Source organism: Triticum aestivum, chromosome 1B (genome assembly GCF_018294505.1).
Source record: "Triticum aestivum cultivar Chinese Spring chromosome 1B, IWGSC CS RefSeq v2.1, whole genome shotgun sequence".
Classification (NCBI taxonomy): Eukaryota; Viridiplantae; Streptophyta; class Magnoliopsida; order Poales; family Poaceae; genus Triticum; species Triticum aestivum.
This window is the reverse complement of record NC_057795.1, coordinates 686,726,130-686,796,743: the sequence shown is the minus strand read 5'-3', so window position 1 is coordinate 686,796,743 and position 70,614 is coordinate 686,726,130. Positions and strand designations below refer to the sequence as shown.

Sequence of the window (70,614 nt, the reverse complement as noted above, 5' to 3'; positions counted from 1 at the left end):
GACATCACAGGACAAACGCATTTAATGCGCCGCTTATGTGTCCTCTTGCTTTATCGGGGACGGCAAGGAAGCTCGTCCCAGCTGTCGCCGCCTCGCCTGGCCTTGACGCGCGTCCGAGCTGACGAGGCGTTGTAGCGCCACGTTGGCTGGTTGCTGGGCTGGCGCGGGTGGTGGAGTCTTCAGGAAGACTTCCATGCCACCACGCAGGAGCTTGCTAGATCGGTGTAGAGACCGCACGTCGCCACACGGGCGCCTGCTCAGCTGGTCGAGCTGGCAACTGCATGGGGACGGCAGTGGAGTCTTGATAGGTGTGGGCCTGGCTGCGGCCCCATCGATGTCCTCGGCAAGGGCTTGTCGCGGTCTTGCGTACCTTCCCGGCAAGGGTCTTGCCGGGGCCTTGCGACCGTCTTCGGCAAGGGGCCTTGCCGGGGCCTCGTGGGCATCCTCGGCAAGGAGCCTTGTAGTCGTCTTGTCTTCTGGTTCTCAGGCTTGGCTGCTTCTTTTTGCCTTGTATCTGTCCTCCCTGGCAGGGCATGATGCTCCTTGCCGGGAAGGTGGCTTGAGTCTTGCTTGCCGATGTAGTGCTTGTCGGCGAAGATGGATCCTCTTTAGTGTAATTGCATACAGTCGTGGCCCATGCCCGACGGTTAGTGTAGCCCTGGTTTTCACTACACCGACAGTAGCCCCCGGGCCCGGCTGCAGCGAAGAACTTCATGAATTCGATGCTGGAGACGGGACCAAGCTTGGCATGTGTCACGGTTGTTGTTGCACTCAAAGGAGCTGCCAGCCCCCGAGCCTACTTCCATGGAAATTTTCTGGCAGAGAACTCTATAGATCTCGATGCGAGAGTGTGGTTTTGTTTCCTTTCTTGCTCCCGGCAAGGCTGTTGCCGGGAAGTCTTATGTTTCTGGCGGAGACTTTTGACATTCTCGACGCCGGCTTCCGGCAAGCTTGTCACCAGGAAGGCTTTTATCTTCAACAGAGAACTTTGACATTCTCGATGCCGGCTTCCGGCAAGCTTGTTGCCGGGAAGGCTTTTATCTTTAGCAGAGAACTTTGACGTTCTCGATGCCGGCTTCCGGCAAGCTCGTCGCCAGCAAGGCTTTTATCTTCAGCAGAGAACTTTGACGTTGTCGATGCCGGCTTCCGGCAAGCTTGTTGCCGAGAAGGCTTTTATCTTCAGCAGAGAAATTTGACGTTCTCGATGCCCGATTTCAGTGGAGAACTCCGGAGTTCTTGACACCGCTGGGAAGGCTTATGGCGAAGAACTTCGTCGTCCTTGACACGGCCCCCGGCAAGATCATCGTCGGGAAGGCTTATGGCGAAGAACTTTGTTGTTCTTGACACCGGCTCCTGGCAAGATCGTTGCCGGAAAGGCTTATGGCGAAGAACTTCATCGTTCTTGACACCAAGAAGATTGGTCCTAAGGGCGTTGCCAACCCCCGGGCCATAACTGTGTTTAAACATGACAAGTGATTAGCATCTGAAGTGCACTTAAATCACTTGTAAATTTTGACTTCTGCTACATATTCCCTATGCCTGCTGGAATGCTTTCCGGTGCGTACGATCTAGCCAGCAGCGCTTGAGGGAACGGGCCCTTAGCGACTATTCGGGAACATCGCCTCCCGGAAAGGTTTACCTTCTTGGCTCTAGCGCAACCGCACAAGTTGTCGAGCGGACTCGGGGCAACATGGAGCGCAACTAACCCCGAGAAGGTTCCTTGGCATACAGGTCTATGCAGAAATCTCAAATAAATAGTGCAGCTATCTTCCTGTTCAACCTCTCTTTGTACGTCCACCCTACGTTTATCGGGTAGGCTTGCCAGCGCATAAACCCAGGGCGGTGTCTTGGGGACGGATCCCCAATGGCCTGCCGGGTGTGCTTGCTGCCGGCGAACCACCTTACCGCCCTTAACGCGGCCGCTCGAGCTGTCGAGCTTGACTCGAGTTAGAATCGAGAGCGTTGGCAATTGCGGAAGGCTACCCTGCCACTCTCGACGCAGCCGCTTGAGCTATTGAGCGGACTCGAAATAGAACAAGGGCGTTGCCAATTGCGGGAGAGCCCCTTTGCGTGCAGGTTTTTCATACAAAGAACGAGATCTCCAAGGGGAATAACCTTATATAAAAAGGAAATATCTAAAGTTTCGCATGACTTAGCTTTTCTGTTGCCGCACTGGCGTCGTTCTTTTGGGCGCCTACTTCTTAGGAGCCATGGCGATGAAGAACAACTGGGTCAACTGCTAGATCGGATTCTCACAATTGCGCCCCCTACCTGGCGCGCCAAAGATGTCGGTGGGAACGACACCTATGGGATCACAAGAATCCCTACTACGGTCGCGGGGCGCGGGGTCATGAGAAGAGCGGATCAAACAGATAGCACACGGTTTTCTTATCTAGGTTCGGGCTGCGAGGATGTGTAAAACCCTACTCCTGCTTTGGTGGTTTGTTTATCTGTGTTCTTGAACTAGCAATTGGGCGTGAGGAGCTCCAAAAAGCCGAATCCTTTTGAGGGTCCAGAGTCCCATCCCCCCTTCCACAATACGCCTCGGGCCTCCTTTTATATGTCAAAGGGGTCGCAATAGTGGCACATAGGAGGTGGAAGGTATCTACAGTGTACAAGCTTATCGCCTGACATCACAGGACAAACGCATTCAATGCACCGCTTATGTGTCCTCTTGCTTTATCGGGGATGGCAAGGAAGCTCGTCCCAGCTGTCGCCGCCTCGCCTGGCCTTGACGCGCGTCCGAGCTGACGAGGCGTTGTAGCGCCATGTTGGCTAGTTGCTGGGCTGGTGCGGGTGGTGGAGTCTTCAGGAAGACTTCCATGCCACCACGCAGGAGCTTGCTGGATCGGTGTAGAGACCGCACGTCGCCACGCGGGCGCCTGCTCAGCTGGTCGAGCTGGCAGCTGCATGGGGACGGTAGTGGAGTCTTGGTAGGTGTGGGCCTGGCTGCGGCCCCACCGATGTCCTCGGCAAGGGCTTGTCGCGGTCTTGCGTATCTTCCCGGCAAGGGTCTTGCCGGGGCCTTGCGGCCGTCTTCGGCAAGGGGCCTTGCCGGGGCCTCGTGGGCATCCTCGGCAAGGAGCCTTGCGGTCATCTTGTCTTCTGGTTCTCAGGCTTGGCTGCTTCTTTTTGCCTTGTATCTGTCCTTCCTGGCAGGGCAGGATGCTCCTTGCCGTGAAGGTGGCTTGAGTCTTGCTTGCCGATGTAGCACTTGTCGGCGAAGATGGATCCTCTTTAGTGTAATTGCATACAGTCGTGGCCCATGCCCGGCGGTTAGTGTAGCCCTGGTTTTCACTACACCGACAATCCTCGGGCCTGCATCCTTCATACAATGGAGTAACCGCGTCTATCTCCAGTTGATCCGGCTTGGCTTTCTCTCAGGCGGCAGCTCTTGCGTTATCCGTCTGCTTGAGAAGCAGCTCTTGAACATGAGGGTCCTGCACCCAGCCCATCGATGGTCCATCATCGTCTGCTCCGCCGGCATCTTCATCTTCATGATCATGCCCTTCGTCTGCTCCGGCATCTTCCTCATGTCCTGCATCTTATACATGATGACTGTGTACAGCATCAGCATCGTGATCATGTCCTGGAGATTCTTCGTCTTCTCGCCCGCCCGAGTCTTGCTCATTTCTTGCCGCCCGGCCCCCATGGACGACTTCATAGTCATCTTCATCACCTTGCCACCGATAGCCATCCATGAAACCACGCAAGAGCAGGTGGTCCCGCACCTGCCCGGAATCCGGGTCCGCAATAAGGCTCTTCAGCTTGCATCTTTGACACGGACATCTTATCTCCGTCTCGTTCTTTTGAAGCATCTCGGCCTTCGCAGAGCTCAAAAACCTATTCACGATGCCTTCGGTCATCGTGCGGACCATGGTCGCCTGCGGGGTAGAGCAAAACGGTATTTTAGAACCAAGAAATTTTTTGGCATGACTTTCCCTAAAAATAGGACCAAAAAGAATGCATAGTGCCAAAATTCTCGCCGAAACGGAAATGAATCAACATTCCGGCAAAATATTGGCAACTATCGCATTTCAAATACCGGTACCTACAAACACAAACATATATGCAACACCACAAACATATGCAACACCACGAACATACATAGATCTAGCTAGGCCACAAGAAGTGCATGTGCATGTTGTTGGAGAGGGAGAACAACATAAAGATAGCTTCCCCCTTGCTTACCTATCAAAAAAAGGTAATTTAACCACTTAATTTGGATGAATCTATGGTGCAAATGAGGTGAGGAGGAGGAGGCAGCCGAGACAAGCTTGGAGGAGGAGGTGGAGAGAATGAAGTGGGGAAAGTGAGTGGGTAGATGGGCTGTCCAAAATATCTTGTTGGTCCCAGGTTACTAATGGTGCACCACCTGCAAATGCGCCATTAGTAACCCTGGTTACTAATGGCGCACCTGCTGCTGGTGCGCCATTAGAAGTTTTGCAAAAAAATAAAAAGAAAAGTATATATTCTAATGGCTCACTGTGGCATAGTGCGCCATTACTAGTTTAAACTAGTAATGGCGCACCTAGCCGTGATGCGCCATTAGAATCTTTGGAAAAATAAGAAAAAAAAATTTACTAGTGGCGCACCGTGTGCATGGTGCGCCATTAGTGTCTTCCACACTAATGGCGCACCTGCACATGGTGCGCCACTGCTATATAGTAGTGGCGCACCACATGACAGGTGCGCCATTAGTAGCCATTCCATCTATAGCCCTTTTTGTAGTAGTGCACCCCGGCAGAAGCCTCAGATATAAATCCGGGGCAGGTTGCGTTGCCCAAGGGCGGAGGGCTGGACCCCACCCCGCAGGCCGTACCGTCATCGGCGATGGAGCCGAACACATGCCTCACTTTTGAGGAAGCATGTGACCCCAGACCCCCGGACTCCCATCCGGTTGTTGGTTCCGGCCCGCAGACCCTTGAGCCAGCCGAGCCAGGCCGGGCCCCGGTAATGGAGTTCACCGCTGCGAACATCTTTCAGCACTCGCCCTTTGGCGACATGTTGAACTCGTTAAAGTCCCTCTCTTTGTCAGGAGACTCTCGGCCGAACTATGTCCGGCTCGAGTGGGAAGCAGGCGACGACGAAATTCGTTGCCCACCCACCACCCACTTCATTGCCACGATCGGTGACTTAACCGACGTGCTTGACTTCGACTCCGAAGGCATCGACGGTATGGACGACGATGCAGGAGAATCATAGGAGCCACCGCTCACAGGGCGGTGGATGGCCACCTCCTCATATGATATATATATGGTGGACACTCCAAAGGAAACCAATGGCGACGAGGCAACAGAGGATAACCCCTCAGGAAGAAAAGCAAAGCATGGGCGTCGTCGGCGCCGCTCCAAGCCCCGCCACAGCAATACCGGCCCCGGAGACGAAAGCAATCCGGATGGCGCCGAAGAGGAATACAACCCTGACCAGCCCGCCTTCGAGCAGGCCGAACAGGAAGATGAGCAGGTCAGCGCAGAAGAACAGGCGACAGACGGATACCCGGAGGAGGACAATTACATGCCCCCTCCGAAGACGAGATTAGCCTCGGCGACAACGAGTTCGGCGTGCCTGAGGATCCCGTGGAGCAGGAGCGCTTCAAGCGTAGGCTTATAGCCACTGCGAGGAGCCTGAAGAAGAAGCAGCAGCAACTCCAAGCTGATCAAGACCTGCTCACAGACAGATGGACTGAAGTCCTGACAGCCGAGGAATATGGACTCGAGCGCCGAACGGCTGACTGGCCACCCCGTGGCTGGGATAAAACGGGATATCAGCCCGAATACCAGCCCGCACCCCCACACCAATACACTACGGCCCAGGGCAATAGGCAGGACCTGCAAGATATTCTGGAAAACAAAACAGGACAGCCAAGATCGATCTACGGCTCGCGGGGGCACGCCCCAACGCGCGACGATGATCGTCGCGCCGGATACATCATCAACAAATCCGGCTGGGCCGAACACAGCAACCCAGACCAATTCGAGATGCGTAGCCACATAGCCCGGCACAGAGGCGCCACACACCCCCTCTGCTTCACCGATGAAGTGATGGATCACGAATTCCCAGAAGGATTCAAACCCGTAAACATCGAATCATACGATGGCACAACAGACCCCACAGTATGGATCAAAGATTTCCTTCTCCACATTCACATGGCCCGCGGAGATGATCTACACGCCATCAAGTATCTACCCCTTAATCTCAAAGTTCCAGCCCGGCATTGGCTAAACAGCCTGCCAGCAAATTCCATTGGAAGTTGGGAAAACCTGGAAGACGCATTTCTCGACAACTTCTAGGGCACATATGTGCGACCACCGGATGCTGATGACCCGAGCCATATTACTCAACAGCCCGGAGAGTCAGCCAGGAAATTCTGGACTCGGTTCTTAACTAAAAAGAAATAGATAGTCGACTGTCCGAACGCCGAAGCCCTGACGGCTTTTAAGCATAATATCCGTGACGAGTGGCTTGCTCGACACCTCGGCCAGGAAAAACCCAAGTCCATGGCAGCTCTCACAACACTAATGACCCGCTTTTGTGCGGGTGAGGATAGCTGGTTGGCTCGCAGCAGCACCACGCCACATTCTGGCACTTCTGACCTCCGCGATACTAATGGCAAGCCACGGCGCAACAGACATAAGAGACGGAGCAACGGTGACAGCACTGAAGACACGATAGTCAACGCCGGATTCAGCGGATCTAAGTCCGGTGAGCGGAAAAAGCCGTTCAAAAGAAATAATCAGGGACCGTCCAGTCTGGACCGCATACTGGAGCGCTCGTGCCAAATTCATGGCACCCCGGACAAACCAGCCAACCACACCAATAGAGACTGCTAGCTGGGTGTTCAAATAGGCCGGCAAAATAAACACCGAAAACAAGGACAAGGGGCTGCATAGTGACGATGACGAAGAGCCCCGGCGTCCGAACATGGGGGGTCAAAAGAAATGCCCCCCCCAGGTGAAAATGGTCAACATGATCTACGCCACTCACATCCCCAAGCGGGAACGGAAGCGAGCACTACGGGACGTCTACGTGATGGAGCCAGTCGCCCCCAAATTCAACCCATGGTCAGCTTGTCCGATCACCTTTGATCGTAGGGATCATCCTACTAGCATCTGTCACAGCGGCTCAGCCGCATTGGTCTTAGACCCAATCATCGACGGATTCCACCTAACGCGAGTCCTTATGGACGGCGGCAGTAGCCTGAACCTGCTTTATCAGGACACGGTGCGCAAAATGGGCATTGATCCTTCAAGGATCAAGCCCACCAAAACCACCTTTAAAGGTGTAATTCCTGGAGTAGAGGCCCGCTGTATGGGCTCCAATAACATTGGAAGTGGTCTTCGGATCCCCAGATAACTTCCGGAGCAAAGAGTTAATCTTCGATATCGTCCCTTTCCGCAGTGGTTACCACGCACTGCTCGGACGAACCGCATTCACTAGATTCAATGTGGTACCACATTATGCATACCTCAAGCTCAAGATGCCAGGACCTCGCGGGGTCATTACTGTCAATGGAAATATGGACCGCTCCCTTGGAACAGAAGAACATACGGCAGCCCTCGCGGCAGAAGTACAATGCAGCCTACTCCGACAAACCAATCCGGCAACAACTCCGAGCACTGTCAAGAGAGTCCAGAGCACCACACAACAGGATCATCAAGCACGCCAAGAGCGCGACTATAAGTCCGGCCTCCGCCCAAGACCCATCGAAGCAGCATTCGTGCCTCGCGTACACAATTACGCACTCAAGATACCATGGGCATAGGCGGAGGCGCATCAACGACTCAGTCAATAGTGCGGGTAACCGCCAAATATCTTCATAATCTTTCCCTCTTACCTTTCAGGACATCGCGTTAGCGCAGCATCCTCAGAAGAGCCGAATTGCCGGACTCACAGGGGAGAGACATTCAAGGAGGCAACAGACGTTGTCTGCAGAAGGAAATACCTAGGTGGAATCTATTTACAATCATTATACCTGCTTTATCTATCTGTACACAGCCTGCCCCTGGATAGGACATGTCAAATAGTCCTATTTATCTCCGCTTAATGCATCCATTGTAAACATACGCTTAAACGTATTATTTGTCAATGGGAGATCATATATAGCGTCAGCTTATTATTCTTATTTGAGCATTTTTCCTCTTATAAATGTTTATTGCATCCGTACACCTTGGTACGATCAGTTTGCCAGGGGCTTCTCATGGCGCCCCGCATTATGGCAAGTAAAGTCCGAACACTTTCAACAGTGCGGCACCCCGAACTTATAGCACTATATGCATCAGCTCCGAATCATGTCTTGGGTCTACAGTTGGGATAGCCCGGCTCCCTTGTTTTGGTGCCTTACGTTCCGTTATATCGGCTAAGGTAGCGTAGGGAGAACTACTGCGATTGTGTCCCGGTTCTTCCGGACGAGCACCTCAGTAGAGAAAGCCGAAAACTGACCGGCATGATGTGGCGAGAGCTGGTCGCTGTTCGAGAGGTCTTAAAATCCTTAAAGATTTTCCGCTTTAGGCGATAAATCGGCATCGTCCGATCTAGGCGTATATAGCGCCCCAATTCGGCCTTCCGGATTCTAGGGGCTTCGCCAAAATTTAAAATTGTAGACTTCTATGGCTAAGTGAAAGTTATACAGCCGCATAGTCCGATTGCCTTGTTCGCTGCGCCGGACACCTCCTTAAGGGACCAAACATTTGGATAAAGAGTGTCCAGGTTTTCCACGAACACCTCAGTACTAGTTACGTGGGGGCGGAAGCCGACGACTGGACTACTTTCAGAATTTATAAATAGCTGCACAAAAGGTAATATTTTAAATAACAAAAAGCACTGCATAGCGCAAGTAACTTCGTCCTTAAAATTACAAACATGACAGAAGTGAATTTATTCAAAAATGGTGTCCTTGGTACAATCATCAGCCACGAGACGAGCACCCTTCATAACGCCATCATAGTACATCTCGGGATGGCGATGCGCCTTGCCCTCCGGCGGCCCGTCCTTGACCAGCTTCTCCGCATCCAGCTTGCCCCAATGCACCTTGACGCGGGCAAAGGCCCGGCGGGCACCCTCGATGCAAACGGATCGCTTGATCACTTCAAGCCGCGGACAGGCATCCACCATCCGCTTGATCAGGCCAAAGTAGCTACTGGGCAGGAGCTCACCAGGCCACATCCGCACTATGAAACCTTTCATAGCCAGTTCGGCCGCCCTGTGGAGTTCGACCAACTGCTTCAGTTGGTCACTCAGAGGCATTGGATGTTCGGCCCCAGCATACTGGGACTAGAACAACTTCTCCGTTGAGCTCCCCTCCTGGGCACGGTAGAACTCCGCAGCGTCTGATACGCTGCGTGGCAGATCTGCGAATGCCCCTGGAGAGCTCTGAATTTGAGTAAGTAAAAGAAACGCCTCCTTCACATGTTTGCTTTGCATAAAAAACTTCTTACCTGCTGCTATCTTTTTGGCCTCCTGGATCTTCTGCTGTGCCTTCTCGACTTCGGCCTTGGCGTCTTTCAAACTCACAAGGGCCTTTGCAAGCTCGGCCTCTTTCGTCTTCAGATCATGCTCCATGGACTCGTACTTCTTGCCGAGGTCCTGGAGCTCTTGCTGTACCTCGCCCACTCTAGCACTCTGCTTTTCGCGCTCCTTGCATTCCAAGGCCGCTTTGTCTTCGGCCTCGGACAACGCTGTCTTTAGGGACGCCACTTCGGCGGTGGCCCCTGTTACACAGTCACGACGTCTCGGCGTTAGACTAGCTAATTTTACCTATCTTCACATACATGCGAACGGGGAATCGCTTACCTTTACTCTCCTCGAGCTGCCTCTTCGTGAGGCCGAGCTCTCCCTGCGACTGCTCCAGGTCCCGCTTTAGTTCGGCAACCTCGGCGGTGCGGGCAGCAGCAGCAAGCAGCACAGCCTGCTTATTCACACGAACGCTTATTATTAGACTCCCGCGGATTATAATTGACCCTCCGTTTGGCTTTTCTTTCCGAACACCAAACAAAGTATCAGGGGCTACTACCTATCGGGTGGTAATTTTACACATATTTATTACTTACCTCAAAGCCTGTCAGGAGGCTGGTGCAAGCTTCGGTTAGTCCGCTCTTGGCGGACGAAACCTTCTGAATCGCCGTACTCATAAGAGTATGGTGCTCTTCATCCATGAAGCGCCGTGAAGCGCTTCCAGCAGACTATCTGGCGCCTCGGGCGCAACGGAAGTCCTTGATGCAGACGGCTCGCCCTCCCTTACGAGGGGCTGTCCGCCTGAGTTCGGAATCATTGAAGGTTCCGGGGCAGTGTTCGCTGAGAGCCCGGCCTGCTGTGGCTCTCACCGACATGATCTGCGGGGATCTTGAACCCCGCGTGTCCGACATCTGGGGCCCCGCCTCGGGGCGCCTCCAGAGTCACCTCCCCCCGCTCTGGGAGCCTTCGGGACAACAACTCTGTGTCATCCGCGGGCTGAGGAGTAGTGACTGTCGGAAGCGAATTCATCTCCGAATCGCTCAGGGACTCGGAGGAAGATACCTCGGGGTGAGCCCTGGCCGGACTGCACATATGTTTGGCGTTAAACAAAAAATTATAGAGTAAAGTGATGATGGAGTGCAGACACTTACGATCGCACTGGGGGCTTCCCCCTGGGCAGCCACCCCTTCTCATTGTGAGCGGCCATGGCGGAGTAGTCCGGAAGGGACACCTTTCCCTTCTTGGATGCCCCAGCCTCCCCTCCGGGGCGGCTTTTCTCTTCTTCTCCCCCCAGGGTGGGGAGGCAGAACTTCTTCTTGATTCCCTCCGCCTCCGCGGGAGGAATCCGTCTCGTCATCGTTGGACGACAGGGGTATGACGGCCTTGCACCGAGGGCCTTTTCTGGCCCCCTGGTCCGCCTCCCCGGGCTCCTCATCCTTTCCGGATGGGGCATCTTCTTCTTATTCTTCCCCCTCCCCTTCGTGGGAGGAGTGCGCCTCGTCGTCTTCGGACGGGGCTTCTGGAGAAACCTTGCGCCGGAGACCCTTTCAGGTCCCCGGGGCCTCCTTCTCGGTCTTCTTCTCCGGCACCTTGTACGGTGCCGGGATCAACATCTCCGTCAGGAGAGCATCAGCTGGGTCTTCCAGCAACGGAGCCGGACAGTCAACCTACTCCGCCGTCTCCACATAATCCTGAACAAATGTGCATGACTACTTAAGGCACTCCCATGAAAATATTGGGAAGAACCGAATCCGGTGGTAGTCTGAGGACTCACCTGGCTAGGAGCCCGGGCGGCGTGAAGCCCGCCGTCCTCGGATGAGGAAGGAGGTACTTCGGAGGCCTTGAACAATACCTTCCATGCACCCTTGTGCGTCATGTCGTAGAGCTTCCGGAGCGTCTGGTGTTCGGCCGGGACGAACTCCCACAGATTGAATGCCCGCCTTTGACATGGCAGAATCCGGCGAACGAGCATGACCTGGATCACATTGACAAGCTTGATGTTCTTGTCCTTCATGCTCTTGATGCAGGTCTGGAGTCCGGTCAGCTCCGTGGGTTCGCCCCAGGATAGGCCCTTCTTTTCCCATGAGGTGAGCCGCATGGGGGCTCCATATTGGAACTCGGGGGCCGCCGCCCAGTTGGCACCGCGCGGCTCGGTGATGTAGAACCACCCCGATTGCCACCCTTTTACGGTCTCCGCAAAGGAGCCGTCCAGCCAGGTGACATTAGGCATCTTGCCCACCATGGCTCCTCCACACTCCGCTTGCTGTCCGCTAACTATCTTCGGCTTCACGCAGAAGGTTTGCAGCCACAGGCCAAAATGAGGCCGGATGCGGAGGAAGGCCTCGCATACAACGATGAACGCCGAGATGTTGAGGACAAAATTTGGGGCTAGATCATGGAAATCTAGCCCGTAGTAGAACATAAGCCCGCAGACGAAGGGATGAAGTGGAAATCCCAGTCCACAGACGAAGTGGGAAACGAACACGACCCTCTCGTGGGGTCCTGGGGTCGGAATGACCTGCCCGGCGTCCGGTATCCGGTGCGCTATGTCAGCGGCCAAGTATCCGGCCGCCCGAAGATTGGTGACATGCTTCTCCTTGATGGTGGATGCCACCCACTTGCCTCCTGCTCCAGACATGTTTAGCTGTGCGGAGAAGACTTGGGCTTGGGCGCTGGAGCTCGAGGGGGCAAGAGTGGGCAAGGGAGAAAGAAGGCGTGGGTAAAAATGAGGAAGTCTTATCTCTTTATAGAGGTGACGAAAGCGATCCGCCTCCCCACCTGCCCGTTAGAAAATCGCTTGCTTCCCAAGCGCCACGATTGATGGCATGGTGGGATTACCCATACCCGTATTGATGAGAATCCCGTGATAAGGGGACACGATCTTTGCCTTGACAAGACGTGTCAAAAAAACCGCCTCGAATATGCGTTGTGGCAGGTTGTGGGAAAACGGTTCGAATAATGATCTGACCATAATAACATGTCACGTCGCCTAAAAAGTTGTCAGCAGATTGCATTCGTGAAATATCATTCTCTCTACGGTGGCATGTGAAGATCATTTTGTGGATCCGGACACGATTCGAGTGTTCGATAATTACTTTGGAGTATTCGGAGGAGGAACCCGCCTTGCAATGCCGAAGACAATACTGCGTGCCGGACTCATCGTCATTGAAGCCTGGTTCAGGGGCTACCGAGAGAGTCCTGGATTAGGGGGTATCCGGACAGCCGGACTGTGTACAACGTCCGGACTATTGAAGCGTGAAGATACAAGACTCAAGACTTCGGCCCGTGTCCGGAGGGGACTCTCCTTTGCGTGGAAGGCAAGCTTGGCGATCCGGATATTGTGTTTCCTTTCTTGTAACCGACTCCATGTAAACCCTAGCCCTCTCCGGTGTCTATATAAACCGGAGAGGTTGGTCCTTAGAAGGCCGATCACAATTACAATCATACCATCATAGGCTAGCTCTTAGGGTTTAGCCTCTACGATCTCTGATCTACTCTTGTACTACCCATATCATCAATATTAATCAAGCAGGAAGTAGGGTTTTACCTCCGTCGAGAGGGCCCGAACCTGAGTAAACATCTTTGTCCCTTGCTTCCTGTTACCATCAGCCTTGATGCACAGATCGGGACCCCCTACCCAAGATCCGCCGGTTTTGACACCGACAGGCGGCGCGGCGACCTGAGCCAGAGCCCCACGTCGGCGCGCCCGGCGACCACCCCGGCCACCCAAGCTGCGGGCGTGGCGACCAAGGGCGAAGCCCCATGGTGCAATGGTGACCACGGGCAGAGCCCTTTGGAGGCGCGGCGGCGACAGCCCAAGGACCCGATTGCTTTTTTAAAATGATTCTAGGGACCAGATTGGTTTTTAAAAATATTTGTAGGGGCTAATCTGTAAAAAATCTGTTGATGAGGCGTTGACATGTGGCCCCCACAAGTCAGTTAAGGTCAAACAAACGGTCAACCAAACGGTGTGTTTAGTGGCGGGCCCGACCTGTCATAAACATGTTTAATTTTTTAACAAAGAGAATTTTGGGTTTTTTGAAACAGCCAGCCCCTGACTTTGTAGTTATCAGCGAAAAAAATGAATTCGGTAGTTTTTTAGAACCCTAGCATGTAAAGTAGTAGTTTTATGCTATTTACTCCGTATCGACGAGGACGTGCTCCTCCCCCCGGCCGGTCGATCTCAGTCTCATCATGGAAGGAGGCATAGTCGGCACCACGGCTCCTCTTCACTGCCGCTCCACCACTCGGAGTAGCGGCATCACCTCACTGGATCCGGCCTCTTGAGACGGACAGGCTGGCCTTGCTGGATGGCGGGGACTGGAGAGGTTACCAGCATCGAGTAAATTACACTCACGGTCCTGGAACTCGTCGGCCCGCTCCAAAACAGTCCTGGAAGTCGCGAGTCACTCCAAAACAGTCCCCATACACGCGGTTAGGGTACACGTACGGTCCTGTGTATGTTTCTCATACGCTGGACGCGCTAGGTCATCCTCGCGAGCTGGTCCAGCCGGACCGCTTAAATCAGGTCGGGCTTGGGATAGTCAAATTCCCCCTCAAATCCCTAACCCTTAATCCCAAATCCTCTTCTCTCCGGCGGCGATGGTGTGAGGGAGAGGTCCTTCTCCTGCGCTCGTCGACCCTCCCCTCGCTACCAGCAAGGTTGTGTGCCGCACTTACGTCTCGGCGGCTCGAGGTTGTGCAACGCACACACGGCGCCGGCGGCTCGGAGCAGCGGCTCGAGGTTGTCCGCTGCACGCGCACACTGCGCCGGCTGCTCGGAGCAACGAGTCGAGGTTGTGTGCAGCAAGCATCGCACGGCGCCGGAGGATCGGGGACCTGATGTGTGATCCTGGCGCACTCCCGGAATGGACGTGCTGGAGGGTCTCTACAGCAGGCATGTGCTTTGGGCGACGGCGGCTCTGATTTGCCTTCTGAAGATTAGTAGTTGATCATTTGCTGTGGCACTTTAGATTATTAGTTGATGTACACAGAAAATTCAGAAAATTTGTTGTGGCACTGAAGATTAGTACTAGTTGATCGTATGCCGGTGGCAATTGTCTGTATATTTTCTGTGTTCTGTTGATGACTGGGATGTCATGCTATGTGATGTTAGCTCGAGCCGGAATGCTATGCAGTGTAAGGCTATGAATATTCTGAATGGTATGCAATGTAATTCTATTTGGCACGTCCTGGATGAACTTCTTTAGATTATGAGTGATCCTTTTTGTAGCTTATGGATGCTGGTAGTTCAAATGTAAAGCAAAAGTGTGAATTGCACTTGAAGACTATAGTGAAATACTCATTTTAACTCACAATTGACTATTTGAACTATCAGAAGAACATAAGCATCAGCGTGACCAAGTTTACACAGACAAAACAATTGCTTTGAGCAAACCTTCAAATTTATTTTATTGACTGCCATAAGAAACTGTCATGCCTGACTAGAACAACACAGATCATTTCAGAACATGCTCTGTACCAATGTTGTACCAGTTCAGTTCATGCTCTGTACCGATTTAACATCATTTCAGTACAAAGCTCTGTAATTTTGACCACTAACCTAGTAGAAATGACACAAAATACACAGAGAAAAACAGAACACAACATGTTCTTGAACATATCATACATGTTGCATACCTGACTCAAAAGACAGCAGTTTACACTACTAAAGACACCCGTTTGTAAACTTAAGGTTCACCACATGACCATATCATACATGCATGGAAGCAAATAAAAGATAGTGCAACTAGTTAAGAAAAGACACCACACATCATTTTACATGCTCATCTCTCCTCCGTAAATATATCGAACATGCTTGTTCTCCTTGGTTTCTTAAAACCAGTTCTTGGCTGACTGAAATATGGTCTTTTTGGCTGATGTGTCTGCTTCAAATTGCTCTCCCTTCCCTGGCTTTCCCTTCCCTGGCATGATGATGTGTCATGCATGGCTTGGCAAATTTCCTCCTCAACTTGTCCATTGTTCCATTCTTCTGCTTGTTGATTTCTCTCTTCCCTGTTCTGTACCATGGATGTGCCTTGCATTTGAACTCGACCCTCCCAGGCCTGCTGCTTTGACTAATCCTCTCTCTCATGAAAACCTCTTATACTTTCTTGCTCGTCTGCCTGGAATATTAAAAACTCCATTTCTTCTTCTCTTAGAGCAGCTTTAGTCTGTTGTTTCTTCTCGTCAGCAATTCTCTTCTTTTCTGCAGCACTCTTAGTTTTTGCTTCCTCTGCTTCTTTCTTTCTAGCTTGTAGTGCATTCCTTTTGGCATCTGCAAGTGCTTTTTTCTCCTGCTGTACAGCTAATTTTGTTCTTTTCCTTTCTTCAATTTGTTTTCTTTTTTCTTCAGCTGCCAACTGTTTCTCTCTCAATACAGCTTTCTTCTTCTCCTCTAGCTCTAGCTTTTTTGCTGCAGCCTCTTCTCTCCTTTTCTCTGCAGCTTGCAAAATCTTTCGTTCTTCTTCTCTTATCTTGGCCATAGCTGCTTCAAACTTTGCTTTGTCTGCAATCTCTCTTTTTTCAGCTGCTGCTTTTAGTTTTGCCATAGCTAGAACCTCTCTTTTTCTATGAACATTGCCTTCTTTTGTTACAGTTGTTGGCTGCACAGGGGGGGTGGCTTGGGACATTTTCTTCAATAAACGAAGAAAATGGTAAAGGTTCTGCATCAGGTGGATCCATGGTCTGGCTTGCAACACTCTGATGGAAAAACAAATGCGATGTTTGTTACATGGAAGTGAAAAAAAATGAAATAGCAAGTGCATGACATGGCAGTAAGGAAAGAATGAAAAATTAAGTGCATGACAATGTGAAAGTAATTTCACCTCTTCTAGTAAGGTATTAATGACCTCAGCCTCATAAGTAGGTGCTTCTTGCTGAGAAAAACCCATAGTTTGCATGTTCTCCTCCTACTCATGCACATTTGCATAAATAAGTACATCTTGTGCTCATTTACAGAAATTCATATAAATAGATAAATGTTATGCTCATGTAAATTACCCGTGTCATGGACACATATTCTTCATCGGAGGAGGAAATTTCAGGCTCTGCTCTTACTTTCTTCTTTGTTGGTTTCCTCTTTGGTTTCAACCCCAATTTAAAATCTTTGCATCCACCTATGTTATGTCCTGCAAGTCCACAATAACTGCAATGCATAATAGCTCCACCTCTGCCAACTTTCCTCCCTGCCCTTCCCTCTTTCTCTTCAGGTTGTTGCCTTCTATTCTTTCTCCTCCTGCCTTTCTTTGTTTTAATTTTGGGAGGAAGCACTTCTCTTCCATACATTTTCAGCCACTCACTTGCATCTTTGCATGGCAATATTATGTGCTCATATGCCTTGCGGTAAGTCTCAATAGAGTAACATTGGTGGACCATTGATTCTGGTGGAATATTTTCATGTCTCAAAGCTGCCACTCCATGACAACAAGGAATTCCGGTTAAATCCCACCTTCTGCAACTGCATTTCCTCAACCGTATGTCGACACTGAATTGCCTATTTCTGTCTTGCACTTCAAATATACCCAGACAAGCAGGATCTACATGGCAGGTGTTTGCAGCATCAATATGCCTCTGCAATCTTTTCCTGATCTTAGGGCATATGGTTCCAGGCCAGGTTTCTGACTCCAGCTTCTTACCATAGATTCGGCCCATCAACTGCCCTTTTACCCTCTGAATCATGCTCAAAAGGGGGAGTTCTCTTGCTTCTAAAATATACTTATTGAACACTTCACAATTATTGTTCAATAACACATCACAGTTGGGGAAATCACTTTGAAATCCCCTAACCCATGTTTTAGGGTCTAATTCCTCTAACCAATCATGAGCATCTTTATTAAGAACTAGCATTCTATCCATGTTCTCTCTCCACTAACCATGAGTTGTACTTCTAGCACATCTCCATAATTGGTTTTTCAATATTTCTCTTTAAAAGTTCTAGTGAAATTCTGCCAGATATGTCTTACACAATATCTATGCTCAGAATCACTGAAGTGTTCTATAACAGCCTTAATTAAACCCTGTAGGTGAACAATATATATGCTTAGAAATGAGAACACGTATTTACAAGCACTATTCATAATCATTCTCACATATAAAAAATATTCATAAGCATTACTAACAGTTAGTTACCTTCTGCTTGTCAGACATGACCGTCCAACGTGAGGTGTTGACAATGCCAAGGTCTTCTTTTAGAGCACTCAAGAACCATCTCCAAGATTTTGTGTTCTCAATTTCCACAACAGCGAAGGCCACAGGATAGATACAATCGTTAGGATCCATTCCTATTGCAGTCAACATAATGCCTCCAAATTGAGTTTTCAAGTGACGGCCATCTAAGAAAATAACAGGCCTGCAAGCTAAAAGAAACCCCCTCTTGCATGCATCAAATGAGAAATAACACTTCTGGAACTGGCCATCATCAGCAACTTCCAAAAAGAATGAGCTGCCAGGATTTGATCTCCTTAACTCTGCTGCATAATCCCACAACATTTTGTATTGTTTTATGTCATCTCCATAGATAATGTTGAATGCTATTTTCCTTGCTCTCCAAAGCTTTTGCCTGTGAACCTTCGTGTTCCACTCTTGCTGCACCATCGACCCTAAACCCTTCAGAGAAATCTTCTCATCTGCTCTTATCTTGTCAACATATTTGCTAGCTATGTACTTGGTAGTGAAAGCTCTAACATGCCACTTCTTACTGCATGTGTGTTCATCTTTAAATGTTTTAACCATTATGCCCTTTGTTCTATTGTCATAAGAAGCATATAAATACCATGGGCATCCATCATTGCATTTTGCTCCAATCCTTGTTTTGTCATTTTTGGGAAATGTGATTTGCAGTCTCTCCTTGCAACTATACTCCCTAACTGCCTGCCTGATCAGTGCAACAGATGAGAAAACCTGCCCCACATGAAACTTGGGCTCATTCAAATCCTCTTCAGTGAAATGTTTGAAGTTGAACTTCATTTCTTCGTCATCTGAATCTGGCAATTCAAGACTATCATCTTCAGAATTGGGCTCTTCTTCTACCTTCTTCCCTTTCGTCCTTCCTTTCTTCTCATCATTTCCATCAGCATCTTCAACTTCATCATTGACCAAATCATCATCACCATCCTCCAGGTCATAATCACTGTCAACCAGCTCCGAGTCATAATCTGAATCATCTGAATCCGATTCACTGCTTAACTCTCCCTCCCCATCTACTGTTCCTCTTCTTGTGCTCCTGCTTGATCCTTGTACATTGCTCTCACATGCATACATCATGTCAGAAGTGTTTTCTTGAACGACAACAATGCTTTGCTCTAAAGTATTGTCAATTGTTTTGGTCTTCGTAGGACTGATCACTGGAGGAGGGTGTGCACATGGATTTGATACACCATTATCCAATCCTCCTCCACCATAAGAGACATCATGATCTAGATAGAACATAAGGTATTTCTGCCCCTCCCTAACAAACTTCCTAATGCAGTTCATATCATCGTTCCTGGATATTAATTTCAGTCCATCCTCATTTATTTGCATTCCAGGTAGCACCAGCAGCAATATGTCTATTCTGCCTGCAGTCTCATAACCGAGTACCTCTATTAATTCATACAACATATCCATGCAGGTGACACTGGCATCACAGTAGTCATAGCAGACCTTGCGACCATTCATATAAGACCTATTGTATCCAGTGCCAATGAAAACTCCTCCATGGATGAACTCAATGGTGTAGAAATCAGTGCCTTCTTCTGTAAAACGAAAAGGAAAACACCAATTTTAGCATCCGACAAAGAACCCTAGAATCTGCCTACACCCATAACTAAACTCTGCTGAAAGTACCTAAATTGTACTATAACATATCCGGCCAAAACCATCCACATGATTATAGTACAACTGATCTTACGAAGCAAATGCCTGGGAATATGGGGTGGTTGAATCTTACCATACGTAGGCACAGGGCCGCCGCTGTGTCGTTCTATAGGCGACATAGCCGCCGTTCACAGCAGTAGACGACGATCTAGTCGCCGCCTCGCAAAATCCCCTGGGAACGACCGACTCTTGTATCCGCGATCACGTCGATCACCACCCACGGCAGCCAGCCATGGTCATCATCGAGGAATAACAGAGAGAGGCGAAAGGCTGAAGGGCTAGAACTGGTAATACGCAATCAGCGGGCCGGTTCCACAATTACGCAGCGATGCGTTCTGGCTGGACCCGCTCGGAGGATGACGTGGCACCCGTCTCTGTGCTCAAAGTATGCCGAAACATACATAGGACCGTACATGTAGCGTAATGGCAAGTATGAGGACGGCTTTGGAGCGATTCACAAATCCCAGGACTGTTTTGGAGCAGGCCGACGAGTTCCAGGACTGTGCGTGTAATTTACTCACCAGCATCCACTCCGCTAGCGGCAAAATTTCGTGTTTTGACCCTTTTCCCTAATAAAATCAAGATCTGACCCTGGTTTGAAATATTTTCGGGATTTGACCCTTTTGCTACCGCCAGGGCCTCTGGCGGTAGTGTTAGACAGGCTACCGCCAGAAATCCTGACGGTAGGGTGTGACGGAGGGGGACGACGGCCGTTAGCCTGTGCTGACGTGGATAGGTACCTTACCGCCGGGGATCCTGGCGGTAGGCTGTCTAACCCTACCGCCAGCGCCCCTGGCGGTAGGGTGTGGCAGGGTTTTGCCGTACGTACAAACATTCTGCAACGAAATGTGCAATGCCCCTGGCGGTAGGGTTCACCCTACCGCCATAGGGACTGGCGGTAGGCTGTCTGACCCTACCGCCACGTCCCCTGGCGGTGGGTCTCGTGGGTTTAGGTTTTTACAAATTTTATTAATTGTTTGTTTTGTCACAAGTTTCACATAGTTTCACGAATAGCAAATTTTGAACTCACATATTAATAAAGGTTCCACATAGCAAATATCAAAGAGTTTACACATAGATTCATAAGTACGAAATAGCAAATAGCAAACAAACTTGTCCCATAGTTTGACAACCCGCACTAAAACATAGATGCATATCCAACAGACATGTTTATAGGTTGGATATACCCCCCCCTCGTATGTTAGGCCTGGACGTGGAGACAGATACGGCAGCGGATCCACCGCTTCAGGCGGAGGCGGAACGCTGGTCGGCATTCGACCGTTCAAGCACTCCCACCTTGCCTTGCCCGCTGGAGTTTTCGCCTCCGCCCTTCCCCAGCTGATGATATCGAACGCCGATGCACTTGGGGGCGGCATCCTGGCTCTCTCCCCCGCAGTGCTCTCGAAGTAGATCCTTCGGCCCAAATTGCGCAGCTCCCAGTTGGAGTGCTGCTTGGCAACTTCAATGGTCCCTTCCCGGCGTTCACGACAGATAGTTGGATCTCCCTCCATCTCTGCCTTCACTCTCTTCCACTCCTTCACACTCTGCGACCAACACTTCACATCGTCGGCGATCCGTTCTGCCCTCTCGTGCCACCGCACTGCCCTCGTCTCCTGTAGGAACTCATCTGAAAAATCAGTCACTGGCACCAGAAGCTCGGGGAAGGACTCGTACACGTACGGAAGTGGCAAGCCGGACGGGTCGTGTTGGAGATGAATGGGCGGTGGTTGTGCCATTGTTCCAGACCTAAACATATGGATCAAATAAATAAAATACATATATCAAGATGTGTCAAATGCAAAATCATACCATATTATATTTACTCCAACCAAATCCACTACTTGCATCATATATGTTTTGTTTACTCCAATATGCATCATATCATAATAAAAATCCTCCAACATCTTCATATGCATCATATCAACATGCATCATATCATAATAAAAATTCTCCAACATCTTCATATGCATCATATCAACATGCATCGTATCATAATAAAAATCCTCCAACATCTTCATATCGTCATATCAACATGCATCATAAAACTACTATCAAGTCCTCCCACATGCATTACATCATAAAATTTTTTAACAAAAAAATTTATGAACTAGGGTTCATCTTCACACTAACATATGAACTATTGATTAGAGTTCATATCCAATACCACTACTTACTAAAGAACTAAGAACTACAACTACAATCAAGCTAAAACAATCTTAGGTACAAAAAAAATTCCAATCTAAGTTCAAAAATATGAGGGATTTGAAGCAAAAAATGCGTTGAATCGGAAGCAAGTTTGCAAAAACTAATTGGAGGGAATGGGGGAGCTTACGTTTCTCTCTTCGGGGACATCTCGATCCGCAAAAATGGTGAAGAAACGATGAAGATCCGAGGGGGAGTAGAGGAGATGAGAGAGGGAGAGAGGGGAGACTTGGGGGAGAAAATGAGGAACTGCCGACGGGGAGGGAGGGGGAGGGGTGGGGAGATGGGCAGGGGCGCGGGGGTTTCGGGCAAAATAACTGTCCGGACCCTACCGCCAGGGCCTCTGGCGGTAGGGTTATACAGCCTACCGCCAGGCGCCTTGGCGGTAGGGTGCGACGGAGGGGCACGGCGGCCGTTTCCGTGTGCTGACGTGGATAAGTACCCTACCGCCAGGGGGCTGTATAACCCTACCGCCAGAGGCCCTGGCGGTAGGAAGAAGGGTCAAATCCTGAATTTTTTTCGAACCGGGGTCAGATCCTAAAATAATATGCAAAAAGGGTGAAAACACGAAATTTGGCCTCCGCCAGCCACCGGTACTCCTTCCTCCCTCTGCACAACGGCATCCCTCATTTAAATTTTGCCTCCTCCGCTTAGGTCCGATTGCTCCCCATGGCCCCTCACGCCGTGCCCGCCACGCCGTCCCGCAAAAAGCACCCGCAAAGTGCCGCGTGCTGACCGCGTCGTCTGTAGCGGACTCTACCGGTCACGCCGCTTTGTCCAGCGGGTTACCCACGTATCCCGCATAACCCATGAGCAGAGCACGGGGGCTCCCTCCTTGTCGGCTCTGCCCAACACGTCCCTCTCGCGTATAGAGCCCGAGACCACAGGCTCCCTGGGCAGGCGTTTCGTGTTTTACGAAGGTCTGGCTCGCCACGGCGCAAAGGAGCTTTTACTATAGCAACTTTTGCCAAATGTGTGCCACTTGTTTTGCCCGCAAGCCGCAACACTTCTTGGGGCGCGCGGAGTCTTCAACCAAACAGTTATACTGTCGGTGTTTGTGCCACTGCTACTGATAAATAGAGCAGGGAGTGGGAGAGAGATGCTTGACAAAAAAAGGAAAAATATGAGATTTTTTCCTTTGCGTTGTTGTTACTCCTGCTATTCGTTGTCGCTGCTAAAGCGCGGAGAGAGAGAGAGAGAGAGAGAGATCTGAGTTAGAAGAGCGAAAGAGAAGATGGAATTTGTATATTTGATAAAAAAGATATATAATGACCCAATGATCCTAATAAGACTCACTTGTCATTGGATTGTGGGGTGGTTAATCTTGCCGTTAAAGGAGACCGAAAAAGCGGCTCTGATGGTTGGGGCGAATTTGCTAGAACATGTAGCAAGTGAGGTCTACAATGTTGTGCACGGATGGAGATATGGAGTCAACAGAATCGATGCGAGCTGAACAATTCTTCTGCTGCAGTTTATGCTTTTGGTGCTCTGCTGCGGAACAAGTCTGCTTAGTCGTAGGTGGGTATTTTTCATATTGTAATGCTTCCGCCGGGGTTCATTTCCTCTGTGTTTTTCTTTATAATCGCATTGATGCATAGGCTAGGGGGTTTGAACCTCCTTTAAAGAAAACTATATTTTGGGTCACCTTTAAAGTGCACCACTGATGTAATGTGGTACAATCACATGATGCACCAAAGATATTTTTAACCTAGCCCAGTCTTTTGATTCCAATTGTCACATGAAGTTTTATTAAGTGGTCGAAATGACATATTCATGCTAAGGAGGCTAGTACTAAAAAGGGTGAAGGTCGAGCCATTAATTGTCCTGAAGCCTTTACTATTGACGCCACCGACAGCAAAGATATAGTCATTGGGTTTGGAACAAAAAGTTGAAGCTAATAGTTGATGTTGATATATTATATTTTATGCTATTTGCTGAACTGTGTATGTACAAACCGGTCAATTCTCTTCTTTTAGTGAAAAGGCAGAGCTGCTCCGGGTTGCTAAAAAAAGCTGATTCATGTGACCTGAAGCTAATAGTTGATTTTCTGCCATTTCAAAGTATATTAGTTCTGATTTTCAATGGCTACTCAAATAATGCAATACTCTTTATTTGCAATGCTTGCCTGGCCTTCTTTTTTTTGGCACAAAAAACTTGTGATCTATTCATCTTCAATCATGACAGTACAACGAACATCAGAAATAAAAAAAAATTACATCCAGATCCCTAGACCATCTAACGGCGACTACAAGCACTAAAGCAAGCCGAAGACGCGGATAAATACTAATATGAATTCATTATCTTACATACATGTGGTTGGCAACTTGCTATTAGGTTAACACAGAGTCACAAACATTAATATTTGACATGATAACAAGTCAAACACTCACAACTGAAGCAATCTAGACCGTCGAATTGACATGGTATGATATCCGAGATTAGATGGATCTGCCCCTTTGGTCGTTTTATATTAAATATATATTCACGAGCTTTTTTGATACTAATTTTGGTTTAAATAGTTCTACACTTTATTAAGTACCAAATATTATTCGCGTCTTCCATTATTTTCATATTTTTTAGAAACTTGTAATTTTTGAGAAGATTTAAATTTTTGTAGACAAAATGTGACAGCCCCGGTGCCCTTGTTTTTATTTTTAGGGAACCTAGATATTCCCCCGGTGGAAGCCCTCGCGATTGAGAGATTCCACACCTGGGCCGAAACGTCCTCGCATCTTGTGGCCCATCTTAGCTGCCCAGGGAAGCTGAAACCCTGACAAAGAACCCTGCCGGGGCGGGGCGGTGGCTATATATTAGGAGCAGACCCGCGCACCATCCCATCGCGGGCGCGCCGCCCCTTCACCGCCGCCGGCCAGCCGCACCTCTCTCCATCCCCCCCTCTTCCCCGTGCGTCGGTGTTCTTTTCTACTGCTCCTCTCTGCGGTGTTCGTCTCGATTTTAATGTTTTTCCAGCCTACGGTTTTTGCAAGATCAGCTTCTTGTCTGGGTCTCGTTACCCACGGTCCCAGCCAACCGGCAAATCGTCCTGCCATCTTGCTAGATTGGAACCCAAGCCGGCTTTCAACTCACCTGGATCTGATTTACCTCATGATTTTTCGGGCCCTTTCCGTCGGCACAGTACGTAATCTTCTTCGCGAGTAAGCTTTAATCTGGTTTTACTCTGTTTTGTTCGTGTGAAGTGAATGGTATTTGGTTTGGTTGGCTGGTGATGATTCAGGTCCGAAAGGGTCTTAGCGGATTTCGGTGAGGCTGGTTCGTCCGCCGTTGATCGATTCATGTTGTTACACACACTCAAGCCTTTCTTTTCCTTCCTAAAATTCGCTTCTGTCGATATTTTCCTCTTCGTTCTCGTGATGAACTGATGATGCGATGATGATTCATATAGGTTTTTGGCAGTGGTGGCACCTGTCACCGTGAGCCTGCAAACCAAAAACGACTTCTCTTTCCACTGAGCATTGCTTAATTTCGTCTTCTTATTTTCGTTTTGTAATGCATCATCATCTTGTCTCGGTGAAGAGCTCTAGACCAGGCTTGATCTAGAGCTCTGGTCAGAACCTCTATTGTTTGCTCTGGGACGGAATACCCATTTGCACCGACTTGATTCAGCTGTGTGCGTGATTTGAAACTGGTCTCCGAGGGATTTTTCAAGTAATTCTTTCTGTTCTATTGCAACAATTTTTTACCTTGTTTTCTTGGGCCCGATGCCACGTCTCCGGGAGCCACAAGCCTTGACAGGAGATGCTACATTGCGCCGACAGAGATCTTCACATTTGATAGGAACCTGTGACTGTGATTCAGTCGGTACACAGAGCCGTTTTTTGTGATTACGCTTCCTGCTTGACATGTGATTTTTTTTTCTTGACATAGGTATTTGGTGTTGTTGATTTTAAATTGAGGAAAACAATGGCGATGATGCTAGAACTAAGGCTTGTTTCTCAAAATATTCGCAGATGCCGCCTAAGAGCTTTCGCCCTGCCAGGCTTGAGAGCTAATGCTGCTACTTCCTTCCTTGGATGTCTGAGCCATGCTCTGCTTTCCCCACTTTAATTTCTTTTTTTTTGGTTTCTCTTTTATCTTTCTGCTCATTGTAGGACATTTCACCAATTGCTTTAATGGAATGCAATGTCGCGTGAGGATATGGAATCGTAGAACCATGATCTGCCCATGCATTTGCGCATCTTTAATGGAATTTTGGCCAGCGGTAGGAAAACCGCAATTGTCTTAAAGTGATTCTGACCATCAGAATTTCAATATGATCTATAAAAGTAGGCATCACAATTAATTATTATGAAGAGTAAAGTGAAATTATTTTTTTTTTTTGAGAGTACGTCAAAGGCCCTACCATAGTTTTATATAAGGGGAAATTTTTTACAGAGGCTAGCCGATGATGTTCGCAACATTGTAGGTACACCCATACCGCTCACGACTGCCAAGACTATTTTCTTACAAACCTAGACAACCTTGACATAATGCATTCATCTGAGGCTCTGAGCCTTCCAAGGTCAGTCAAACTGCTTCTCTGTTTCAATATTTTCTGTCCTTGAGTTACTTTTGTTGTTTCTTTTGTAATGGAGCAGAAAAACAAGATTTATTGAGTTGATGTGATGATAATCTTCCACAGAAAATCACATTTAGTGTTGACCAAATTACAGACTACAATTATCTGATCAACTCCTGAATCTAGCTCAACCAATCTGTTCTTTTGATCCCTGCATCTTCAACTGATGTCTTTCTGTACAAACATTGCGGCTCTGTGCACAACAAGCCCATGCTATGGATCTTGCGGGCCTGGATTTGGCCCACACTATTTATTACTTACCTGAAGACATCGCTTGGTTTTCAGTAATCACCTCGATTGACCCACACTATCACAGGTGGAAGATCTATCCAACTTGGTTATATTATATCATGGACTCGAAAAATGGATCTGAATTTGAGTAGTAAAATCACGTATGTGCTTGGTGGCAACTGTAGACTTAATCCAGTTACATTTCTTGTTTTTTTATTTGATTCGATCTAGAACTTCTGAAGGCAATAAATTAGAGTCTCTGGTGCGCTTCTTAATAGCGTAATTCAGCGCTGTACGTTGCCAAGAGGAATACTTCGAGATGGAGTGTGCATTCAACTTGTCCATACATGTATTAGCGTTGTATTTGATTTGGGTATGGTAAGAAGGGATGCCATGAGGTATCTGATTCTTGGTCTTGTTTAATGGCCTTGGTTCTTGTTAGATTGGCAGACAGTTGTAACGAGATGGGTTTGTGCGACACTGACTGCTTTCATACCTGCTTTTTTGGTTTACAGCCTATCAATTGTTTCATTCTTTCTGCTTGATCAGAGGTTCTCGGTGATAATGAATACTGATTAGATGTCTGATACAATCCATTCTATTAAACCATGGAGATGAAAGGAGGCATTTCTGTGAGAGAACATCTGTTATCTACTACTTCTGCACTATCAGTTATATGTTTGCTTATTGTTTGTTTGCCACTTTTTCCATTGTTCTTAGTTCTCTGTGATGATGAAAACTGATGACGAGTCTGATGTAATCCATTCTAGTAAACCATGTGGACAATCGAGGCATTTGTCTGAGAGAACATTGGTCAGTTTTTCTTTTCTTTTAGTATGTCTGTCTCGCTGGCATTATGAGGAAGACAATTGGTGTCTCATCTATTTGATGATAAATTCCTCCTACTCATTCTGAATGTCTAATCGGCATCATACATTCTGTCGTGTCAATTGATATGTGAAAGAACTCTTATATGGGTTGCACTATTGGTATGTCATATTTGTCTGATGGGAGAAGTGATGATATCATAACCATACCACATTTCTGCATTCACTTTGATGATCAATTTCCATCATGCACTACCATCTGATCTCCCACTGCTATCTTTTGTTTTTATGAATTTGAACTTGAGCATAACTTTGGATTGTGAAATAGTCAAAGATAGTTTTGGTATAGCCTGAACCCTATTACTTTATTTTGTTCTATTTTATCTTTCTGGCTTCTATTTCTTTATTTTTTCACAAGTTGAATGGATGTGAGGATACTTTCCCCAAATGATCGACTATGATTATACTATGCGCAAATGTAATCCCATCAGGATTCCAAGCCAGAAATCTGATCCATCATGTTGACTTTTCTCATTAGTCTAGTTTGATGTATTGTTTCCTGCTGAATATTTCTAATGACATTGAGCATTACTTCCCACAAATTATCATGCTCTACTGAGGAATTGCTCCAATTGACACCATAAATCCATTTACAGTTCGGGAAGTGCTCGTGATTCATATTCCAGACCTGGGCTGAACCAGGTCAGGTAATGTTCCCGCACAGTACGTGATTTTCTTATTTTGATTTTGATGTGTGGAAGAAAGGCAAACTCACTCTATCTCAAAGCTTTTCTGTTGTGAGATGGATATATCCCAAATATCTGGTGTTATCTTTTTCGTTCGTGTGAAGTGAATTGTATGGCTGTTGATGATTCAGGTCCGAAAGGACCTTAGTGGATTTCGGTGAGGCGGATTCATGTTGTTACACACACTAAAGCGTTTTCCTTCTATTTGCTTCTGTCGATCTCAAATCATCCTTGTTTCTATTACCTTTTCGTTCTAGTGATGATGCGATGATGATTCATATAGGTTTTTGGCAATTGTGGCATCTGTCACCGTGAGCCTACAAATCAAAAACAAAATTTTGTCTTCTTCTTTTCTGTTTGGAATGCATCATCTTGTCTCGGTAAAGAGCTCAGACCAGGAAGTGCCGTATGACACTGTAAACAGCAGCTGCTTCTCTGCCGCCGCTGCAAGTGCCCATCCCTGTATCATAACCTCTGTGGTTTGCTCTGCGACGGAATACCCATTTGCACCGGCTTGATTCAGCTGTGTACGTGATTTGAAATGGGTCTCTGAGGGATTTGTGCAATTCTTTCTGTTCTATTGCAACAATTTTTACCTTGTTTTCTTGGGCCTGATGCCACGTCTCCGGTAGCCGCAAGCCTTGACCGGAGATGATACATTGTGCCGACATAGATTTTCCTATTTGATAGGAACACTGCCGGTACGCAGAACCGTTTTTTGTGATTACACTTCTTACTTGACATAAGTATTTTCCTTTTAATTTTTTGCCAAACACAAGTGTTTGGTGTTTGTTGATTTTAAATTGAGGAAAATAATGGCGATGATGATAAAACTAAGGCTTGTTTCTCAAAACATTCGCAGAAGCCGCCTAAGAGCTTTCGCCTTGCCAGGCTTGAGAGCTAATGCTGCTAATTCCTTCCTTGGATGTCTGAGCCATGCTTGTTTCCCCAGTTTAATCTTGTTTTTGCTCCAGAGAAGAAAATTAAGTACAATGTCCTAGGCCATGTTTACCAGTATGAGAGCCGTGCACAATGCCCGTGAGAATATGGAACCGTAGAACCATGATCTGCCCATGTATCTGCGCATATCTCTTTCTCGTAAACATGGTCTTTGATATTTTTCAGTCTCTTGTGCAATGTAGGGGCTCGAGCTGCCTTGACGGAGTCGTGGCCAGTGGTAGGAAAAGTTTACTTGTCTCAAAATGATTCAGATCATCTGAATTATAATATGATCTACAGTACGTATCATAATTAATTTTTACAAAGAGCAAAGAGAACTTTTCCTACAGAGTACCCCAAAGGAGTTCCATACTTCTGTAGAAGAGGGCAAAAAGTTTACAAGAGACCTAGCCGATGATGTTCGCATCATTGTAGGTACACCCACACCACTCAGGAGTCAGGACCCTGACATAATTCATTCGTCTGAGCCTTCCATAATCAGTCAAACTGCTTCTCTGTTCCATAATTTTTTTCTTGATTTACCTTTGTTTTTTCTTGTAACGGAGTGGAAAAACAAGATTTATTGAGTTGATGTGGTGATAATCTTCGACAGAACCATATTTAGTGTTGACCAAATTACAGACTACAATTATCTGATCAGCTCCTCAATCTCGCTCAACCGATCTGTTCTTCCGTTCCGCTGGAACTTCAACTCATGTCTTTCGGTACAGAAGAGTATCAACTAGATTTTTTCACTAGATTCAACTTCTCTGCTTTGTTTTATTGGACCGTGCACAATAAGCCGATACTCTGGATTTGGCCCACACTGTTTAGTTTTCAGTAATCACCTCGATTAATACTGTCAGTAGTAGTAAAATTCTAAGTAGTCTGTCGGATTTACTTAACTATCTCTTTGAATCATAATGTTCAACACTTTCCTTGCGTAGATTAGATCAGCCATGGCTCAGATAGTTTGGCCATGGCAGCGATCTCTGTGTGAATGGTCAGTAAGACCACCTACATTTACTTGTTTTGTTGTGCCAATTGAAGGGATGACTTTCTCGTGCTTCCTTCTTTGATACATCAACTCACACAATTGCAACACTGAAGAATTACTCCACATGACACCACAAGTCCAGCTACATTTCTTCTTGTTTTTTTATTTGATTCGATCTAGAACTTTTGAAGGCAATAAATTAGAGTCTCTGGTGCGCTTCTTAATAGCGTAATTCAGTGCTGTACGTTGCCGAAAGGAATCTTTGGGCTAAGATTCTGGCACAAACCATTCTTTGAGATGGCTTGTGCATTCAACTTGACCATACATGTATTACCGTTGCATTTTATTTGGGTATGGTAGAAGGGATGCCATGAGGTATCTGATTCTTGTTCTTGTTTAATGGCCTTGTTTATCGTTAGATTGGCAGACAGCGAGAAGGAAACGCTTTGTGCGACACTGACTGCTAATTCGCAGAGCCTTTTTTTTGTGATTAGACTTCTTACTTGACATAAGAATTTTCCTTTGAATTTTTTGCTTGACAGAAGTGTTTGGTGTTTGTTGATTTTAAATTGAGGAAAACAATGGCAATGATGCTAGAACTAAGGCTTGTTTCTCAAAACATTCGCAGATGCCGCCTAAGAGCTTTCGCCCCGCCAGGCTTGAGAGCTAATGCTGCTAATTCCTTCCTTGGATGTCTGAGCCATGCTGGTTTCCCCAGTTTATTCTTGTTTTTGGTTTCTCTTTTATCTTTCTGCTCATTTTAGGACATTTCACCAATTGCTTCACAGAAGATAATTAATACAATGTCCTAGGCCATGTTTACAGGGATAAGAGGCGTGCACAATGCTGCGTGAGAATATATAATTGTAGAACCATGAAATGCCCATATATTTGTGCATCTCTCTTTCCTGTAAACATGGCCTTTGATACTGCCTTAACGGAATTGTGGCCAGCGGTAGGAGAACCGCTCTTCTCCCAACGATTCAGACCATCAGAATTTTAATATGATTATTGAACAGTATGTATCATAATTAATATCTACGAAGAGCAAACGGAACTTATTTTTATTTTTTCGAGAGTACGTCAATGGTAATATACCATAGTTTTATAGAAGAGACTTAGCAGATGATGTTCACATTGTAGATACACCCACACCACTAAGACTACTAAGACTACTCTCTCACAAACCCCTGACATAATTCATTGGTCTGAGCCTTCCAAGATCAGTCAAACTGCTTCTCTGTTTCATTTTCTTTTGTTCCTTGTATGCCTTTGTTTCTTTTGTAACGGAGTTGGAGAGTTGATGTGATGATAATCTTCAACCGAAAATCATATTTTTTGTTGACCAAATTACAGACTACAATTAACTTATCATCTGCTGAATCAACTGATGTCTTTCTGTACGTACAGAGTATCTACTTGATTTTTCATTGGCTTCAACTTCTCTGCTTATTTTGTTGGATCTGTACACAACAAGCCGATGCTCTGGATGAGAAGAGGAAGGAAGCATGGTAATGTGCACGGAGATTGACTGAACTCGGTCTGCATGTCTGCTCGCGCTGATGCCTTCGGGCTTTGATCTCGTGGGCCTGGATTTGACCCACACTATTTAGTACTTGCTTACCTGAAAACGTCATTTAGTTTTCAGTTATCACCTCGATCGATACTGTCAGTACTCAGTAGTAGTAAAATTCTAAGTAGTCTATTAAAATTTAGTTAATTAGCTCTTTGAATCGTATTGTTCAACACTTCCCTAACGTAGATTGGATCAGCCATAGTTCAGATAGATTGTGCAGTGACCTCCGCGTATGTGCTTAGTGGCTAATTAGCCAGTTACCACACAGTGGCCACCGCCGTCGCTGCAATCTTTGTGTGCATGGTTAGTAAGACCACCTACATTGCCTTTTTTTGTTGTGCCAATTGAAGGTCTTGAGCAGGTTCGTACGCATCTTGCTCGTGCTGCTGCTGCTTGACGTTGTGTTCTCTTATCGCCACCCCTCTCCTTTCATGATGTAATTATTCTCCTGTATGAACATCTGTGCACTGACTGCTTTTATACCAGGAGCTTTCTGTTACTATACCCCCGTTTACAGCCATTATCAATTGTTTCATTCTTTCTGCTTGATCAGAGGTTCTTGGTGATGATGACCACTGATTAGTTCCTCCTACTCATTCTGAATTTCTAATCAGCATAATGCATTCTGTCACGTCAATTGATATGCGAAAGAACAACTATACAGGATGCACTATTGGTATCTTTTCTTTAAAAAAACTCAAGGTTTTTTTTTCTTATATGACTTGGAGAAGTGATGATATCATATCCATACCAAATTTTCTGTATTCACTGTGATGATCAATTTACATCATGCACTACCATCTGATCTCCCACTGCTATCTTATGTTTTTATATGATTAAAATTTTGAATTTTGATATCCTATGAGTTCATGAAAATTGATATCAACTTGAGCATAACTTTGGATTGTGAAATAAAATCAAAAGATATTTTTGGTATAGCCTGAACCTTGTTGCTTTATTTTGTTCTATTTTATCTTTCTGACTTCTATTTGTTTATTCTTTTCGCAAGTTGAATGGATGTGAGGATCCTTTCCCCAAATGATCGACAAAGATTATACTATGCACAAATGTAATCCCATCAGGATTCCAAGCCAGAAATCTGATCCATCATGTTAACTTTTCTCATTAGACTCCTTTGATGTATTGTTTCCTGGTGAATATTTTGAATGACAGTTAGGATTTCTTTCCACAAATTTTCATGCTCTACTGAAGAATTACTCCAATTGGCACCATAAATCCATTTACACTATGATGATTTCTTCAACTTGGCATCAAACTCTGGATCAGCCGTACTCCATGTACTTGTTTTAGGATTTCTGAAGGCAATTAATTATTGTCTCTGGTGTGCTTCTTAATGGCAGAGTTCAGCATTGTACTTTGTTGAGAGGAATCTTTGGGCTAAAATTTTGGCACAGACCATTCTTCCAGACGGTTTGTGCATTTAACTTGTGCATACATATCTTAGTATTGAATTGAATTTTGTTTGGATATGGTAGAAGGGATGCCATGAGGTATCTGATTCACCGAAAAATGTTCATGAATTAAAAAATGGTAAAATGAGCATTTTTTGATTTTTATGAACATTTTTTGTATTTTGATGAACAAAATTTGTTTTTTTGACGAATATTATTTGAATTTTGATGATTTTTTAAATCAATGAAAGTTTTAATTTGATAAAAAAATGAATTCAAGAACATTTTTACTTTATTTAAAAAAGTTTAGAATTTCAAAAAGTATTTGCTAATGCAATAAATGTTCACAAATTTCAGAAAATATTCACGAGTTCAAGTTTTTCACAATTTCTTGAAAATGGACATTTTTGAATTTGATGAGCAAAACTTGAATTTTGTATGATATGTTTTGAATTTTGATGAACATTTATGGAATTTCATGAACAAAATTTAAATTCAGTGAGCATTGTTTTGAATTTGATGATTAAAGTTTCAATTTGAGATTTTGTTTTGATGAGCATTTTTTTAATATGATGAATTTTAAGAAATAGTGAACACTTGTTTATTTCAATGAAGAAATTTTAAATTGCAAAAAGTATTCACATATTTCAAAAAATGTAAACCGATTTGGAAAAATTGATCCCAGATTTCAGAAACAGTTTTGAATTTGGAAAAAAGAAGAAAAAAAGAGAAAGGAAAAAATATAGGGAAAAAATGAAAAGGAGAAAAAGCGAAGGAAACATGAAAAAAATCCGGTTAGGGAAGGCCAACACCGGAAACGGCTAGTTGAAACCTAAGCAGCTACCCGCGCGGCAAATAGGATCTGCCATGGGTATCTGCCCGAAGGTTGTTGAATGTGCTTCATGTATGGGCCTGGGGAGTAACAGGCCTAGTTGATCCTTTCTTGAAAAGTATTTATTGATCCATACACTGTGAGTAGCCGAAATCACTAATTAAGGAGTACTCCTTACGGAGATCACTCCAACTTTCCCAGGTTGTGACAAGTGACGTGCTGCATGTGCGTCATTTGTAGCAACTTGGGTGTTTTCCCTTTTTTCGTAGATTTGTTTATTCAAAACGTTTTATCTCTTAAACCACGCTTCCAAATCTCAAACCGCTTTTGCCGTTGAATTTCTCGCGTAAAACTAGATCCCATGTTGATAGGTTTTGACGAACTTTTTTTTCATAAAAAAATCAGACGAAAAAACCGATGAAAAAACCGAACCGGGAACACAAGTGTTTTTCCCTTTTCGAAAGAGGCACGCCAGTGCCTCTGACGAAATCACAATCATGCCTCTCACGGAAGCAAAACCGTGCCTTTCGCGAGAGAAAAAAGAAACATAAAACGTGTTTCTTCCCCTTTCTGAAAGAGGCACGCCTGTGCCTCTCACGGAAGCAAAACCGTGCCCCTCGCGAAAGAAAAAAAACAGAAAACGTGTTTTTTTTCGTTTCCGAGGAGGCACGGCCGTGACTCGCGAAAGGAAAAAAAGAAAACATGTTTTTTTCCGTTTCCAAGGCCGTGCCTCTCGCGAAAACAAAACCGTGATCGCGAAAAAAATGCGTTTTTTTGCGAAAAAAAGTTATTTTTTTGGGTCAAAAGGCTAGGGAAGACCGGTGGAAAACCAAAACGTAAAAAAAACAAAAGAAACGTTTAAAAAGCCGAAAACGCGTGCGAAAAAATAAAAAAACAAAATCCGAAGGAAGCGTCCAGATTGCGACATGTGGCGAATAGCTAAGAACGCGCCAAGTGGCGCTGATCGTTGCGAGGCTCCCGAAGGAGCGCTCGTTAATTAGTTGCTCCCACTCAGAGGCAATCGCTGCCTGGGTCGTGGATTTCATCGGGTCTCTTCTATCCCTTGCGCATAGGGTATGTATGCCGTAAGCTGCTGACTAACGCTTTGGCAAGACAAGGTTCAAATGTCTTCCGCAGGAGGGAGCAAAGATACAGAACAAGTTCAGTTTCAGATTAGAATTTCATGCCGTCAGAATGTTAGAACCCAACACCGGTCGCCGGGATCCTCCTTAAGCGGCTCGGATTGGTTTGCAGCCGTTGATATCACTCCTTATCTTTACTTTGGTGCTGGAATTCTAAAAAAAATGTTTAGTACATTTCTTGATTTTGAAGACTATTACCCAATGTACCAGAGGCCAGACATAACTTCTTCCTCATCTTGCGTTTCATCAGGTCCCTGTGCTAGATGGCATCTTCTACTCTGAAATCAGGTGTGCCTGTCACTCTGCAAGAGCTAGAGCCCTCCTCGCAGATGTTCAAGCATGGGGCGTCCCTCCGGGTAACAGGAACGTACGTTATTGCAGCTGTTTCCATCTGAAAACCACACCTTCTAGTTAACTGTGCTAACCTTCTTGGCTTGCGATTCTCCAGCCTTCAGTCATACGATGTGGACTCCGCGGTTGCCGTCATACGAGATGGCAGCGTGACGCTTAGAATTGACACCCAGCACCTGAGGGAAATCGGTTTCCGCAGTGGCTCTATGTTCCAGTTCATCGCCGAGCTCTTGATCCGGCCAAACAGACGTAATTCTCTAACCTTCTCCAGCTTTTAGCACTCTGGTATCAGTTGAACAATGGTGCATCAAATTTGTTGCTTACATCCTGCAGGCGATTCTGCAAGCACGTGTGGGCAGGAACGTTGATGGCCTTGACCTCAACCTTTACCACCAGTCTCTGATCATCCGGCGGCAGCATGAAGCCAGACTGCTGAGGAGGGCTTGATCCAAAGATGTGAAGCAGGCTCATGGCCTCATTTCAGTTACTCCGAAGTGTGGAGCGCAGGAGGACATAATCACCTTGACTCGACGATCCTGGGCTTCAGTTTTTTAGATGGGTGCAAACCTACAAAATAGTACTAGTAGCTGTTAACTGAATTTCCTGAGCACAGAGTATTCCTCTATGACCACCTCATTCTCAAGGCTTTTCATGCTCATATTATTTGAGGGTCCATACATCGTTTCACATCGTTTTGTGGGCTGGCATTCCCTTGCAGCAGATGTGTAGCCCTGACAGATTTAGCTGCAGAGTGATATCCTATTTATTGTGAACAATTTGGAGTATTTACTAACTTGAAACAAATAGCACGGTGGTTCTCTGTCTTCGATTTCGTCGTTTTGTGTCATGTCAACTTCTGATCAGCCGCCCTGTATAAAAGAAGAAAAGAGAATAATAAACAAAATGAACTTGACGTGTTATTCCTGTATATGAGATCACCTTTTCTTTATACATTTGTGACAGTACATGGTCTGCAATTTCGAAATTATTGAAGGTGTTCATATTGTGCTGATGTCATCATTTCTTATCTGGCCAAATTAAAATGTGCCACTTGACACATATAAATACTTTGCAATATTTTTGAGTTGGTACAAAAAGCCTCAAAGCATTTGAGAGTGTCCTATTTTGGGAAATTGGAAAGGAAAAATAAGTGATGCTGGACCACTATTCTGGTTGCTAGGGTCAATGTGGAATTCCGAATAATGTTGGTATTGTTTTTATAATTGCTTTGGGATTATGTGCAACACTCTGAACATTTTTATTTTACCACTTGAAGAAATACTAATTTGACTTTATTTTAATTTGATTTGGAATTGAATTTTGAATCAGTTCCGAATCAACAATAGCCGAGGTGATGTGGCATCATTAGTAGATGGTTACTGTAGCTTAATTCTCCAGGTGTCACACCATCCAAGGGGAACTCTATCCTTGCATGGTTCGCGGACCAGAGCCAGAGAATGCTGACCCTTCTTCTCTGCTATGGTGTCGCGAAGATCATCTCTTTAAGCGCAATTACCAGTTCGCCAAAGACTCAGCTGCGAAGAACAAGAAGGCTCTGGGGCCTGACTTCAACCCTGGCCCCTCCTCACCTCGGGACAATGGCACCCGTGAAGCCAATGAAAACAGGATTGGCCCCTTCTGCAACCTTGCTGGCCTCATCACTCACATTACTGTTCAAGGTGCCAAAGTGGATCATTCTGATGATGATTCTGACACCGACGAAGCTCCAGCTCTTGCTCCAAAGCCTCAGAAGCAAAAGAAGACTAAAGCTTCAAAACCATCTGCTGCACCAAAGGCTTCTCAAGTGAAGCCGTTGGCAACTGCCCCTCCTGCTTCAAGCAACGCCTCTGAAGATCTCTCTTGCGTCTCCAAGAAGCGTGAGAAGCCACAGAAGAAACCTGTTCAGAGACTCAGTCAAGCACTGACACAAGCTGCCGTTCTGAGGAACGAATCTAAAGCCATTGATTTGTCTTCAGATGAAGAATTTGGTGAGGATGCTCTGGAGCAGCTGATCAAGAGCAAGCAAGAGGCGGAGATCTTCAATGATCTGCCCCTCTTTGATGTAAACATTCTGAAGAACTTCATTGATGAGTGGTTTGATAATCAAGATCTCAGCTTTGATGACCTTCAGCTCCCCATTGGCGTCAGCGTTGCTTTCCAAGGCACCATTGCTCCTGAGCTTGCTCTGGCTCAGCGCATAGTTGAACTGAAGCGAAAGATAGACTTTGAGAAGGAACAGTTCAAGAAGCATGTAGCCAAACTGAATGTGGCTGATGTGCAAAAGTTCAAGGTGATGCTTAATGACCTCAACGAGTCGTTTCGGAAGAAACACGAGGAAGCCAAAGGCTCAAGAGAGCGCATGAAAGCACTCGCAGACAAATGAGTTCAGGCTTACAACGAAGCTGAAAAGCGCAAGGCACTTGGGCGTCCTGGTATTGACCCCAAGATGGCTGCCAAGCAAAAGAAGAAATCTACTATGGCCCTGACTGAAGCTCCAAGGCGGGAAGAACCTCGCATTGTCTTCCCTGCTAGCATGACAGGCTCGAAGCCTAAGGTCTCCACAATGGCTTCAGAACAGAAGAAAACCAAGGCAGCTGAAGCCGAAGCCAGGAAGCGGAAAACCAAGCGCACCACTGATGAAGCACCACCCCCTAAGAAGAGAAAAACCAAGAAGAGAGACCGGGCTGCTCCTACTGAGCCCCTTGTTGTTGAACCCCTTGCCTTTGTTCCCCCTCCATCCAACAATCAAGAGCGTCAGTTGATTTTACATGAGCCTGCTTCCACAGAGGCTCCTGAAGAACAAGAAGTTCCAGTCGTTGATCCTATCGCGACTGAAGACATTGGTCCCCAAGACAATGTAGAAGATGATGAAGTTCTTCCTCAGATCGAGCGCCCATCGGTATCATCGCCTGTTCAAATGAACAGTGAGCTTATCAGTATTGTTCGTCCTTTGACGCCGATCTCACAAGATGCATCGTGGGCTGATCGCCCCCAGCAAACTACCCCACATCAAGACTCACCAAGTACACCCCAACTGTCATCTGTGCCCGTCATCAGCCCCATGTCTAATGATGACAACTACATGGAGACATCACCATCACCAAAGGCGTCGCCCGTATTCCAACGGCTAAGCAAAGGCGTGAAGCCATCTGTCTCCATGACCACCATCATAGAAGAGGGCTCCAACTTGTCAAGTTTAGTGGCACGTCAAGTGTTCTCTGAGGACAATCCTTCTGTGATGGTCCCTGTGTCTGAAGCCAATGCTGCTGAAGACCCTCTGGCTGCATCAGCCGGAGCAACACAAGAAGAAGAGCCTGTCGCTACTCACCCTGCAACTCAAGAAGAAGTTAATGCAGAGAACCAGTCTATGCCAGAACCTCCAGCTATTCAAATGGAGGGTGAGAATCCTGAGGCTGCCACAAATGACATGTTGGGGATCGTAGCAGAAATTCAAAATTTTCTACGCATCAACAAGATCAATCTATGGAGAGACTAGCAACGAGAGAGAGAGGGAGTGCATCTTCATACCCTTGAAGATCGCTAAGCGGAAGCGTTGCAAGAACGCGGATGAGGTAGTCGTACTCGTGGTGATTCAGATCGTGATCGATTCCGATCTAAGCGCCGAACAACGGTGCCTCCGCATTCAACACACGTACAGCCCGGTGACGTCTCCCATGCCTTGATCCAGCAAGGAGAGAGGGAGAGGTTGGGGAAGACTCCGTCCAGCAGCAACACGACGGTGTGGTGGTGGTGAAGGAGCGCGGTACTCCAGCAGGGCTTCGCCAAGCACTACGAGAGACGAGGAGGGAGAGAGGTAGGGCTGCGCCTTGGGAGAGAGAGACTCAAGTGTTGGGCAGCCCCAAAACCTCCACTATATATAGGGGGAAGGGAGAGGGGGAGGCGCCCTAGGGTTTCCCCTAGGGGGGGCGGCGGCCAGGGCAGATGGGATCGATATCCCCTTTGCGTGACTTGGCCCCCAAGCCAGGAGGTGGGAACCCTAGATGGGGCGCCCCAAACCCCCTGGTCACATGGGAATAGGCGAGGGGGGCGCACAACCCCTTAGTGGGCCGGTTTGCCCCCTCCCCTTGGCCCATGAAGCCCCCCCAACACTTGCCGGGGCTCCCGAAACACCTTTCGGTCATGCTGGTCATCACCCGGTACCTCCGGAATACTTCCGGACTCCAAAACCCTTCGTCCAATATATCAATCTTCACCTCCGGACCTTTCCAGGACTCCTCGTGACGTCCGGGATCTCATCCGGGACTCCGAACAACATTTGGTAACCGCATATATACCTTCCCTATAACCCTAGCGTCATCGAACCTTAAGTGTGTAGACCCTACGGGTTCGGGAACCATGTAGACATGACCGAGACAACTCTCCGGCCAATAACCAACAGCAGGATCTGGATACCCATGTTGGCTCCCACATGTTCCACGATGATCTCATCGGATGAACCACGATGTCAAGGATTCAATCAATCCCGTATACAATTCCCTTTGTCTACCGGTATAGTACTTGCCCGAGATTCGATCGTCGGTATGCCGATACCTTGTTCAATCTCGTTACCGACAAGTCTCTTTACTCGTTCCATAACACATCATCCCGTGATCAACTCCTTGATCTCATTGTGCACATTATGATGATGTCCTACCGAGTGGGCCCAGAGATACCTCTCCGTCACACGGAGTGACAAATCCCAGTCTCGATTCGTGCCAACCCAACAGACACTTTCAGAGGTACCCGTAGTGCACCTTTATAGCCACCCAGTTACGTTGTGACGTTTGGTACACCCAAAGCATTCCTACGGTATCCGGGAGTTGCACAATCTCATGGTCTAAGGAAAAGATACTTGACATTTATAAAAGCTTTAGCATACGAACTACACGATCTTGTGCTAGGCTTAGGATTGGGTCTTGTCCATCACATCATTCTCCTAATGATGTGATCCCGTTATCAACGACATCCAATGTCCATGGTCAGGAAACCGTAACCATCTATTGATCAACGAGCTAGTCAACTAGAGGCTTACTAGGGACATGGTGTTGTCTATGTATCCACACATGTATCTGAGTTTCCTATCAATACAATTCTAGCATGGATAATAAACAATTATCATAAACAAGGAAATATAATAATAACCATTTTATTATTGCCTCTAGGGCATATTTCCAACAGTCTCCCACTTGCACTAGAGTCAATAATCTAGTTCACATCACTATGTGATTGTAATGAATCGACACCCATGGGGTTTGATCATATCTCGCTTGTGAGAGAGGTTATTAGTCAACGGATCTGAACCTTTCAGATCCGTGTGTGCTTTGCAAATCTCTATGTCATCTCCTAGATGCAGCTACCACGCTCTATTTGGAGCTATTCCAAATAACTGTTCTACTATACGAATCCGGTTTACTACTCAGAATAATCCGGATTAGTGTCAAAGTTTGCATCTGCGTAACCCTTTACGACGAACTCTTTTACCACCTCCATAATCGAGAAAATTCCTTAGTCCACTAGTTACTAAGGATAAGTTTGACCGCTGTCCTGTGATCCATTCCTGGATCACTCTTGTACCCCTTGACTGACTCATGGCAAGGCACACTTCAGGTGCGGTACACAGCATAGCATACTATAGAGCCTACGTCTGAAGCATAGGGGACGACCTTCGTCCTTTCTCTCTCTTCTGCCGTGGTCATGTCTTGAGTCTTACTCAATATTCACACCTTATAACACAGCCAAGAACTCCTTCTTTGCCGATCTATTTTGAACTCTTCAAAATCTTGTCACGGTATGTATTTATTTGAAAGTACTATTAAGCGTTTTTGATCTATCCTTATAGATCTTGATGCTCAATGTTCAAGTAGCTTAATCCAGGTTTTCCATTGAAAAACACTTTTCAAATAACCCTATATGCTTTCCAGAAATTCTACATCATTTTTGATCAACAATATGTCAACAACATATACTCATCAGAAATTCTATAGTGCTCCCACTCACTTCTTTGGAAATACAAGTTTCTCATAAACTTTGTATAAACCCAAAATCTTTGATCATCTCATCAAAGCGTATATTCCAACTCCGAGATGCTTACTCCAGTCCTTAGAAGGATTGCTGGAGCTTTGCATACTTGTTAGCATCTTTCAGGATTGACAAAACCTTCTGGTTGTATCACATACAACCTTTCCTCAAGAATATCGTCGAGGAAACAATGTTTTGACATCCTATCTGCAAGATTTCATAAATCATGCAGTAATTGCTAATATAATTCCAACAGACTCTTAGCATCGCTACGAATGAGAAAGTCTCATCGCAGTCAACTCCTTGAACTTGTCGGAAAACATCTTAACGACAAGTCGAGCTTTCTTAATGGTGACACTTACCATCATTGTCCGTCTTCCTTTTAAAATCCATCTGTACTCAACAGCCTTACGACCATCAAGCAGTTCTTCCAAAGTCTACACTTTGTTTTCATACATGGATCCTCTCTCGGATTTTATGGCCTCGAGCCATTTGTCGGAATCCGGGCCCACCATCGCTTCTCCATAGCTCGTAGGTTCATTGTTGTCTAGCAACATGACCTCCAACACAAGATTACGTACCACTCTGAAGTCGTACGCATCCTTGTCGACCTACGAGGTTTGGTAGTGACTTGATCCAAAGTTTCATGATCACTATCATAAGCTTCTACTTCAATTGGTGTAGGTGCCACAGGAACAACTTCCTGTGCCCTGCTACACACTAGTTGAAGTGATGGTTCAACAACCTCATAAAGTCTCCACCATCCTCCCACTCAATTCTTTCAAGAGAAACCTTTCCTCGAGAAAGGACCCGTTTCTAGAAAACAATCTCTTTTGCTTCCGGATCTGAAATAGGAGGTATACACAACTGTTTTGGGTGTCCTATGAAGATGTATTTATCCGCTTTGGGTTTGAGCTTATCAGGATGAAACTTTTTCACATAAGCGTCGCAGCCCCAAACTTTCAAGAAATGACAGCTTAGGTTTCTCTAAACCATAGTTCATACGGTGTCATCTCAACGGAATTACGTGGTGCCCTATTTAAAGTGAATGCGGTTGTCTCTAATGCCTAACCCATGAACGATAGTGGTAATTTGATAAGAGATATCATGGTATGCACCATATCCAATAGGGTGCAGCTATGATGTTTGGACACACCATCACACTATGGTGTTCCAGGCGGTATTAGTTGTGAAATAATTTCCACAATGTCTTAATTGTGTACCAAACTCGCAACTCAGATATTCATCTCTATGATCATATCATAGACATTTTATCCTCTTGTCACGAAGATCTTCAACTTCACTCTGAAATTACTTGAACCTTTCAATAATTCAGACTTGTGTTTCATCAAGTAAATATACTCAGCATCTACTCAAATCATCTGTGAAGTAAGAACATAATGATATCCACTGCGTGCCTCAACACTCACTGGACTGCACACATCAAAATGTATTACTTCCAACAAGTTGCTTTCTTGTTCCATCTTACTGAAAACGAGGCTTTTCAGTCATCTTGCCTATGTGGTATGATTTGCATGTCTCAAGTGATTCAAAATCAAGTGAGTCCAAACGATCCATCTGCATGGAGTTTCTCCATGCGTACATACCAATAGACATGGTTCGCATGTCTCAAACTTTTCAAAAAACGAGTGAGTCCAAAGATCCATCAACATGGAGCTTCTTCATGCATTTTATACCAATATGACTTACATGGCAGTGCCACAAGCAGGTGGTACTATCATTACTATCTTATATCTTTTGGCATGAACATGTGTATCACTACGATCGAGATTCAATAAACCATTCATTTTAGGTTCAAGACCATTGAAGGTATTATTCAAATAAACAGAGTAACCATTATTCTTCTTAAATGAATAACCGCATTGCGATAGACATAATCCAATCATGTCTATGCTCAACGCAAACACCAAATAACGATTATTTAGGTTTAACACCAATCTCGATTGTGGAGGGAGCAGGCGATGCTTGATCACATCAACCTTTGGAAACACTTCAAACACACATCATCATCTCACATTTAGCTAGTCTCCGTTTATTCCATAGCTCTTTTATTTCGAGTTACTAACACTTAGCAACCAAACCGGTATCTTAATACCCTGGTGCTACTAGGAGTACTAGTAAAGTACACATTTAATACAATGTATATCCAATATACTTCTGTCAACCTTGCCAGCCTTCTCATCTACCAAGTATCTAGGGTAGTTCTGCTTCAGTGACTGTTCCCTCATTACAAAAGCACTTAGTCTCGAGTTTGGGTTCAACCCTGGGTTTCTTCACTAGAGCAGCAACTGATTTTCCGTTTCATGAAGTATTCTTTCTTGCCCTTGCCCTTCTTGAAACTAGTGGTTTCACTAACCATCAACAATTGATGCTCCTTCTTGATTTCTACTTTCGCGGCGTCAAACATCGCGAATATTTCAAGGATCATCATATCTATCCCTGATATGTTATAGTTCATCACGAAGCTCTAGCAGCTTGGTGGCAATGACTTTGGAGAAACATCACTATCTCATCTGGAAGATTAACTCCCACTCGATTCAAGTGATTGTTGTACTCAGACAATCTGAGCACAAGCTCAACGATTGAGCTTTTCTCCCTTAGTTTGCAGGCTAAGAAACTCGTTGGAGGTCTTATACCTCTTGACGTGGGCATGAGCCAGAAATCCCAATTTCAGCCCTCGAAACATCTCATATGTTCCGCGACATTTCGAAATCGTCTTCGGTGCCTCAATTCTAAACCGTTTAACATTACTGAACTACCACGTAGTTATCAAAACATGTATGTCAGATGTTCGCAACATCCACAGACGACGTTCGAGGTTCAGCACACCGAGCAGTGCATTAAGGACATAAGCCTTCTACGCAGCAATGAGGACAATCCTTAGTTTACGGACCCAGTCCGCATAATTGCTACTATCAACTTTCAACTAAATTTTCTCTAGGAACATATCTAAAACAGTAGAACTAAAGCGCGAGCTACGACATAATTTGCAAAAACCTTTTGACTATGTTCAGGATAATTAAGTTCATCTAATGAACTCCCACTCAGATAGACATCCCTCTAGTCATCTTAAGTGATACATGATCCGAGTCAACTAGGCCGTGTCCGATCATCACGTGAGACGGACTAGTCATCATCGGTGAACATCTTCATGTTGATCGCATCTACTATACGACTCATGTTCGACCTTTCGGTCTCTTGTGTTCCGAGACCATGTTTGTACATGCTAGGCTCGTCAAGTCAACCTAAGTGTTTCGCGTGTGTACATCTGGCTTACACCCGTTGTATGTGAACGTTAGAATCTATCACACCTGATCATCATGTGGTGCTTCAAAACAACGAACTTTCGCAACGGTGCACAGTTAGGGGGAACAATTTCTTGAAATTATTATGAGGGATCATCTTATTTACTACCGTCGCTCTAAGCAAATAAGATGCATAAACATGATAAACATCACATGCAATCAAAAAATGACATGATATGGCCAATATCATTTTGCTCCTTTTGATCTCCATCTTCGGGGCTCCATGATCATCATCGTCACCGGCATGATACCATGATCTCCATCATCATGATCTCCATCATCGTGTCTCCATGAAGTTGTCTCGCCAACTATTACTTCTACTACTATGGCTAACGGTTTAGCAATAAAGTAAAGTAATTACATGTAGTTGTTCAATGACACGCAGGTCATACAATAAATTAAGACAAGTCCTATGGCTCCTGCCGGTTGTCATACTCATCGACATGCAAGTCGTGATTCCTATTACAAGAACATGATCAATCTCATGCATCACATATCATTCATCACATTCTTTTGGCCATATCACATCACAAGCATACCCTGCAAAAACAAGTTAGACGTCCTCTAATTGTTGTTTGCATGTTTTACGTGGCTGCTATGGGTTTCTAGCAAGAACGTTTCTTACCTACGCAAAAGCCACAACATGATATGCCAATTGCTATTTACCCTTCATAAGGACCCTTTTCATCGAATCCGATCCGACTAAAGTGGGAGAGACTGGCACCCGCTAGCCACCTTATGCAACAAGTGCATGTCAGTTAGTGGAACCTGTCTCACGTAAGTGTACGTGTAAGGTCGGTCCGGGCCACTTCATCCCACGATACCGTCAAAACAAGATAGGACTAGTAACGGTAAGCATATTGAACAAAATCAACACCCACAACAACTTGTGTTCTACCCGTGCATAGAATCTACGCAATAGACCTAGCTCATGATGCCACTGTTGGGGATCATAGCAGAAATTCAACATTTTCTACGCATCACCAAGATCAATCTATGGAGAGACTAGCAACGTGAGAGAGAGGGAGTGCATCTTCATACCCTTGAAGATCGCTAAGCAGAAGCGTTGCAAGAACGCAGATGAGGTAGTCATACTCGTGGCGATTTAGATCGCGGTCGATTCCGATCTAAGCACCGAACAATGGTGCCTCCGCGTTCAACACACGTGTAGCCCGGTGACGTCTCCCATGCCTTGATCCAGCAAGGAGAGAGGGAGAGGTTGGGGAAGACTCCGTCCAGCAGCAGCACGACGGCGTGGTGGTGGTGGAGGAGCGCGGTACTCCAGCAGGGCTTCGCCAAGCACTACGAGAGACGAGGAGGGAGAGAGGTAGGGTTGCGCCTTGGGAGAGAGAGACTCATGTGTTGGGCAGCCCCAAAACCTCCACTATATATAGGGGGAAGGGAGAGGGGGAGGCGCCCTAGGGGGGGCGGCGGCCAGGGCAGATGAGATCTCCCCTTTGGGTGACTTGCCCCCCAAGCCAGGAGGCGGGAACCCTAGATGGGGCGCCCCAAACCCCCTGGTCACGTGGGAATAGGCGATGGGGTGCACAGCCCCTTAGTGGGCTGGTTTGCCCCCTCTCCTTGGCCCATGAAGCCCCCCCCCCAACACTTGCCGAGGCTCCCGAAACACCTTTCGGTCATGCTGGTCATCACCCGGTACCTCCGGAACACTTCCAGACTCCAAAACCCTTCGTCCAATATATCAATCTTCACCTCGGACCATTCCGGGACTCCTCGTGACGTCCGAGATCTCATCCGGAACTCCGAACAACATTCTGTAACTGCGTACATATCTTCCCTATAACCCTAGCATCATCGAACGTTAAGTGTGTAGACCCTACGGGTTCGGGAACCATGCAGACATGACCGAGACAACTCTCCGGCCAATAACCAACAACGGGATCTGGATACCCATGTTGGCTCCCACATGTTCCACGATGATCTCATCGGATGAACCACGATGTCAAGGATTCAATCAATCCCGTATACAATTCCCTTTGTCTACCGGTATAGTACTTGCCCAAGATTCGATCGTCGGTATTCCGATACCTTGTTCAATCTTGTTACCGGCAAGTCTTTTTACTCGTTCCGTAACACATCATCCCGTGATCAACTCCTTGATCACATTGTGCACATTATGATGATGTCCTACCGAGTGGGCCTAGAGATACCTCTCCGTCACACGGAGTGATAAATCCTAGTCTCGATTCGTGCCACCCAACAGACACTTTCGGAGATACCGGTAGTGCACCTTTATAGCCACTTGTCGGTGTCAAAACCGGCGGATCTCGGTAGGGGGTCCCGAACTATGCGTCTAGGCGGATGGTAACAGGAGACAAGGGACACGATGTTTTTTACCCTGGTTCGGGCCCTCTCGATGGAGGTAAAACCCTACTACTGCTTGATTAATATTGATGATATGGGTAGTAGAAGAGTAGATCTACCACGAGATCGGAGTGGCTAAACCCTAGAATCTAGCCTATGGTATGATTGTTGTTCATCCTACGGACTAAAACTCTCCGGTTTATATAGACACCGGAGAGGGCTAGGGTTACACAGAGTCGGTTACAATGGGAGGAGATCTTCATATCGTATCGCCAAGCTTGCCTTCCACGCCAAGGAAAGTCCCATCCGGACACGGGACGGAGTCTTCAATCTTGTATCTTCATAGTCCGGGAGTCCGGCCAAAGGTCTTAGTCCGGCCATCCGGACACCCCCTAATCCAGGACTCCCTCAGTAGCCCTTGAACCAGGCTTCAATGACGACGAGTCCGGTGCGCAAGTTGTCTTCGGCATTGCAAGGCGGGTTCCTCCTCCGAATATTTCATAGAAGATGTTGAACACCAGGGTAGTGTCCGGCTCTGAAAAATAAGTTCCACGTTCTACCGTAGAGAGAATAACATTTGTATCAATTGGATCTACTGACGTATGCTGCGGCGTGACATCATGCCACGGCCCGGCTTTTATTCATTTTATTGTTCCACCTCAGCGTGTTTAGCGAGGCAGTTTCCTTGGCACGTCTTGTCAAAGCAGAGATCGTGTCCCCTTATTCCGGGATTCTCATCAATACGGGCGTGGGTAACCCAACCGTGACTCAGGCATGACTCCCTAATTGAAAGCGAGTCTCAAACGGTTATGGGGAGGGCTCTTGGTATTCACCTCCTTTATAAAGGAACCAAGGCCCGGCCACCTTGTTCTTAAACCAATCAAATCCGCCCCTCGCTTTGAGTTCCAACACCCAAAGCTCTAGTTTTAGGCGCTTCGGACCTTCGAAGATGTCCGGCTCCGACCCTCAAGGCCGGTGGATGCCTTCCTCCATTACAGAAGAAGATGTGCGAAAGTTAAGAGATGCCAGGTACCTAACCGGCGAAATCTCGCATAGACTGCCTACTCAAGGGCAAGCTATTCCCGCCCCCAGCCTGGGGAAAGCGTGGTGTTCTCATCTCATTTCCTTCGGGGATTAGGCTTCCCGATCGATCCCTTTGTGAGGGGGCTTATGTTTTACTATGGGCTGGAGTTCCATGACCTAGCTCCGGAGTCCATCCTCCAGATCTCATCATTCATTGTCATGTGCGAGGCTTTCCTCCATATCACCCCTCACTTCGGATTGTGGCTAAAAACCTTCAAAGTGGAACCGAAAGTGATCGAGGGGCAGCACGCTGAGTGCGGAGGGGCTATAATAAGCAAGATGGACGACGCTCCATGGCCCGAAGGCTCTTTTCAAGAGGAGCTCGGCTTATGGCAACGGGACTGGTTTTACATCACAGCCCCTAGGGGCACCACATGGGTGGCACCGCCTACTTTTCGCTCGGGTCCCCCACCACGGCTGGCATCATGGGTTAATGAAGGACTTATCTGGGGGCCGCCAAAAGACGTGCCCTTGCTGCAGGGCCGTATTCGAGATCTCCTAGAAAGAGATATCAATCTGACCGTGGTGGCGCAAGTCATGGTGATTCGCCGCACACTGCCCTGCAAACGTCGACCTCTCCGCCTGTGGGAGTTCAATCCTGAGGGACCACGGGTCCTACAACACTTCATGGGAATGACACCCATGGAGATGTACAAATTGTTCTTCGGATCACAAGCAAGGTGTCCGGATTTGTCCGAGGACGCTGGTCTGAGCTGCAACCGCCCGGATGCTAAAGTAAGTAGCCCCGTATTTGCACATACCATCCATATTTTTATCAAATCTACCCTTTAGCAGAGTTGCCCTTTGAACAGGAGTGGATAGCGAAGGCAAAGCTTATCAGGTGTCCAGCCCCCCTGCCCGACACCGTGTCGAATCCCATGCTGACCAGGATGCTGGAGGCCGCGCCGTTGGCGGAAGGTGAAGGGGGGAACCAAGGAGCTACCGCCTCCACGAAGGAGGCCGTTAGGAAGGGAAGAATCGAAAATTCTCCCGACCAGGGAAAGAAAAGGACTGCCTCTGAAGACCCGGAGGTGATAACCTCAAAACGGGGAAAGAAATCTTCGTCAGAGGGTTCGGCACCGGAGAACGCTTCAGCCGAATCGCCCCCTAAAGGGGACCCACTCTCCCCCGAGGCGTAAGTGAAGGGAGGGGTTCCATAATGAATCACATTCATGTTTTATTCCTGAGGAAAATAACCGAAACATTATCTTGCAGTTCGGATCTCAACCCTTCTCAGTAGAGCTCATCTTCAGGGGATCTTCGTCCAGAGATGATAGAGAGCGAAACGCCTCCCCTTGTTCCACCGTCTTACGAGGCTGGCGACCCCGAGGTATCGTCCCGGAGGGCTTTTTCAAGTCCGGACCCTGGGAAAGGTCATCAGACTAGTCCGGCACCCTCTTGCGCACCGGCGGAGGGGATGAAGGATCTGCTTAGTGGGGCATCCATCTCAGAAGAACACCGTATGTTGATGGATATGGTGATTGGAAGGATTTCATCCGCGGAAAGCGGATTGTACGAGGCTGCCAGGAGTTTACTAGCAGGCTTTGAGGTATGTAAAAAGGTGTATCTTTTGGCAGAGCCGCATATTAAATGTGCCCTGTATGAGTAGTAGCCCCTGAGACTCTGTGTGTCGTCACAAGTGACGGCGCACAGAGGATCATAACCCCAGGTATAATGTGCCGCCTATTCCATGAAGGTGGCGAGTCGTTCGGTGGCTAGCCGGACTGATGAATCTGCCGAACTGAAGCGGCAACTTGACATAGCATATGCCAACATCGCGCTTGTACATAAGCGGCTAGACGAGGCTCAAGGTATGTTCAAAAGACACCCAGCAATAGGGGCTTGATGCTCGGGCCTTATATATGTTTTATGTAGATGGTGCTGCTGCCGTGGAGAACCTTCGGGCGGAACTTGCCCGAGCAAAGGAGCAAACAAGGAAGAGTGATGAGGCTGCCGTTAAAGCGGCTGAAGAGCTAAAAGCCGAACAGGCTGCTCACTGCCAGAGCAAGAAGGAAATGGCCGAGATGGCCATAAAATTGAGGGATGCTACCGACCGCTGTAGATTGCTTGAACAAGAAGATAGGGCGGCTCAGAAGGATCTTGAAAAGATCACTGCCGAAGCCAAGGATACTCGCTCTGCCATGAGAGCGATGAAGGAGGAGCTGCGTCAGGCCGGAGATATCACGGCTGGAAAGCCTTATATGCTGCGGATGAAGTTCGGAGACCCCAAGTATGCTCCATTAGACCGGCAGTGGAGTTCGGACAACGCTTATCTGGATTTGGCCGCAAGTGCGGCGGACGCGACCGAACACTTCCGCAGCCGAGGTGACCATGAATTGGAAGAGCTTTTTTGGTCGCAGTACCACAATCCAGAACGCCCACTGTCAGTCTCCGACCGTTTAGCCGCCTGGGCGGAGCTGAACAGATTATCCGGACTCGCCATGAAGTATGTTGCGAGTCGTCTGTGGCCGGAGAAGCCGGAGCCGAAGAGTTATTTTGGCTTGGTGCAGCAATTTCTTGGTTCGGTGCCGCATGCTGATGCAATGAAGAGGTCGGCGTGCATAGAGGGCGCACAGATGGCTCTTGCCCGTGTCAAGACATACTGGGCAGATATGAAGGCCAGTATTGTTGCGTCCCAAGATTCGGACGAAAGCCGAGTACCTGCCAAGCACTATTTTGAGGAAGTTCTTCCTGGCGCTCGTATAATAGATTCGCAGTGCTCGAAGGATGTTGTGTTCGAATAGCTTATACTATTTGTAAGACGAATTGTGTTTTTATGAAAAAAGCTTTTTTTATACTTGTGCTTGCAAGAATCATGATGCCTCCTGTGCGGCCGTTTAATGTATATATTTGTATATAACCTGAAAGATGGCAGTCGTTGGCTTCAGCCCCCACGCATAGAATGCGGGGGTGTTCGCAAAAAGGCGCCTGTTCACACTTAATCCAACGTCTTGGTCCTATAAAGGAGGTGGTGGCGCGGCGAACTAGGCAACCGGACTATAATGCTTTATCACTTTCACTTAGCCATAGGAGTTTGACACTGGGACTACTGAATAGCCCCTAGGGGCACCGCGCTCGCCCGAATTCGGGGCGCGAGTGTGCCTGACCGGGAAGCGGCCCTTCGTTAATGCGGGGGAATCCTAAAGATTCCGAAAGTCATCGAGTGGTTGACCAGTCTCTCGCTATATCATGACAGTCAGTTTTCGGCTTTCTCTACTGAGGTGCTCACCCGGCCGAACCGGGGCACAATCGCAGTAGTTCTCCTGGTGCCGCGTTAGCCGATATAACGGAACGTAAGGCAGCAAAACACAGGAGCCGGGCAAACCCAACATTTGACCAAAGACATGATTCGGAGCTGATGCATATAGGGCCAAACTCGCGACGCCGAACACTCCCTAAGGTGTTCGGTCTTTATGAAGACGGGCCGAAATAGAGCCCTTGGTAAAAAAGCCCCTAGTGTCCAGGTATGTGCAAAAATTCTGGCGTGGCCACATGCCAAGACGCCAGCCTCCTCCTCGGCTATAGAGAAAACCGGGGGATGTTATCAACAAGAGACAGTAAAAAAGGTTTACGCAGGGTCTTAATCTGAAAAGAATCCTTGGAACGGGTCCCTGCTGCACGTCTGCGCCTGTGTCTCCGTCGTGCCGTATCCTGGACGGGCGTAGCACGATGCTCGTCTGCGAAAGAGAGGAACTTAGTAAAAAATAAGCGTGCGAGAAATCTATATCGAAATAAACAAAATATAGTTGGAGCAAGAGTTGGGCCGTATTGTCTCCGGGCGTGAGCACACGGAGCCCCTTGCACGAGGGTATGCGGTAATTTAAGCATATTGACGCCGGACTCGTCGAGGCGTGTCCGGGATAGTAGGGCTGGATTTGTGGGCGGCTGTCTAGGCAACCGCACCCCTGCCCGTACTTTGGGGGTCAATTTATGTTCCCTTGTAATGAGATGATGCCCTTTGGACCGGGCATTTTAAGTGTAAGGGATGCGTAGTGCGGTATTGCGTTAAAGCGGGCGAAAGCTTCACGTCCCAGTAGCGCTTGATAGCGACTTACGAATGGGGCGATGTGGAATGTTAGCTTTTCGCTTCGGAAGTTGTCGGGTGATCCGAACGTGACTTCTAACGTAAGGGAACCCATACTTGGGGTATCCGAACCTGGCGTTACTCCTTGAAAGGAAGTGTTGCCGAGGTGGATTGCGACTGGGTTTACCCCGAGTTTGCGGACTGTGTCCTGATATAACAGGTTCAAGTCGCTGCCGCCGTCCATAAGGGCGTTTGTAAATTGGAGTCCGTTAATGATTGGATTTAAGACCAAGGCAGTCCAGCCTGCGTTCTGGTCTCCTCTAGAGTAATCCAGATGATCAAAGGTGATTGGTTGTAACAACCAGTGGGGTTGCTCCTCCGGGGCTGGCTGTACGGCGCGTGTCGTTGTAGGTGCCGTTCTATTCTTCCCCTTCGTCACATGAAGTAGATTTACTGTCTTGACTTCTTGTGGGAACTTCTTTTGTTCTCCGGTGATCTGCTCGTGGGGTGCATTGTCATCTTCGCTTGGTGTGTTGAGCCCCTTGTGTTCGGCGTTGAGCTTGCCGGACTGCTTAAAGACCCAACAATCTCTGTGGGTATGGTTTGCAGGTCTCCCCGGAGTGCTGTGGATTTGACATATTTTGTCCAAAATTTTGTTGAGGTTGGATAGCTCGTCCCTATCGTCTTTGGGGGGCATCTTTTTCTGATTTTGCCGAGAGCTTTTGAATCCGGCGTTTACTGCCGTGCTCATCGGGCTGTTGTCCTTTATCCGGCGCGGTTCTTTGTTACGGCGCGGCTTCCCGTTCCCATCTCTGAGTTCGGACGTATTCGGGTCGCTGGTGCTGCTTCTTGCCAACCAGCTATCCTCTCCTGCACAGAAGCGGGTCATGAGGCTTGTTAACGCGGCCATTGTTCGCGGCTTTTCTTGGCCGAGGTGTCTGGCGAGCCATTCGTCTCGGATGCTATGTTTGAAAGCTGCTAGGGCCTCTGCGTCCGGACAGTCGACTATCTGATTCTTTTTGATAAGGAATCTGTTCCAGAGCTTCCGCGCTGACTCTCCGGGCTGCTGAGTTATATGACTCAGATCATCTGCATCCGGGGGCCGGACATAGGTCCCTTGAAAATTTGCCCGGAAAGCATCCTCAAGCACTGCCCAACTTCCCATGGTGTTTTCGGGAAGGCTTTTAAGCCAATGCCGGGCTGGCCCTTTGAGCTTAAGGGGTAAGTATTTTATGGCGTGGAGGTCGTCTCCTCTGGCCATGTGTATGTGGAGGATGTAGTCCTCGATCCAGACTCCAGGGTCTGTTGTTCCGTCGTATGGTTCTATGTTCACTGGCTTGAATCCGGCTGGGAATTCATGATCCAGCACCTCATCGGTAAAACATAGGGGGTGTGCGGCGCCCCTGTATTTAGGCGTGCCGCGATTTTCGGGTATTTTTTGCGTTGCATCACTCATTGGAGCTTGCTTTCTTGGCCTATAGATGGATCTGGTAGGGCCAGTTTTCTGATGCGAATTCTTGGACGGATCGCGCGCTATATTGAGTGCGGCGTCCTTTGACGCGTGAGATTGATCGTAGGGTCGTCTATCCGACCTTGTGGCTTCCTTATTTTTTGACTGTGGGGGCTTTATGGCCTCTTCGTCAAATTCCGGTAGTAGTTTCCGCTTCGGATAGCTCTTTGTGTGGCGACTACTGCCGTACTTGTGTGCGGTATTGAGTACTTTGCCCCATCTGATCCTGAGTGCATCCTCCGCTGTCTTGAGCCTCCGCTTCTGCTTTTTCAGGCTACGTGCAGTGGCGACGAGCCTTTGGTGGAGGTTCTGATGTTCCAGCAATTTGTCTGGTGTGAGGTCGTCCGGGCTATTATCCTTCCCGGGGATTGGTTGTTCGGATTGTCCGCCCTGCTTGGACGGATGCTCGACGGCATGTTCATCGTCCGTTGAGTCACCCTGCTCTATGGCTGGGTTTTTGTCGAGGTGGGGCTTGGCCTTGCGCTTACGCCGCCGCTTTGATTGTTTTTCGGGGGAGCGATCCCTGGCCGCATCCTTTTGGTCCTCGTTGTCGTTTCTGTTGTGTGTGTCCACCATGCAGACATCGTATGATGAGGTGGTTTTCCGGAGCCCTATAGGTGCTGGTTCTTGATCGTCTCCTTTATCGGCGTTCATACCGTCGATATCTTCGGAGTCGAAATCGAGCATGTCGGTTATATCTTCGACAGTGGCTATCAAGTGGGTGGTGGGTGGGGTTCGAACTTCGTCGTCCGCATCCCAACCACCCCGACCGTAGTCCGGCCGGGGTTCTTTCGACAAAGAGAGGGACTTTAGCGAATTTAGGATATCGCCAAAGGGCGAGTGCTGAAAGACGTCCGCGGCGGTGAACTCCATGATCGGAGCCCGATCGGGTTCGATCGAAAGGGGTGCAGAATATTCAGAGTCCGGAACGGAGTCCGGCACCTTGGAGTTACCGGCCTTGCAAAGGACTTGGCAGGTATTCGGCTCTATCGCCGCAGAGATTGCGGCTCCTGGGGCGGCGTCCAACCGTCCGTCCCTGGCTAGCGCAGTCGGCTCCGAACTAATGGTCGGAGTGAACACCTGCGCGGCGCTCTGGTCGCTGTCCGGCGGCAGAGCTAGATCATGCCCATCGAGACAGTGCGGCGCGCCCGGTCGTGGCCCGAATCCGTCGAAGATCAAGTCCCCGCGGATGTCGGCCGTGTAGTTTAAGCTTTCAAACCTGACCTGATGGCCAGGGGCGTAGCATTCGATCTGCTCCAGATGGCCAAACGAGTCGGCCCGCAGTGCGAAGCCGCCGAATACGAAGATCTGTCCGGGGAGAAAGATCTCATCCCGGACCGCGTCATGATTGACGAGCGAAGAAGCCATCGGGCCTAAAGGCTACGACACAGAGGAACTCTCAATGAAAGCACCAATGTCAGTGTCAAAACCGGCGGATCTCGGGTAGGGGGTCCCGAACTGTGCGTCTAGGCGGATGGTAACAGGAGACAAGGGACACAATGTTTTTACCCAGGTTCGGGCCCTCTCGATGGAGGTAAAACCCTACTCCTGCTTGATTAATATTGATGATATGGGTAGTACAAGAGTAGATCTACCACGAGATCAGAGTGGCTAAACCCTAGAATCTAGCCTATGGTATGATTGTTGTTCGTCCTACGGACTAAAACTCTCCGGTTTATATAGGCACTGGAGAGGGCTAGGGTTACACAGAGTCGGTTACAATGGGAGGAGATCTTCATATCGTATCGCCAAGCTTTCCTTCCATGCCAAGGAAAGTCCCATCCGGACATGGGACGGAGTCTTGAATCTTGTATCTTCATAGTCCGGGAGTCCGGCCAAAGGCCTTAGTCCAGCCATCTGGACACACCCTAATCCAGGACTCCCTCACCACCCAATTACGTTGTGACGTTTGGTACACCCAAAGCATTCCTACGGTATCCGGGATTGCACAATCACATGGTCTAAGGAAAAGATACTTGGCATTTATAAAAGCTTTAGCATACGAACTACACGATCTTGTGCTAGGCTTAGGATATGGTCTTATCCATCACATCATTCTCCTAATGATGTGATCCCGTTATCAACGACATCCAATGTCCATGGTCAGGAAACCGTAACCATCTATTGATCAATGAGCTAGTCAACTAGAGGCTTACTAGGGACATGGTGTTGTCTATGTATCCACACATGTGTCTGAGTTTCCTATCAATACAATTCTAGCATGGATAATAAACAATTATCATAAACAAGGAAATATAATAATAACCATTTTATTATTGCCTCTAGGGCATATTTCCAACATGACATTCCTGAAACCAATGACGTTGTCATGGCCGAAGCCAATGTGGAGCCTACAATGGGCAATGCACCAGTGGCCAATGAAGCCCATGAAGCAGTTGAAGTCAATGCCGCACCTGACACAAATCTGCAGCCTGAAGTTAATGCCACTGCTCCTGTTCCGCCTCCAAGGCCACATACCATCGAGAAAGCATACAACTATGGCCAACTTGTCACTGTCAGATGGCCTATTCTGATTCCTCCGCCTGCTGCTGGTCCTCAATTTGATTACCATGTCGAGCATAGGCCTCAGGTTCAGAAGCCAAAGCCAAGACTACCCAGATTTCCAGGTACTGCCACTTCACCAGGATCTTTCAATGTCAACGGCTTCATTGCACACAACACCTTCTTCGATAGCGATAAGAACCCCTACACCAGGCCCAAGATTTCATCTGATCGGTTCTAGAGTTATCAGCAGCACAACTATTATTCATGCATTCTGTACAACCAAGGCCACATATGCACCTTGATACTGAAGCCATAGCTGGCCTGCCCTACTTAGAAGAAGCTCTAGATTGCTTCAGAGAGGCTGGCTTACTGCATTTCGTCACTGATAAGGAGCACTGGAATGAAGAGTTGCTGCTTCAATTCTACGCCACTCTTCATATCAGAGGCTACAACAGGGATCCTAAGACATGGGTCCTTGAGTGGATGACAGGAAATGTCCATCATGAAGCCAAAGCATTTGATGTCATTGAGCTTACCTGCCTTCCCACTCCAGGTGATCTCTATGAACCTGGTTGTCAGCTTCACACTGTAGCTGTAGAAAGCATCTTTCACAAGCCAGAACCGGACATGAGCCAGATGCTCAGTATGATGAAGCCATTGCCTCAAGATGCAGAATATCCAACAGAGTTCTTTGTTGAAGACCTTGAGTATCTGCCTCTCACAATCTATCACATCATAAGGCGCACTCTCTGGCCCATCAAAGGACATTCTCCAAAGGCTAAGCTCGAAGGTGCAATGAAGACATTGGTCTTCCATATTCTTCATGGCAAATGCTTCAATGCACAAGATTTCTTCATCCGCCAACTTGTTGCATCAGGATCTGATGTTTTTGGTTTGAAGTTCTATGCTCCATGGTTCATGCGTTTGATCAAGCTTCACACTGCTTTCAACTATCAGCCATCTGCATGCAACCACATTGTCTTCTTGCCAGATGTCGATATGTCTGTTGAAGCCATCTATCCAGAGCCTGACAAGGAGCCACTTTATCTTCATAATGTTGATTGTCAGAGCTTCACTCAGCCCATTGAAGGTGTGCTGGCTGCCACTCGAGTCTATCCGTTGGTTGGTACTACACGTGCACCTCATCGTGCCCAAACCGAAGTCACTGACAGCACAATTGCTCAATGGCCTCGAAAGCGATCTCGTGTTCTCAATGACCGAGAGCTTCTCGTTGGCCTGCATCAAAAGCAGGATATGCATCATGATTGGCTCAAGCGCCAGATGCAGAGCATCATGACTGACGTCAATCGCATTCGCAACCTTGCAACCAAGAATGCCTTTGTCGCGCATGAAACCTGTCGACGCACATGGAAAGGGCTGACGCTTATGTGTGCTGCAGAAGATCTTCAGGACGATGGCTTCTCAGAACGATTCAAGTTTGATTCCACTCGCCCAGAAATGCTATTCTGCGGCGCACTCCATCTCTTGAAGACTCAGAGTACTCCTCATCTGCTGCAACCGTGAATGCTCGTGTGATCGATGATCAAGATGATGCTACTTCGCCACCTCCAACATGTATCGACACTGCTCCAAGTTCGTCTGCACCGCCAAACCTCGACACCAACCCTGCATCTTCTCCTACTCCTTCTGGGAACGAGTAGAGGCTCACTGTCTTCAACCCGTTTTTGGTCCTTACTGACAAAAGGGGTAGAAGCTATGAGTTGATAGTCTTCAAGCGGGTTCATATGGGCGGTTGTATTATATTTTGCCTAGTGTTTACAACTCTTGCTCTTGATACATTTGGTTCTCTGAGTTGTAACACTTAAACTCGATGGTCGTCTGCTACTTATTTGCTATTTTGTGATGCGATGATAACTTCCGCACTTAAATCATTTTGCAGACGTCCATTTTTCATTATGCATGTCATTATCTTCGTTACATCGAATCATGCATGATGATTTGTCTTCATAAGTTGAAGATGATCTCCACAAGTAGAACCTGCCATGTGCATTTGCATTCCAAAAGAAAATTATTTATATGCACATCTTCAGGGGGAGCCTTTTGCTACTTACGAAGACAATACCTCATCCTTTACAATTTCACATATTTATATACCCGTTGAAAACTTCAACCAGTTTGTCATCAATCACCAAAAATGGGGAGATTGTAAGTGCATCTAGTGCCACCCCTAGTTTGGTTTTGGAGTATTGACGACAAACGTGGTTGAGGGACTAATGTGTTTGTGAGAATTGCAGGATAACACAGGTAGTAGTCCCTCCTTGATTCGGTTTACCTACCGGAGATGACCCCTAAAAATGTATGAAGACATTGAAGATAATGGTGGTACGTGAAGACATTCACACTGAAGACTATGACAGGAGAAGACATTGAGTGAAGACTATGGAGCGCGAAGACTTAGTAGTTTTGTTGTCTCTTTTCTTCTTTGTTGAGTCATAGGAACCACCGCACTGTTAAGTGGGGTCCAAGTGAACAAAGTTAGAGTGACTGAAGTGATGCTCAACCAAAATCCTATGTCTTCGAGCAAAGACAATGAGAGCAAATCTTATCCAGAGTCGGATAAGTCAGCTTTACTTGTAGCCCAAGTCAAGATGTCGCGTGTGTTTGAAATCTGATCGTTGTGACATGTGTCAGTTCCTTAGTGACCCAGGGTCATTTCGGACAAATCAGGTCGGGTTGCCTAGTGGCTATAAATAGCCCACCCCTTACACCATAAATTGGTGGCTGCTCAGAGTTAGATACGGCTTTTGTCGTTTGAGAGCAACCCACCTCCGAAGCCTTTGAGAGAGAGAATCCTTGCGAGGACAAAGCCCAAACCACCCAGAGCCCAGAGAGTGTTTGGCATCACTGAAGTCTTTCTGTCCGTGTGATCTGAAGACTTGTTACACTTGAGGGCTGTGAATCCTCCAGCCGGTTAGGCGTCGTGTTCTGAGCATCCAAGAGTCATTGTGGATTGTCGGTGAACGAAGTCTGTGAAGGTTTGGAAGTCTAGCTTGAAGACTTACCAGAGTGATTGGGTGAGGACTGTGTGTCCTTAGCTCAAGGGGAATAAGGTAAAGACGCGGTCTTCTGAGTTGAATCTCAACCTTCCTAACCAGACGTACAGTTGTCACAGCAACTGGAACTGGTCGAACAAACCACTGTCTCCCTGAAGCTACTGGTTCTTTCTCTCACTTCTCTTTACTTATCGTTTGTCTTCGTGAAGTCTTTGCATGATTGCATAATATGTTTGACTTCACAGTTTGACTACTTGTTCTGATTGGCTTCATACTATCTTCCACCCTGATCCTTACTACCTAGCTGCTAATAGTCTTCGTGCTTTCACTTTGTTGAATACTTGACTATGGCTTGTCTAGTGTAGTCTACCTTCCGCTGCATACGAATAGCGTTGTTTCTCCTGTTTATCTTCGAAACTCCCATGTTTTGAAGACTTTCATAAAAATCGCCTATTCACCCCCTTTAGTCGATAACTAGCACTTTCAAGAGTCCAACGCCTCGCTTGGGTTCAGTTAGAGCCAACGCCTCGCACACACGCGCGTACGTGTATGAGAGAAACGCGCATCGCTCGGCCCCCGACCACCCACCGTAACCGGGAACTCCCCGAAATTTTCCTCGCCCTCGCTTATACCACGGTTTTTTCCGTCATGGACGGCCCAAAGAATGTCATGCAGCTGCATCTCCGGCCCACCCAGGACGAAAAGCCCATTTTCTATCTGTGATGATACCGGGTTTTGTCACAATTATCATCATAGAAGTGTTATAAGTATGACAAAAAAAAAATTCGTTTGGCCCAAAATGTCATGGATGTGTCTTTTTTTTGTAGTTATTAGACCTATCTTTTTGCGTATGCGTTTTACTGATATGCTTAAAATGAATCCTTATGCTAAGTACATGAAAGATATTGTTACAAATAAAAGAAAGATAACGGAAGCTAAAATTTCCACCATGCTTTCTAATTATACTTTTAAGGGTGGAATACCTAAGAAACTTGGTGATCCAGGAGTAACAACTATACCATGCTCCACTAAAAGAAACTATGTTAAAACTGCTTTATGTGATCTTGGAGCCGGTCTTAGTGTCATGCCTCTCTCTTTATATCGTAGACTTGAATTGAATAAGTTGACACATACTGAAATATCTTTACAAATGGACGATAAATAAACTGGTATACATGTTGGTATTTGTGAGGATGTGCCTGTTGTGGTTGCAAACATTACTATTTTAGCGGACTTTGTTATTCTTGATATTCCCAAGGATGATAGTATGTCGATTATCCTTGGTAGACCCTTTTTGAATACTGCAGGGGCTGTTATTGATTGCAACAAAGGCAATGCCACTTTTCATGTTAATGGTAATGAGCATACGGTACACTTTCCAAGGAAACAACCTCAAGTTCACAGTATCAATTCTATTGGAAAAATTCCAACTATTACTATTGGAGGTTTTGAATTTCCTCTTCCTACTGTCAAGAAGAAATATGATATTCTTATTATTGGGGATGTACATATCCCCATTGAGGTAACCTAGTGTAATTCGAAAATTCTCCGGTTTCATGCGATTCGGAACGAGTTTGTTAACAAGACTTGATCAACCTTGTTAGTGGATTCCTTTTGATGAGCATGAGATGGATGAAGTTAGAAAGCACAACTCTCAGTACCCTTCTTTTTACTTTCTATTATTTAGATTAAATAAAGCAAAACTTGTATTTTCTGTCTGTTTTCTGAATTATCCTTGCAGTAAAAAAACCCGAAATAAAAGTTCTCCAAATGCCCTGAAAATGAAATATGATTTTTTTCTAGAATATTTAAGAATTCTTGGCACTGAGAACACACCAGAGGGGGCAACCACCTGGCCACGAGGGTCCAGGGCGCGCCCACCCCCCTGCACCCACACTCTTCTTCTTACTCCCCAAAAATCACCAACCAGCTCAGCACGAGTTCTAGCTCATCTTGCTGCCATTTTCGATCTCCTTGCTCAAAGCTTCATTCATGAAACTATTTTGGGGGATTGTTCTTCGGTATGTGACTCCTCCAATGGTCCAATTAGTTTTTGTTCTAGTGCTTTATTCATTGCAAATTTTTGCTGCTAAGGTGACCCTGTTCTAGAGCTTGCATGTCAAATTTATTTGGTCCCAAGTAGTTCTAATGCATGATATAGTCTCTAGGCACTTGTGAGAGTAGTTGCTATCAATTTTGTTGAGTTTGGTTCACTTTTATTTCGAGTTACTCCCTCCGGTCCTTTTTAGTTTGCGTTTAAGCTCCAGCCCAAATACCAAGGAGACCAGTGCAGAGCAAAAACTAGACAATATTGCCCCTGGATAGCAACGAAGGAGATGCTGGACATTTAATATGCACATGCGAACGATTGGCTTGCAGCCATATATTCTCGTGCCCACCTACGCAGTTATCGCCTGTGCATGCGCATCTCTCTCCCCTCTAATCGCTTGCATGCATCTCTCTCTCCTTTCCATCTCTTTGCATGCGGCTGGTTGCCTTGGGAAGACGCGAAGGACGTGCCTAGGAGAGAGAGATGGGACTCATGAGAGTAACTGCAGAGTGCATGCACGCGTGCGAGCAAACAGAGAAAGGAGGGGCAAAGTTGGAAGAAACAGCCAAAACACGTCAGTGCGCAGACCATTGAGGGAAAAATGGTTTTCTCTAGAACGCAAACTAAAAAGGACCGGAGGGAGTACTAAAAATTTCAGAAATGTTCAGAAAATTATGAAGAGATTTTTGAGGGGCTCTTCGAGCCGAAGCTCGAAGGATAAACAAAGTGAAGAAGATAAAAGGCCCAATTTTAATCTCCCTTGCACCACGGAGGTTCGGCCGTGTGAATGGCCTTGCGATGAGTTCTTGAGAGCAGCCAGGATTCATGATGACTTTTATTATTTGGCTGCGAATGCAGGCCTCGCCGACTTCCTCCAGGACCAGCTCGATCACTAATACTTTCGTGCAAAATTTTTACTTTCAGGCTAGGAAATCACCACCTTTAGTGGAGTTTCATTTTATGATGAAGTTAAGGAGATGTCACTATATGATTTTTGTGGGGTCTGCAAGATACCCTTTGCGGGCAGCATAAAGGAACCACATCCTAGTGATGTGGATGGATTTATTGATATGATTGTTGTAGGGTAAACGAGGAAGGTTTCTGATGCAAGAATTACTAGCATACACTTTCCTGTTCTACGTTACTTTGCAATATTTGCTAGTAGATGCTTAATTGGTCGCGAGAACTATGGAAACCTTAGTGCCCCTGATATTGTTATTTTGTGCCATGCCTTGTTTCGCGATAACACTTTCAGTTTGGGCGCTATTATTGCTAAACGATTAAGTCTGAACCGTACAAAGGGCCCCATCTTTGGAGGCATCTTTTCTTCACGCCTTGCTAAACACTTTAAGATACCTATTAGGCATTATGAGAAAGAGGAAAAGTTGCTGCCCTCTATTTTTCTAGATTATAAGAGTATGGTAGCACATGAATTTATTGTTAAAAATAATGATATGATGCTTAAGTATAATTTGAGATTTAATAAAACTCAAAGTGAGACTATTATCTTGCCTTCACCCTCTTTGTTCAACATATTTTCAGGCACGTACATCATCTTGTCGGAGGACGTTTGCGCATACCGGAGCTTGACACCAGCTCCAGAGCCTGAGACGGAACCACCACTTGACCCTTGTCGACAGTACGTTTATCAGTGGGATCCGGAGAAGATCGCCAACCAGTGGCACTCCAATGACACTCCTCAGTACACCGGAGAGAGTAGCTTTAATCCATGGGCATAGACCAACTTAGGCCAAAAGCCTAAGCTTGGGGGAGTACGTATTTCTCACCGACATTACATTCATGTTCACACACCCATTCTAGTTGTCAGTGCTCATATTTTTTCATTGTACTATCCATGCTAGTTTATTTTCTTTTTCTCGCTTTCTTCTTGTGTGTTTGAAAAACCTTAAGAAAAACAAAAAAATAGTTAGTTTACTTTCCATGCTTGTAGTAGTAGTAATTAAAAGAAAAACCCGAAAAGATTTCTCATTCTTCTTTTACTTGCTGGGAGTTTTCCCGTGTAAATAGTTTTATTTCTTTTCTTTTCTTTGGGGGTCAAGAGGAGAAGACCATGATGAAAATGTTGAGTGGCTCTCATATGCATTATTGTTGATTTAACCCGGAGCCCATATTACCTTGTCTTCTCCCTTGAATTGAATGCTTACATGAGGAATCGCATCCGACATAATTATCCATCACTGATCCAATGCCTACGAGCTTTTCACATATTGCTCTTTGCTTAGTTACTTTACCGTTGCCACTGTTACAATTACTACAAAACTGCTATTGTTACTTTTTCTACCGTTGTTGTTACTTCCATACTACTTTGCTACTAAATACTTTGCTGCAGATATTAAGTTATCCAGGTGTGGTTGAATTGATAACTCAACTGCTAATACTTGAGAATATTCTTTGGCTCCCCTTGTGTCGAATTAACAAATTTGGGTTGAATACTCTACCCTCGAAAACTGTTGCGATCCCCTATACTTGTGGGTTATCACATTACTTCCATAAGCTAGCTCTGACCGTCGAGTATTTAGAACTATGGCACTTATTCAATCAAGAAGAACTTGACAAAGCTCTCGTCAGTTGCTATTGTCTGTAAGTGATTTCTCTTTCTGTAATTTAAGTCTCAAGCTAGCTGTAGTGCTCATTGATTGATCATTACCTATAATTATCCTCACTATATTATTTTCTGTGGTATTATGCAGGATGAAGATGTATGAAATGAAAAAAGCTGGACACTATGGCATTGGGTTCATTGACCCAAATACCGTTAATGAAGATACATGGACGTTTTCATGGTATAAAAACGATGTGGAGAAAAACATGCTAGAGTTCTTGAAGCGCCTCAAAACCAATGAAGATATACTACTTCCTTACAATTTCCGGTGCGTCACACTATCTTGTACTACAATTTCTACTTTTGCTTACTAGCTAGCTAGATGTTAAAACACATGCCCGCTTAATTAAGACATGCAAATGTGTGTGCATGCAGTTACCATTGGGTCTTGTTAATCATTAAAGTTGACGAAGGAACAGTTGAAGTACTGGACTCACTACTTAAAAAACAAAGTGACTACTCAGTCTTGAAGGGGATAGTCGACAGGTAATTTCAATCATTATTAACTATATGTCGGCCTCTTTAGTTTGTCATTTCCTTATATCAACTATTTAATAACTCATTTATTCATTTTCTTTCCCGACGGGCAGGGCTTGGGCAAAGTTCGGGAAAGAGGTTCCAGGTCCATGGAAAGAAAAGCTGTATTGGTTTTGACACAAGGTATAATTAATTAAGTAGTACTAGCTAGCTACCATCTCTTTAATTCTAGTTTCAAGACCATTAATTATCATGCTTGATTAATTATTATCTGATTAAATTCTATTCTCGTAAAGGCCCTGAAGCAGGCGCAGGGGAATGAAGTGTGTGCATACTACGTTTGCGAGAACATTCACATGATGACGTCCGCAAGGACCAAATCTGATAGGCAACTATGGGTACGTTTGCCAGAACACTATTCACAATTTTTACATCATTATCGATATCTAGTCACAGAACTAATACACATGCATATTGATCTTCTTCTTAACAGTTCAGTGAGGTGCGGGAGACACTCCTACCAAAGGAGCGCATACGAGCATTTTAAGAGGAAATAGCGGGATATTTGCTCGGCCAGGTCATAGATCCCAACGGAGAGTACTATTACCCGCTACCGCCCCCATGAACCACTCCCAATTGTCATCGTGCACCAAAGGCACCAAGGCAAATGCCACTGGCTCTGAAGGCAACATGTAGGAGAAATTGTATATATATACCTAATCTTTCACTAATAATAAAGCATGGATTGAGTCTCTTGGGTTCACCGTCACGGTAATTTTGCAAAAAAGTCCCTGTGTTATTTTCTATTCAACCCGCAGTCACGTCCCTGAGTGAAAAACGATTTGCATTGGAAAAAAATGTCACCTACGTCCTCTCGTACTCCATGACTTTGGGGCTTCTCCTTGCTTTGCAAAGGCGGCGACCACCCCGCATCCGCTTCGCCTGGCGCCAGAGGCAGGTCGACCTCCCTCCCCCCCCCCCCCCCCCCCCCGTGTCGCGCGCATCATCCACCACCACCAACCCCGCCGCTCCCTCCCATCCCCAGCTCGATCTAGATTCGACTCCTTCTGGTCGGATAGAGGCGCCGAGACCTGCAACAACTCCCCTCATCTGGTTCCCGCATGCCCCAATCCCGACTCCAGAGAGAGATAGCGCACGAGGAAGGGGTCGTCGAGCTTTGCCATGTGCCTAGATCTAGGCACCACCGCAAGCATCCTTGCTCGATCCGGCCGCCGGCGCGCGTGTCCGTGTCGGATCCGGCCGCCTGTGGTCAAGTCTGGGTGGATGTGCACAGGGTGGTGACTAGGTTGTGGAGGAGGGAAGGGAGCATGGGGAGCTGGATCCGGCCGCCAGGTCAAGTCTGGGTGCTGCCACAGTCTAATAGATGAGCTACATGGTGCACAACTATTTTCCAAACTTGATTTGAGATCAGGTTATCATCAAATAAGAATGAGAAGAGAAGACATTCCAAAATTTTAGGACATATTTTTGTCATTATGAATATTAGTGATGCTCACTAATGCACCTGCTACCTTCCAATCGTTAATGAATCATGTTTTTGCTCCGGAAATACCTTTTGATATTCTTTGATGATATTCTGATATATAGCAAGAAAGTCTAGGTCGAGATGCACGGGGCGGCGAATTGGTTGTGGAGCAGGGAAGGGAGCACGGGGAGCCGTCATTGCGGGTGCAGCATGCGCTTCGCTGCTATGGACTGGGGCTGACAAGCTACCGCTGGCTGATAATATTGTTATAAATCGCTTCTGTGATTTTGAGTGGTCTGGCCCCCTGGTTGTGTCCTAATCTAAAGTTTCCCTAACTGCCAGCTGTGGTTACATGATTTGCATCAGGAGACACGACGAGGCCCGTGCAGGTGCAGCGGCCACGCCTTCTACCCGGTCTCTTGTGGTCGGCCACACAGCTGGTATTCTCAACGGCCTCCTCGCCCTGTCGGGCATCGTATCGCGATTATCTGCAGCACACCCATCAGCTGCATGTCTTTCTTGTTAGATAATAACGAGAAATAAACAAGACAGAGAGACACGGATTTTTACGTGGAAACCCTTGCGGGAGAAAACCACGGACGCACGAAGGCGCAATCACTATGATGGAGGACTATTACAAGCACGAGACGACAACCGTCTGAGGTGCGACTACATGGGGTATATAAGAGGGCAATACATGAGAGTCCTTGGAGGACAAGTAAACGAGTTGTACTCATACGCGTCGACATGAACGCAAAGGCCTACACCGTATGTACTACGTCTAGTCCAATACGGTACTAGAATTTAGATCATAATTTAACAATCTCCACCTTGATCCAAATTCCCTCCAGTAGTCGAAGAAAGTGAATAACTCCATCCAAATCAGCATAAACACCTTGTGCATCAAAGTCCATAAGACTAGTGAGAAATACCAACTAAGCCTGAGCAAAGCTCAAACTTATTGGTCGGAACTGGCTTTGTCATCATATCAGCAGGATTATCATGAGTACCTATCTTGCATACCTTCAAATTGCCTTCAGCAACAACATCTCGAATATAATGAAATCTGACATCAATGTGCTTTGTCCTCTCATGATACATTGGATTCTTTGTAAGATATATGACACTTTGACTATCAGAAAATACGGTAGGGCAAGATGAATCTCCACAAAGCTCAGTGTATAAACCTCTCAACCAGATAGCTTCTTTGTAAGCCTCAGAAATAGCCATATACTCGGCATCAGTAGTGGAACATGCCACAATAGACTGCAAAGTTGCTCTCCAACTCACAACACAACCACCAATGGTGAAAACATAACCTGTGAGCGATCTTCTCTTATCCAAATCACCAGCAAAATCAGAATCAACAAAACCAACAAGTCCATCTCCAGTTTTCCCAAACTGTAGATAAGCATTAGAAGTACCACACAGGTATCTGAAAATCCACTGAACTGCTCTCCAATGCTCTTTTCCAGGATTAGCCATGTATCTACTGACAACACTCAATGCATATGATAAATCCGGACGAGAACAAACCATGGCATACATAAGTGAACCAACTGCACTCGAATAGGGAACTCTAGACATGTACTCAATATCTGCATCTGACTTAGGACATAAAGCTGATGATAATTTGAAGTGTGCAGCTAACGGAGTACTCACCGGCTTGGCATTATGCATATTAAAACGACGAAGAACTTTATCAATATATCCCTTCTGACTTAGATATACTTTTCCAGACGGTCTATCTCTGGATATTTCCATGCCAAGAATTTTCCTTGCTGCACCCAAATCCTTCATCTCAAATTCATTACTCAATTGCTTCTTTAATTCATTAATCTCTGACATCCTCTTTGCAGCAATAAGCATATCATCAACATAAAGAAGCAAATAAATAGTTGAACCATTGACAGTTTTCAAATAAACACAACTATCATAATTAGACCTTTTGAAACCTTGAGAGAGCATAAAGGGGTCAAATCTCTTGTACCACTGTCTAGGGGATTGCTTCAATCCATAAAGAGATTTCTTTAACTTACAGACAAGCTTTTCTTTTCCAGGAATAGCAAAACCTTCAGGTTGTTCCATATAAATATCCACTTCTAATTCTCCATGTAAGAATGCAGTTTTAACATCCAATTGTTCAAGCTCAAGATCATGCATGGCAACAATACTAAGTAAAGTGCGAATAGAGCTATGCTTCACAACAGGAGAAAAGACTTCATTATAGTCAATACCTGGAATCTGGCTATAACGTTTAGCAACTAACCTTTCTTTATATCTTGTCTCATCATTAGGAGAAACACCTTCTTTCCTCTTGAAAACCCACTTGCAACGAATAGGTTTCTTCTCTCTAGGTAATTTTACTAAATCCCAAGTGCCATTCTTTTCAAGTGATTCCATCTCATCATGCATAGCGGTCATCCACTTATTACTATCACCAGAAATAATAGCCTCGGAATATGAAGAAGGCTCAGAATTACCTTCAATTTCTTCTGCAACAGATAAAGCAAAAGAAACAATATTGCACTCTTCAATTAACCTGTCAGGTTTATTAATACCCCGTCTAACTCTGTCACGTGCAAGATTCCAACTGGGTGGAACAATAGGCTGATTTGGAGTGGGAGTGACATGTTCATCATCAACGACGGGTTCATCATGTGCATCAACAATTTCATTACCAGATGTATCACTTGTTTCAATAACATGCTCCACCTGAACAGTAGGCTCCTGAACAATAGGCTGCTGTTCACTCTTAATGGGAACATTAGTAGATGAAACATCATGTAACATAGCAGATTCATTAAAGATAACATTTCTGCTAATAACAACCTTCTGGGTTTCAGGATTCCACAATTTAAAACCTTTAACACCAGACTTATAACCAAGAAAGATGCACTTAACAACCCTAGGCTCCAACTTTCCATTATCAACATGAGCATAAGCAGTGCAACCAAAAACTCTCAACTGTGAATAATCAGTGGGTGAACCAGACCATACCTCAATTGGAGTTTTCTTATTAAGTGCAATAGATGGTGAACGGTTAATGAGATAAAAAGCAGTGGAAGCGGCCTCAGCCCAAAAACGCTTATGCAAACCTGCATTGGACAACATGCAACGGGCTCTGGAAATAATGGTCCTGTTCATACGCTCGGCAACACCGTTTTGTTGAGGAGTATAAGGAACGGTGTAATGTCTGACAATGCCTTCAGACTTGCAATAATTCTTAAATTGCTTAGAACAGAATTCCATACCATTATCAGTGCGAAGTATCTTTACCTTCTTTTCAGTTTGTCTCTCAATCATAATCTTCCACTCCTTAAATGCTGAGAATGCTTCATATTTATGCTTCAAGAAATAAGGCCAAACTTTTCTCGAATAATCATCAATAATAGTCAGCATGTAACTTGCACCACCTAGTGACTTCTTGCGAGATGGTCCCCATAAATCAGAATGAACATAATCAAGAATACCTTCAGTTGTATGAGTCGAAGTGTTGAACTTCACCCTCTTGTGCTTGGCAAAGATACAATGCTCACAAAATTTCAATTTACCAGGTTCATATCCATCAAGAAGACATCTCTTATTTAACTCTGCTAAACCAAGTTCACTCATATGTCCAAGACGCATATGCCAAAGGTTAGCAGCATCACAATCAGAATTCTTTGAAATAACTGGAGTAGCGTTACCTGAAATGGTAGAACCTCGAAGGTAATAAAGACCATTGGTCGAACTTAAGTCACCTTTCATCACAACAAGGGAACCTTTGGTGACTTTCAAAACACTATCTCCACCTGAATACTTGTACCCCTTTGCATCAAGGGCACTAACAGAGATAAGATTTCTCTTCATCTTCGGAATATACCAAACATCTGTCAAAGTTCTGATTATGCCATCAAACATCTTGATTCAAACGGAACCTATGCCTTCAATCTTGCATGGTGAATTATCAAAACCCAAAACGGAACCAGCAGAAGTAGTGAAATCAAAAGTATTAAACCAATCTCTATGTGGACACATATGAAAAGTGCATGCAGTATCAAGTACCCACTCATCATTGGTCTCAGCACATCCAGCAATAACGACAAGAGCATCATCGGAACTATCATCACGAGCAACATTAGCAGAATTGTCACCTTGTTTGTTACCTTTCCTCTTCTCTTTATTCTGCAACTTGAAACACTCTGAGATGTCATGCCCGTTTCTCTTGCAATACCTGCAATACTTCTTGTCTCTGGATTGCGACCGGCCCCTGTAGCCGTTCTTACTTTTGCCTCTGTTTCCATTATTGGAGTTCTTCTCCTTTGTCCTGCCACGAACAGATAATCCCTCGGCTTGGGATGAACTCGAACCATCATGAGGCACCATTAATTTCATCTTCTCCTTGGAGTTCAAAGCTTCATAAACTTCATTAAGTGTGAGAGTATCACGACTGTATAATATGGTGTCTCTAAAATTTGTATAAGAACTTGGTAGTGAACAAAGTAACATTAAAGCAGTATCTTCCTCTTCATACTTAACCTCCATTGCAGCTAGATCAGATATGATCTCTTTGAATTCTAAAATATGATTCAAAACATTACCTCCCTCGAGTAACCTGTGTAGGAATAATTTTTGCTTCAGATGCATCTTGCTGGTGAGATCTTTAGTCATGCAAATCCCTTCCAGCTTTAACCATAGAGCGGCGGCAGTTTTCTCGCTCAAAACTTCCTGCAAAATATTATTATGCAAATGGAGTTGAATTTGCGACAAGGCCTTGCAATCAATTCTTTTCTCCTCATCAGTCCAGTCCTGAATTCTGTTCTTCCCAAAACTATCCAGTGCTTCATCATAGTCGGACTGTGCCAACAACGCCCGCATCTTAACTTGCCATAGGGTAAACCTTGTGTCACGGTCCAGCAGCGGAAGATCGTACTTCATGGATGCCATGAGTCGCTAAAATCTGTGTACACAGTCGTACAAGCCGGTAGAAAAATTCTTGATAGAATTTAATATGCGGATCAAACAAAATAGGATAAATAGCACCTGAAAGTG

General features: G+C 46.2%; 17 non-coding genes and 3 pseudogenes across 17 annotated transcripts; all 20 read left to right on the top strand.

The window, feature by feature from the left end:
* The first annotated feature begins 24,727 nt into the window (after positions 1-24,727).
* On the top strand, positions 24,728-24,827 carry LOC123151771 (small nucleolar RNA R11/Z151). Its single transcript, XR_006475807.1, has one exon. It is a non-coding gene; the product is annotated as a small nucleolar RNA R11/Z151 (small nucleolar RNA).
* Positions 24,828-24,891: 64 nt separating this feature from the next.
* Positions 24,892-24,985, top strand: LOC123151780 (small nucleolar RNA Z152/R70/R12). Its single transcript, XR_006475838.1, has one exon. It is a non-coding gene; the product is annotated as a small nucleolar RNA Z152/R70/R12 (small nucleolar RNA).
* A 47-nt stretch (positions 24,986-25,032) lies between these two features.
* Positions 25,033-25,169, top strand: LOC123151738 (uncharacterized; annotated as a pseudogene).
* Positions 25,170-25,223: 54 nt separating this feature from the next.
* LOC123152459 (uncharacterized) lies at positions 25,224-25,360 on the top strand (annotated as a pseudogene).
* A 72-nt stretch (positions 25,361-25,432) lies between these two features.
* On the top strand, positions 25,433-25,553 carry LOC123150675 (small nucleolar RNA SNORD14). Its single transcript, XR_006475286.1, has one exon. It is a non-coding gene; the product is annotated as a small nucleolar RNA SNORD14 (small nucleolar RNA).
* Positions 25,554-26,122: 569 nt separating this feature from the next.
* Positions 26,123-26,201, top strand: LOC123151586 (small nucleolar RNA Z155). The gene has a single exon (XR_006475723.1). It is a non-coding gene; the product is annotated as a small nucleolar RNA Z155 (small nucleolar RNA).
* A 669-nt stretch (positions 26,202-26,870) lies between these two features.
* Positions 26,871-26,958, top strand: LOC123152669 (small nucleolar RNA SNOR75). Its single transcript, XR_006476291.1, has one exon. It is a non-coding gene; the product is annotated as a small nucleolar RNA SNOR75 (small nucleolar RNA).
* An 80-nt stretch (positions 26,959-27,038) lies between these two features.
* Positions 27,039-27,125, top strand: LOC123152655 (small nucleolar RNA SNOR75). Its single transcript, XR_006476285.1, has one exon. It is a non-coding gene; the product is annotated as a small nucleolar RNA SNOR75 (small nucleolar RNA).
* Positions 27,126-27,165: 40 nt separating this feature from the next.
* LOC123151003 (small nucleolar RNA Z105) lies at positions 27,166-27,232 on the top strand. Its single transcript, XR_006475446.1, has one exon. It is a non-coding gene; the product is annotated as a small nucleolar RNA Z105 (small nucleolar RNA).
* A 94-nt stretch (positions 27,233-27,326) lies between these two features.
* Positions 27,327-27,413, top strand: LOC123150967 (small nucleolar RNA Z195/SNORD33/SNORD32 family). Its single transcript, XR_006475435.1, has one exon. It is a non-coding gene; the product is annotated as a small nucleolar RNA Z195/SNORD33/SNORD32 family (small nucleolar RNA).
* Positions 27,414-27,566: 153 nt separating this feature from the next.
* On the top strand, positions 27,567-27,661 carry LOC123151030 (small nucleolar RNA Z103). Its single transcript, XR_006475460.1, has one exon. It is a non-coding gene; the product is annotated as a small nucleolar RNA Z103 (small nucleolar RNA).
* A 603-nt stretch (positions 27,662-28,264) lies between these two features.
* On the top strand, positions 28,265-28,448 carry LOC123151703 (small nucleolar RNA Z112). Its single transcript, XR_006475783.1, has one exon. It is a non-coding gene; the product is annotated as a small nucleolar RNA Z112 (small nucleolar RNA).
* Positions 28,449-28,498: 50 nt separating this feature from the next.
* LOC123152466 (uncharacterized) lies at positions 28,499-28,622 on the top strand (annotated as a pseudogene).
* An 84-nt stretch (positions 28,623-28,706) lies between these two features.
* Positions 28,707-28,827, top strand: LOC123150660 (small nucleolar RNA SNORD14). Its single transcript, XR_006475279.1, has one exon. It is a non-coding gene; the product is annotated as a small nucleolar RNA SNORD14 (small nucleolar RNA).
* Positions 28,828-29,415: 588 nt separating this feature from the next.
* On the top strand, positions 29,416-29,492 carry LOC123151600 (small nucleolar RNA Z155). Its single transcript, XR_006475726.1, has one exon. It is a non-coding gene; the product is annotated as a small nucleolar RNA Z155 (small nucleolar RNA).
* Positions 29,493-30,408: 916 nt separating this feature from the next.
* LOC123150666 (small nucleolar RNA SNORD14) lies at positions 30,409-30,529 on the top strand. The gene has a single exon (XR_006475284.1). It is a non-coding gene; the product is annotated as a small nucleolar RNA SNORD14 (small nucleolar RNA).
* A 595-nt stretch (positions 30,530-31,124) lies between these two features.
* Positions 31,125-31,203, top strand: LOC123151606 (small nucleolar RNA Z155). The gene has a single exon (XR_006475732.1). It is a non-coding gene; the product is annotated as a small nucleolar RNA Z155 (small nucleolar RNA).
* Positions 31,204-31,321: 118 nt separating this feature from the next.
* LOC123152150 (small nucleolar RNA snoR100) lies at positions 31,322-31,434 on the top strand. The gene has a single exon (XR_006476051.1). It is a non-coding gene; the product is annotated as a small nucleolar RNA snoR100 (small nucleolar RNA).
* Positions 31,435-32,125: 691 nt separating this feature from the next.
* Positions 32,126-32,213, top strand: LOC123150988 (small nucleolar RNA Z195/SNORD33/SNORD32 family). The gene has a single exon (XR_006475439.1). It is a non-coding gene; the product is annotated as a small nucleolar RNA Z195/SNORD33/SNORD32 family (small nucleolar RNA).
* A 202-nt stretch (positions 32,214-32,415) lies between these two features.
* Positions 32,416-32,510, top strand: LOC123151041 (small nucleolar RNA Z103). Its single transcript, XR_006475473.1, has one exon. It is a non-coding gene; the product is annotated as a small nucleolar RNA Z103 (small nucleolar RNA).
* Positions 32,511-70,614: the final 38,104 nt, after the last annotated feature.